Genomic DNA, 61,531 nt, shown 5'->3' on the forward strand with positions numbered 1-61,531 from the left:
ACATCTTACTACCTGCATTGTGGGCACACAGCTCCTGCGCTATAGAGTTCCTTTCCTCACATATTTCATTTCATCCATTCATTTTATGTCAAAGTCACCTCTAATACAATCAGGGCCAACATCATGGGGGGGGGGGTCTAGTGGGATTGTATTCAAGGGCTGTACTCACCTTCCAGCTTATTCTCCACGGCCATGTGGCTCCGTCTTCTGCTCTTCCGGCCCGGGCGCCTCAATATTACGCAGCAGTGTCGCAGTTGCATGACATCATAGTGTATGCGCCACGTGGGCCTGACACTATGATGTCCCACTGCTGCAACATCGCCACATAATAGTGATGAGCCGGGATACAGAGCCCCAGGGCTGGGGAGAAGAAGACGAAAGGTAAGCATAAAGGGGGACATCTAGGTTGGATATTTAATTAAATGGGGGAATCTGCAGTGAGCTGGGGAGGCTGAGTGTGGACTGGTGAGGACATGTGCTGGGGCTATCTATATATACTGAGTGGGCATGTGCAGTAGGATCCTGCCTAGCTTGTCATAACTCAAAAATGTTTTGACCAAAAAAAAAATTGTGTACACAATTGTGGGCACAAAAATCTTCCATTCAGGGGCTCTAAAATTCCTAGTGGTGGTCCTGGATACAATTCCTGCATTTAGGAGAAATATTTTAATGCAGAAACAAATAACTATCAAAACCTGTAGCCTTACCACTAGAGTATTTGCATATGACACTTGCCTAAAGCTGTCAATTTCAAGAAGCCCTGTTCTGCTCAGACCTGATGATGATTGCTGTAAAAATAATTAAAAATAAAAACATTTTGACCAGGAGTTAGACCATGACCTACAATCTTCCTTTGCAGTAATTTTTTATTACTCTTTATTACTTATTACTCTGTGTGCTTTCTCATACAATAGGTCACTGTAATGCATCCAGACTCTAATCTCATCAAAACCCTCCTACCTGTGTGTCCCTGCTTGCCTTGTCTCCAATGTCAGCAGCAGTCTATCCCTGCTCTCACTCTCTGGGTAAACACACACACATGTCTTGTGCTGGGAGGCGGGCTCCTCTCCCTGGGCAGAGAGGTCATGTGACAGTGACAGTGCCTCTGACTTCACAGGCTCTCATCTGCACATGTGCGAGATTTGAGATGAGATTTCCAAGAAAGGAGGTGGAAACAAAAGAGAGGTAGGCTGTGACAAATGAATTTATGTACACCCCAGTGTGATGTCATGAGGGAAATTAGCATATGAAACAAAGCTAATTTATAAGGTAACTGTGGGGTCTAAAGTGCTAAAAAATAGATGGATAGGTTTTCTATAGTCAGTAGATTGTTGTAATATGAATGGATTGCAATACATTAATCGCATGACAGGTCCTCTTTAAATGTTCCTGTGTTCACTGTTTTTATTCTATTCTTCACTGTTCTTCAAATCTGCTAACTTGTCGGGAGATAATATACGCGCGGAACAATGAAGAATACACTCACCGGCCACTTTATTAGGTACACCTGTCCAACTGCTCGTTAACACTTAATTTCTAATCAGCCAATCACATGGCGGCAACTCAGTGCATTTAGGCATGTAGACATGGTCAAGACAATCTCCTGCAGTTCAAACCGAGCATCAGTATGGGGAAGAAAGGTGATTTGAGTGCCTTTGAACATGGCATGGTTGTTGGTGCCAGAAGGGCTGATCTGAGTATTTCAGAAACTGCTGATCTACTGGGATTTTCACGCACAACCATCTCTAGGGTTTACAGAGAATGGTCCGGAAAAGAAAAAAACATCCAGTGAGCGGCAGTTCTGTGGGCGGAAATGCCTTGTTGATGCCAGAGGAGAATGGGCAGACTGGTTCGAGCTGATAGAAAGGCAACAGTGACTCAAATTGCCACCCGTTACAACCAAGGTAGGCAGAAGAGCATCTCTAAATGCACAGCACGTCAAACTTTGAGGCAGATGGGCTACAGCAGCAGAAGACCACACTGGGTGCCACTCCTTTCAGCTAAGAACAGGAAACTGAGGCTACAATTTGCACATGCTCATCGAAATTGGACAGTAGAAGATTGGAAAAACGTTGCCTGGTCTGATGAGTCTTGATTTCTGCTGCAACATTCGGATGGTAGGGTCAGAATTTGGCGTCAACAACATAAAAGCATGGATCCATCCTGCCTTGTATCAACGGTTCAGGCTGGTGGTGGTGGTGTCATGGTGTGGGGAATATTTTCTTGGCGCTCTTTGGGCCCCTTGGTACCAATTGAGCATCGTTGCAACGCCACAGCCTACCTGAGTATTGTTGCTGACCATGTCCATCCCTTTATGACCACAATGTACCCAACATCTGATGGCTACTTTCAGCAGGATAATGTGCCATGTCATAAAGCTGGAATCATCTCAGACTGGTTTCTTGAACATGACAATGAGTTCACTGTACTCAAATGGCCTCCACAGTCACTAGATCTCAATCCAATAGAGCATCTTTGGGATGTGGTGGAACGGGATGTGGATGGATGTACAGCCGACAAATCTGCGGCAACTGTGTGATGCCATCATGTCAATATGGACCAAAATCTCTGAGGAATGCTTCCAGCACCTTGTTGAATCTAGGCCACGAAGAATTGAGGCAGTTTTGAAGGCAAAAGGGGGTCCAACCTGTTACTAGCATGGTGTACCTAATAAAGTGGCCGGTGAGTGTAGATTGTAGATGTTTGCATACATCTGCTAACTTATCAGAAGACATTCTTTTTCAATTAAATAAAACATTTTATTCCAGAACCATGGTCCCTTTGAAAAATGCTTGAGTTTTTAAAAATCATTGACTTAAAAATCGAGCGTGAAAAACGCACTGAAAACGCAAGAAAAACGCAAACAGGCGCGTGAAAAACGCTACTGACTCCAAGGAAAAATGGAACAAAAACACAGCCAAAATCGTCAGTTTTTCACGCATTGCACCCAGACGTGAAATGCAACGCTTGTGTGGAAGGGGCCTTACTTTTGGGTTTCCTTGGCTGTAAGCCATAATCATCAACAGTTCCGTGTTTCTAATGACTTTATTTATGAATTTATTGAGATGCACCTGTATATTTTCTAGAATTCAGTGATGGTGCCTGGATCTATGAGTAAGTGTTCCTGGGTTATTATGCCTGATTTAAGTATTATTATTATTAAGTGATGCTCCCCATTCAACTCTCAGCTTGGGGGCAGTTTCACACTTGCTGGGGTCTATCCATGAACAATGGGCCATGCAGGGTTCTGTTTCAAGTGCTGACCACACTGCTGGGGACAGAATTCCTTACATCATAGCCATAAATTATGTTCCTATATTAGTGACTCTTTTGGCTATAGGATAATTTAGAAAGACTTGATGTCGAAACGTTTCTATATTTTGTGAATAAAGTACACTACTTTGATGGATTCATAATGAGTGCTACTGCTTTTTTCGATTTCAATAGGCCCATACACACAACTGCGGTTTACACTACACAGTGCATGAGCTGACTGCTCGAGCCGCAAATTATAGATCAGGTCCTATTCTGCCGGTGTTTGTGGATGAGTCAGCCATTACTGTGGCAATGAGTGTGTGAATGGATCTCATGCGCTGATGTCACACAGGGTGCAAACAATGGACCACAGGGCATCCCATAGCCTAAGTGTGACCCCAGATCAATAGTCGCATGACCTTTGTGAAGCTGTCACATTCATGTGAATATGATCAAACTGCAGTAGTAGACACTTGTGTGTATGGCGCTGTGCAGTACCCTACAATCCGCTGCTGGGGAATGATCTGCCTATTGATCATCAATACTGAAGTCCTGGATTGGGGCACTGCATCTCCTGATAAAACTAACCTAAAGTATGAGCTATGTTCTTATCTGCATTACTGATCCTTGCAGCATTGGCATCATGTGAGCTCTGGAGGGTCTACATACTACAGTTAGGAATGTTATGTGCCCTCACCTACATCTGACACCATATGCCTCCCCAGCCAATGTCCAGTAGAGCAGACATCACCATTGCTATCCATGCACTGAACCCCTGGATCCTCTTCCATGTGACGTATAAGGAAGTGTGGGGATGTTTACAGCGGCCTAAGCCTCCTTCAGGCCAGACGTGAGGGCTCCTCAGCTCCCGGTGCAGCCCCGACAGTGGCAGGTGAGGGGAGGACAATGTCGGGGGTGGACGCCCAGCAGTGGGCGGAGTTCGGGCAGGGTGCGCGTTCTCGTGGTGCGGCGCGGTGTGCGTGGTCCTGGTGTCTCCCCCGCGCACATACACGAGCCCTCGACCGCCGGTGTATCAGGTCTAGTGTCCACTACTCCACCCATCATCCCCGCACAGGCTCCACCCCTTCTTGGACCCCGCCTACTCGATCCAAAGCCGCCATCTCAACTCGATGCTTACTGCTAAGAAGTCCGAGTCCGACGGGGGTGGTGAGAACGGTGCAGAGTGTCAGCCCCCTGCATCCTCCTGTTCTTCATCTTCATCCTCGTCGTCTTCTTCCAGTATAATGGCCTCGCCAGATACTGGGGCGCCCCTCGAGAGGACCCCGAGGAAAAAGGAGAGGGCCTCCCCAGGAGCAGAACACGGGGGGTCCTCTGCCCCAGGAATTATGGCTGGTGCGGATGGGGGGCAGCCTGAAACCCCCGAAGGTCGTCGAACGAGTCGTAGGAAGAGGGCGAAGGTACGTGTGAGTAGGGGGGGCATCGTACGATCAGGATCGCAGGTTGCAGTGTGTCGTGCACCATTGTTGAGGCGGCATGCGGCCGGACCCCCGCAGATAATGGGAATGACCCGGATCGCTGGGGAGACATCTTAGGAAACTTCCTGCTAGGCGTCCCATTGAAAAGTCAGCAGCCAGCCCCTGTACAGTCCAGGTGGCTGATAACAGGGAGCAGTAGCGCACACTGCAGCCTATGTCCATGCTTTTATAGAAACGGCCCAGCTGAATAAATCCTAAGGATCATCTGTGACAGATCTATATGATTTGATAGACTTAAGGGAAACAATGGGGGGCTACATTGATGTACAATTTTTATTATATTTTTCTTGTAATTTTGGATCTGAGTTATGCCCCTTCCCTGGTTTTTTTCTCAGGGGTGTTTATGTTCTGGGGGTTATATTGTATTTATATATCCTATACCAGAGATATATAGGGCACATCTTGGATTACACCAGGATATTCACCCAGACAATCCACAGCATAATGAAGTCCATCACTGTCTATGAGATTATACAACCCAACGCCTGAGGGTTTTCTGTGCGGATTGAGTGAGTTACTATAAGATGGGCAGGTTGTGAGGTGCCCTTATGCCCAGGCGGGTGTCTCGCTCTACAGCTCTCACTTCCTGGCTTTGTGCAGATGATGCAGAGAGGGTATTGTGCTCCATCTGTGGCAGCTGGTGCAATACACAATGAGAGCATTAATGGTGACTGCCCTAACAAAGCCAGTAAATGACATCCCACTACATGTCATGTCCTATACACATGTAGCCTATATGTGGGCTTTCTTAGTTGTGGCTGGTGCTATTTCTGGAAATTTCATATTGTAGCCGATGGCCTTTCTAGTAGACTTCTAAGATGCCAACATACACACTGATTTATGATATTTGTTTACATCCAACCAAAATCCCCTCCCCAGTTGTAACAAATACAGGCACACATTAAACAGTGACTATATCTGAATGATAGGATAGCCTTTGGCTGGTCATACATTGGAGTCCATTTGGCCCACAGATCCTCCCATAAACATGCACGCTGAGCTTGGCCAAGTGTGCATGTGTTCTCGGTCGGAGAACTCGAGAGAGTTGCTACCAGATACCTGGTGGCGGTTTTTCCTTCCATAAGAACAAAGCATAGTCCAATCTTATCTCTCCAGTATCTGATGTCAGAAAATACTAAGCAGAGGCCTAAAGATGATGCTGCTGGGCCTGTAAATCGTGCTCAGTCATTGCCAAGAAAGACTTGTAAATTGGGGTACCTTTGCTATGACCTACCACGAGAGATCTCTTATGGCCCTTGTGCCATGGTATGCGAGAACTCTCCAGATCTTGACACTAGTATTTGGGATATTGGGTCACTGAACAGGATAGGTGAGATTGAAGCCCTCATTAGGAGGTCTCGGTACTTGGACCCAACTTGGATACATGACAATATAGGACCATTATGTAGCAGTCCATGGTTCTCATTCACAACAAATTGTGGAGACTAATTATGTTAGTGGTGTGGTGTGTTATAATAATAACAACTTTCTTTTACTGAATGCCTTGTAATAAACCTGAGCTATGCGATGAAGATGCTACCTGTGGATGGTGGACAATGGAACTGTAGGAGCAAACAATCCCCTGTACCAGTGGTCTTTCTGGGCCAACCAGAGCACTTTGCTGTGTGTGTACTAGGTCACCATCACCTAGATGGCCAATTGTCAAAACCACTGTCATTCTCTCACTTTGTTTCCCTATGTAAAAAGTCTAAATACTAGAAACAAATACTCCCTTTTTGATGTGCAGTCAAAATAAACATAGTGTTATGTGAGAAAGTAGTACATGCGTACACATTGGGGCAGATTTACTTACCCGGGATTCACTAAGGCAGTTCCTCCGACGTCCACCAGGTGGCGCTGCTGCGCTGAAGAGCATCGGAACGCACTGGAGTTCACTAAGCCATCCTGGATGAAGGTAAGGGCGCGTCGAGCGACACTTTTTTATTTTTAAATGCGGCGGTGTTTCCGAATCCGTCAGGTTTTTTACGGCCGTCGCATGCATGCCGGTGCGCTGAAATCCCGGGGCAGTACAGGGAAAATCGGCACAAAACGGAAAAATTCGGGTAAAATGAGGGAATGTCCAGGACGGAATAGAATGATGCTCATCTGTGTGTGAAAATGTAGTATGTACCCCATAATATGGTGCGTATGGTATAAACAACCACCGCACAGCTATCTGAATGATGTGTTAGATTTATCATTTAAAAATTCCTTTTTTACAGTAAATTGTACACAGAATAATTATCACATATTACTATACAATGATACTCTATAAATGTCTTAATGCTACAGATAATAAAGGCAAACTGTCAGCAGTTTTGACCATGCAGTCAGTGTTAGCTAGTGTCCCTGGATGGCTGTGTAACTATACCGGTGTATTTTGTTTCTATTAATACAATGAAAAGTGAAGCTATAATCCATTTTGGAAGCTCTTGACAAGTATTTCAGCCTGAAGAGCTTTCTGCTCACTTCACTGTGCTGCTCCACAGCCCCTTTCCTCTAGTAAGAGCTGGATCTGGGTTTTGGTTGGATACTTGCAGCAGTCACTCATAGCAGAGGGGGTGGGGGTGTAGAACAGCTCATTACAAAGAGCAGAAAGCTCTTCAGGCTCAAAGACCCACCCACCTAATGATGGCTTTCCTTAAGATAATCATATGCCATATAATAAGAAATGGACCATGAATAATTAATGGGGTCGTCCGACACGTTTAAAAAAAAATACATACACATAATATATTATATATATATGTATGGCTGGGAGGAGCCTGCAAAAAAAATTGTTACTTAACTCTGCAGTCCCTCCCGGCGTACTACGCTGTCGTCTCCAGCCTGTTTCCTGTTTGTTTACATTGGGGCATGGAGGCTCCACCGAATTCAACTTCTGGGCGGCTGAAGTTGGCGGCCACACCCACCCGTTCCCATATCTCAATGCCTGAGATGAGTACATGTTTATTTTATTTATTTTTTTTTTTATGCACCCTCCTCCTGCCAACAAATATTTTTTTTTTTACCCTCATGGACAACCCCTTTAATAAACTGAAAATATACAAAAGTGAGCCAGAGTTATAAAAACCATAGTTGAAAAAAGTTTTCTATACATAGTGTAATAATAATATATATAAATTCTCCTAAAATGGATTATATTTTCATACCAATTGAAATTATGTGTAGACAAAGGAAATACAGAAAGAAAAAGTAATACGAATAAAATGTTAAGTGGTAATAAAAAAAAAAAAAACAATGAAATGATAAAACCCTGCAAGTTAAGACGAGATACAATTAAATATAATTTTTTATGAAAATTAGATAGGTTGCCTGTCTTTAGACATAAAGGACCCCAATAATTTTATGCCAGCTTTTCTTCCTTTTTCCACCTTGCTGGTTACATATTTGGCTTATGGGTTAAGACTGGAACATGGCAAATAAAAGAATGGCTTACACATTAGATGAATATTGACTGTATCCAGCTGAGTTTGTAGGGGGGGGGGGGAATGTCACTTAACTATCTTCATATACCTGTATACTCATTAGTTTTATTCTTATAATAGGTGGAATATCGGGAGATGGATGAAAGCCTTGCCAACCTCTCCGAAGATGAATATTATTCAGAAGAAGAAAGAAATGCAAAAGCAGAACGGGAGAAGAAAGTGCCGCCACCCCCTCCACAAGCTCCTCCAGAGGAGGAAGTTGACAGTGAGCCAGAAGAGCCCTCAGGTAAATGCTACAAGTACTTTTGTATTTAATTTTTTTGTAGGACAGATGGATTTATGACTTTTTGTAATATCTTAATTTAATTTTTTTTTTTTAATTCAGACTCCTTATGTAAGAACATATCCTAGAGGACCTACCATGTGCATACAGCAAATAGCTGTAGTGCTGAATAGGGCAGGCCTTACACCTTTTAATTTTAATATGCCTCCCTTTGTTCCTTCAGGTGTAGAGGGTGCAGCCTTCCAGAGCAGACTTCCACATGATAGAATGACTTCACAAGAAGCAGCATGCTTCCCAGATATCATTAGCGGGCCACAACCAACTCAGAAGGTCTTCCTATATATCCGGAACCGTACAGTAAGTATGGCTGTAGTTCACCTATTTGCTTGTTTACTATTGGCTTTTCTGAGCTTACATTGTCATAACTTTATCTATTGTAGTTGCAGTTGTGGTTAGACAACCCTAAAGTACAACTAACATTTGAAGCAACACTTCAGCAGCTGGAGGCGCCTTATAATAGTAAGTTCATATGCACTAATAATATTTGGCTTGATTCTATATTAGTATATTATATATGAGGCTGGGACTCAAAGATATTTCACAATTTTGTTTTAATTCTTGTTATTTAGGTGACTCTGTGCTGGTTCATAGAATACACTGCTATCTTGAAAGGCATGGATTGATTAACTTTGGGGTCTACAAGAGGCTAAAGCCTTTACCAAGTAAGCAGTCTAATTTTTTTTTTTTATTCTGATTTTTGATTGTCTTCTACATTCTTCACTTTATTATGTATATTACACATATTTCCTTGTAATTTAGCCTCTTTTCCCCTACGTGTTCAGGACCTGTCTTCATTTTTATTATATTTCTCTTGGATTCTCTGTCCCTGTCCTGTCAGTCCTGTGATACCTTAGTATAGCATCTCGGGGACAGCTAGAGCTAATACCACCTCTTACTTCTGTGGGGGTCAGTGGAGTTATCTTGCAATTATCTTCACCTCCAGTTTCTTCAAAATTAGCCAAGTATTCAGTAAGGATAGCTAAACTGTCACATTCTTTACGTAGGATGTCCTTTTCTACCATCTTGTTTTTTTCTTCTTTAGCCAAAAAAACAGGAAAGGTGATAATCATCGGCTCAGGTGTGTCTGGTCTGGCGGCGGCACGCCAGCTGCAGAGTTTTGGCATGGATGTCACTGTCTTAGAAGCAAGGGTAAGTGAAGCCTATGCAAAAACAAATGATCATGAAAGTGTGCAGACTGTGGAAATGGACCGTGTACTGGTCAGATCCCATGGACTGAACGCATTGCACAATAATATATAAATGTGATGCAGGGCTCCCTGTCAGCCGGTCAAACTGCAGCACCAGTATTGTAGACCGGGAGTCCTTGCACAAAATTTCTGTATGATTCACAGACTCCTGTCCTGTGCAATGCGTTCAGTTCCAACATACGAGTGCAGAGGTTTGTGTGTAGCTGGCCTTAGATCTATAAAAGAAAAATGATGAAGCACATACTGAACGATGAGTGAAAAAATAGTGATGAATTTATTCCATGTGCAATGTTGGGGTGTATTACCAGATTTTTCAAGCTGCCTTGGCTATAGAGGTGTCTATCTATATAAAACCTGTCAGGCTGTATTCACGCATGACCTCTGCATTTAGTTTTTAAACGCGATGGAAATGCAATGTTAACTTATACATATATGAACCTTTGCATTGTATGCAACACGTGAATACGGCCTCAGAGTGATGTGTGGCAGTAAGCATCCCACAGGCTGTTAGTAGAATCGAGGAGGGCAGATTGTTTACTAAAGCTTGGGTTAATGGGATTACTGATATTTCACTGGTTTTCATCAATTAATTAAATTTAGTTGATACATTTTAAATACACTCACCGGCCACTTTATTAGGTACACCATGCTAGTAACGGGTTGGACCCCCTTTTGCCTTCAGAACTGCCTCAATTCTTCGTGGCATAGATACAACAAGGTGCTGGAAGCATTCCTCAGCGATTTTGGTCCATATTGACATGATGGCATCACACAGTTGCGGCAGATTTGTCGGCTGCACATCCATGATGCGAATCTCCCGTTCCACCACATCTCAAAGATGCTCTATTGGATTGAGATCTGGTGACTGTGGAGGCCATTTGAGTACAGTGGAATCATTGTCATGTTCAAGAAACCAGTCTGAGATGATTCCAGCTTTATGACATGGCGCATTATCCTGCTGAAAGTAGCCATCTGATGTTGGGTACATTGTGGTCATAAAGGGATGGACATGGTCAGCAACAATACTCAGGTAGGCTGTGGCGTTGCAACGATGCTCAATTGGTACCAAGGGGCCCAAAGAGTGCCAAGAAAATATTCCCCACACCATGACACCACCACCACCAGCCTGAACCGTTGATACAAGGCAGGATGGATCCATGCTTTCATGTTGTTGGCACCAAATTCTGACCCTACCATCCGAATGTTGCAGCAGAAATCGAGACTCATCAGACCAACCAACCCTTTTCCAATCTTCTGCTGTCCAATTTCGATGAGCTTGTGCAAATTGTAGCCTCAGTTTCCTGTTCTTAGCTGAAAGGAGTGGCACCCGGTGTGGTCTTCTGCTGCTGTAGCCCATCTGCCTCAAAGTTTGACGTACTGTGCGTTCAGAGATGCTCTTCTGCCTACCTTGGTTGTAACGGGTGGCGATTTGAGTCACTGTTTCCTTTCTATCAGCTCGAACCAGTCTGCCCATTCTCCTCTGACCTCTGGCATCAACAAGGCATTTCCGCCCACAGAACTGCCGCTCACTGGATGTTTTTTCTTTTTTGGACCATTCTCTGTAAACCCTAGAGATGGTTTTGCGTGAAAATCCCAGTAGATCAGCAGTTTCTGAAATACTCAGACCAGCCCTTCTGGCACCAACAACCATGCCACGTTCGAAGGCACTCAAATCACCTTTCTTCCCCATACTGATGCTTGGTTTGAACTGCAGGAGATTGTCTTGACCATGTCTACATGCCTAAATGCACTGAGTTGCCGCCATGTGATTGGCTGATTAGAAATTAAGTGTTAACGAGCAGTTGGACAGGTGTACCTAATAAAGTGGCCCGTGAGTGTACAATTACAATGGATGAGTAGTGAGCAGCTTTCATGGTATCTACCCTTTGGGGTAGATTTAACATTGTTTTTTGCAGTTGCATACAGGGTTTTTGAGACTTTTCATTGCGAAAAAGTCACAGGATTACTCCGGTCACTTCACTATACTGGTGTAAACATAGAACTAGTGCAATGCCGTGCGAAGACAGATTCGTGACTTGCCCCTCTTTGAAAGAAAAATTCCAGAAACGTATTATAGAGTATAAGAACATTTATTAAAGGGCTAAAGCCACTTGAACGAATCTGATGGGCAGTGAAACTGTAAAGACAGACGTAGAACTGTCCCAAGGAGCTGGTCTAATGATAAATCTCCCTAGTTAATTCTATAATGGCTGGGGTTTTTTTTTTTTCCATCTGTAATATGTATTTGCAGAATGGTAAACAGAGTAACATGTGACATTTATTTCAGGATCGTGTTGGAGGAAGAGTTGCTACCTTCCGTAAAGGAAATTATGTTGCCGACCTGGGGGCGATGGTAGTCACCGGCCTTGGTAAGTTCCTTTTACTTTGAACAATATTGTTATAATAAAATTAGATCAGTTCATTTTTTTTTTTTTGCCTTGTAGTTATGTCAATCTAGTAAGTCAGTAGCAAATGTTAAAATGATTGTCAAGTAAATCCTCTTAATTTTGTCCACTTGTCTTGGCAATCTACTGATGCTTCCTTCTGTACACTTCCTTGGTTGATATCTTGGGTATTGCCTTGTCCAAAAAATCCTGATCTATCAAAATATAAAAATGGTTATTCCCAGCAGTGAAACTAGTAAGGGAAAATAGTGTCCATTTTGCAAAACGCTTAAATATTTAATAAAAGATTATTAAACAACTTCAACTTCTCCTGCAAAAAGTTCCTTACACCAAAGTATGAAAAGTTATAAGTGTCAGAAAATGGAATAAATGAAGATATTATTTTTCATACCTAAAGGTTTAAAAAATTTTAAATGTATTAAAACCTGTATATTTTTTTTTTTTATTTGGTATCCCTGTGATCACCCCAACCCAAAGAATACAGTCATGGCCAAAAGAATGACACAAATATCATATTTTCACATGATCTGTTGCCCTCTGGTTTTTATGTGTGTTTGTCAGATGTTTTTATCACATATAGAAATACAAGTGCAATCATATTATGAGTAACAAAAGCTTTGATTGACTGTTAGAATGAGTTAATGCAACAAGTCAATATTTGCAGTGTTGACCCTTCTTCTTCAGGACCTCTGCAATTCTCCCTGGCAGCTCTCAATTACCTTCTGGACCAAATCCTGACTGATAGCAGTCCATTCTTGCACAATTAATGCTTGTATTTTGTCACAATTTGTTGGTTTTTGTTTGTCCACCCTTCTATTGATGATTGACCACAAGTTCTCAATAGGATTCAGATCTGGGGAGTTTCCAGACCATGGACCCAAAATCTCTGAGCCATATTGTTATCACCTTTGCTTTATGGCAAGGTGCTCCATCATGCTGGAAAATGCATTGTTGATCACCAAACTGCTCTTGGACGGTTGGGAGAAGTTACTCTTGGAGGACATTCTGGTACCATTCTTTATTCATGGATGTGTTTTTAGGCAAGACTGTAAGAGAGCCGATTCCCTTGGCTGAGAAGCAACCCCACACATAAATGGTTGCAGGATGCTTTACAGTTGGCATGAGACAAGACTGGTGGTATCGCTCACCTTGTCTTCTCCAAACAAGCTGTTTTCCAGATGTTCCAAACAACCGGAAAGGGGATTCATCAGAGAAAATGACTTTACCCCAGTCCTCGGCAGTCCACTCCCTGTACCTTTTGCAGAATATCAGTCTGTCCCTGGTGTTTTTTCTGGAGAGAAGTGGCTTCTTTGCTGGCCTCCTTGACATCAGGCCTTGCTTCAAGAGTCTCTGCCTCACACTGCGTGCAGATGCTCTCACACCTGCCTGCTGCCATTCCCGAGCAAGCTCTGTGCTGCTGGTAGCCCGATCCTGAAGCTGAAACACTTTTTTAAGAAACGGTCCTGGCGCCCTGGAGCCTTTTTGGCACCAGTGTAACCCCTCTTCTTGAATTCCTTGATGATGTGATAGTTTGGAAACTGAGGTGCAATCTTTCTAGCTGCAATACTCTTGCCTGTTAGGCCAGTTTTGTGCAGTGCGATGATGACTGCAAATGTTTCTTTAGGGATAACCATGGTTAACAGAAGAGAAACAATGATGGCAACCACCAGCCTCCTTTTAAAGTGTCTAGTGGTGTGATTCTTACTTAATTGTGACAGATTGATCTCCAGCCCTGTCCTCATCAACACCCACACCCGTGTTAATGGAGCAATCACTGAAACAAGGTCAGCTGCTCCTTTTAAGGCAGGCCTGCAATGAAGTTGAAATGTGTTTTGGGGGAAAAAGTTCAATTTCTAGGCAAATATTGACTTTGCAATTAATTGCTATTAAGCTGATTACTCTTTATAACATTCTGGAGTATATGCAAATTGCCATTATAAAACCTAATGTAGTAGACTTCGTAAAAATTTACATTTGTTTCATTCTCAAAACTTTTGGCCATGACTGTAGAGCATAGTGTAATTTGGAGCACACAGTGAAAGCCGTAAAAATAGGGACCAAATGAAAAGTGAAAAAAAATTAACTTTAAATGGAAAAGGTCCATTGCCGCAGAAAGTGTATTAGAAAGCCACCATTGTAAAATTGACCATAATGTAAGAGCTTAAAGAGTTAAAATGATGGAATTTCCTCAAAGTGGAGAATTTGAGGCTTGCTACTTGGTGTCTCTGGAAAATCACTTTGGAACCCTTCTTGAATCACCATCAAATGTTTATGGGCTACTGGATCACAGATATTTGAAATATTTAGTTTTGGGGAATATGGGAAGAACATATATAGATTTACATGCAATGAACTCTGAACAAATGGAATGATTTTTATGTCGGATCTGTGCATCTCTGGCACTACGTAGATCAGACCATTAGGTAGGGTCCATTAAGTATAATGGATAAGGCAGCATTTAATGCTACTCTTGCAGAACATTAAAGGTGTATTAACCCTATGTTGAATCATATGGATTCAAAGCCTTGTACTGTCAGCTGTTATGTATGGAAAAACTAAAGCCTCTATTTATTTTTTTATAGGTGGAAATCCAATGGCTGTTATCAGCAAACAAGTTAATATGGAATTGGCAAAAATAAAGCAAAAATGTCCTCTGTATGAAGCCAACGGACAAGCGGTACATGAACTTATTAAATACTTATATTATATAATACAGTTTACAGATACTAATTGCAACTGTAAAATTGGCCTTTACAATGATACACTGATGTTCCCATTTCAGCAAATGAAGGTTATTGTTTGTACAATGAATAATAATACTAATTTCCAATATATTTTCTGTATTAATTCCACATGGTTTCCTAGATCTCTGCTTGCTATCCATCTATAGGAACCTGTTTCCATATAACGCATGGCTTTGATTACTCTCTGCTAGGGATTACTCTGATGCTAGTGAGCCGTGTACCTTTGTAACCACAGACCAATTTACATACACTGTAAGTAAGCTTACAAGCTTTCTTTAGCATGACAGCAAGCAGAGCTCTAGACAACTGCTAGAGATTGATACAGAAAGTACAGGCAGTCCCAGACTTAAAGACACTCGACTTACAGATGACCCCTAATTACAGATGGACATCTCACTTCCCACTGTGATCACTGGTGAAGCTCTCTGGATGCTTTACTTATGTCCCAGGCTGCAATGATCAGCTGTAAGGTGTCTGTAATGATGTTTTATTGATCATCTTTGTACCTATAACAGCCCAAAATTGTCCCTTCGATAAATAAAATGTTTGTCTTCAACTTAAAGGGGTTATCCAGGTTTAAATTTTTTTTTATGGCCGGGCTGGGGAGGGCTAGTTAAACATAATAAACATGGACTTACCTCCTCCGGCGCTGCCGATGTCCCGCGCCGCGGTCACTTCGATCCGTGCCCCTGTAAACAAACAGGGGCACGGAAGCCGCGCACATGGAGCTTCCGGTCCGCGATGTGGACGGCTCCTCCCATGCGTCCCTATCTCTCAGCGTTGTAAGCGCTGGGAGATGGTGCGCATGGGAGCTTCCGGCCGTCCCGAAGCTCCCTGTGCGCCGGTGTAATGAATCCGGCGCACGGAGAAGACCGGCCGCGGCGCGGGACATCGGCAGCACCGGAGGAGGTAAGTCCATGTTTATTGTGTTTAAATAGCCCTCCCCAGCCCGGACATAAAAAAATGTTTAAACCCGGATAACCCCTTTAAGAACATATCTAAGGAACCTATCTTGTACAGAAATCGGGACTGTCTGTATGTTGGAAAATTATATAACTTTTGTTTATTCAAATAATATTTATTTGCTGAAACAAGAATACTCTTTTAAGCCCTTAAAAAATTCCGTAATAGTATGGCACTACAGGAAGATACTTCCTGCAAACGGCATACTTTTGCAGCATGCTTCTGGCACGGGTATTAGCCCCTTTTACGCTGTGGTCAAGCATGACCGCGACGTGTATGTGGATTGTGCCACGTTTCCCCTTGTTTTGGGGGCCAATCCGATGTTTTTAATAAAAATACTGAAAAAGTCCCCAGAACACATTCATGCGAGGTCCAATAAAGAAGTCACAAAAGCACCACACACACACACACACACACACACATTTGGTATTCCCTCTATGTCCGTAACAGATAACTGTCCGTACAATAACTGTAAAATGTTTTTGGGTCCGCATGTTGAATGCCCTAAAAAACAACATACAGAAAAACTTTCTGAAGAAGATGATTTTTTTTTTTTTTAATCTAATTTTTTTTACAAAGAAAATTCTAAAAACTGATCAAAAAAGGTGCATGCCCCAAAAATATAGCAATAAAAAGAACAAGTTGTCACACGAAAAATATGCCCTCAACCAGCTCTATCAATAGAAAAATGCTGAATTTGTGCAGTTAATATTATCTCGCCAAAAAGGTATAGATACCCCAAAATTAAGTATCCGTAAATTGAATTTGAATCTCATCCAGCATATCTTCCCCCCCCCCCCCCCCCCTCACACACAATTTTGATTTTTAATTGCTTTAATTCCCCTTCATTGCCCGTCCATGTGCCCATACAGCAGTTTACCACCGAATATGAAGTATTGTTATACTAGGGAGAAATTGGGTAACAAATTTGGTGGAGCATTTTATATTTTAAACCATTTGTGAATGTATTTTCTTTAAAATAAAATACTAATTCTAAATCCCACCTCCGTTTTGCAACCCACATGAAACAGTTGGGAAGTTTGTTAACCCTCTAAAAGTGGTTTTTCAGACATTAAGTTTACAGTTCCTATTATGGTAATTTATGGGAAAAGGTGAGCAGGTCCCTGAAAACATGAGACTTGGTGATTTTTCATGAAAATGTGAAAAATTGCACCTAAAGTTCTAATCCTCCTGGAAAAATGAGAGGATGCATAAAAAATCATGGCAACATAAAGTAGACATTTGGGAAATGTTAGTCATCAAGTTATTTAGGTGATCTGACTATCTGCCTGGAAAGCAGAACATATTGAGTTTAGGAAATTCAGAATTCTTAAAAATTTGGGCCAAATTTCTTTTTTTTTTCCATAACTTAATGCAAAACGGATCACTCAAATTGTTGAACTAAATGAATTTGTTATGAGAAAACAATGTTAAAATCAGCTGGATATATTAAAGCTTTACAACATTATTGCCACATAAAGCGACACATGTCAGATTTTAAAAATAGGGGTTTGTTAGGAAGGCCAAAACGGGCTCTGACATTAAGGCTGCATGCACACGTCAGCGCACGGGAGAGGAAGAGGGGGTGATTGCTGCTCGCCCCACCCCTCTCCATAGAAAAAAAACTAGCCGCACGACTGTAGATACGGTCAAAGATAGAGCAGACTATATCTTTTTGCGGCTACGGCTCAGAATGGTGAGTGCTTGTTGCGCTCACTGTACCGAGCGCCATAGCATACGTCCCCCCTGATGGCGATGTGCATGGGGCCTAAAGGTGTATGCCTGTTCATATAATATCCATATCACTGAATACATGTCGACATCCTCATCTTTGAAGCAGTTATTGAATGTGAACTATTACCTACAGGTTAATTTATAAGGCCTCATGCACACAAATTGTGGTTTTAAACAATGGATAGAACACAGACAAATGCTTTTCTATGGGATTATTCACCCTCTGGCAGTCTTTTCCGCTGTCATTATTGTATAAACGGACCTCAAACGCGGAAGACGTGTGTTCTTCAAACAACGGACATTTGTGTGCATGAGGCAAGTCTGATAAATGTGTGCCCCACATCGGGAGAAACATTCGGCTTCATCCTTGATCCACCTGATATGGTCGCCAATGGCTGCCACATTTTAATGGGAGAGGCGACACGTGTAATCAGAGAAATACGAGGAAATGTTTGGAGATAGATTTCATTTTTAGTTTTAGTATGTCAATGTGAAATGGTTTTACTATTTTTGCTTTATTTAAATTACATCTACTGACAGGATGAAAGGCTGTATGCAAATGAGCCTGAGGGGCTCCAGGCTCCATTAACACCTATGGAGCCTGGAGCCCCTCAAGTTTATTTGCATACAGTCCTAGGTGCTGGTGGTAGATGCCCTCTAAGGAGGACTTGTCAATTTTGGACACTAAACCAACTACAGGTCCTTGTGGACCTATGGTTTAGGGCCCTAAATTGTCCTATATGGGCTCTGTTCATGGGTGCAATATAAAAAGAAAAAAAGATTTGTACATATATAAATTCTTCGCCAGATGCCAGCATAAGGTTAATTGCGCATTAGCTGTAACAACAGCACTTAAAAAATGAAGCTGAGAGCTCTGGACCGAGGTTTTTTTTTTCTTATGCAGTTAAGGAGAGAGCCTGTATAGGGACCAATAGGTTCTTTTTAAAATATGAGACTTTTCTGGAAATTATTTTACTATGTTTTAATGTATACATTGTATGCTGTAAACTTTTTATACTTCATGTAATACTCATTTCCTAATTTTACATTCAGTTACATTTTACGTCTCAGGTGCCAAAAGAAAAGGATGAAATGGTCGAGCAAGAATTTAACCGTTTATTGGAAGCCACCTCATACCTCAGCCATCAGCTAGATTTTAATGTTCTTAACAATAAACCTGTCTCGCTTGGACAAGCTCTGGAAGTTGTTATACAGTAAGTTGGTCTTATTTTGTTGGTCTAATGTAGTTGTGCTTGAGGGCAACAATGTGTTTGAATAATAATTAAAATAAACCCCATTACTTTCCTGTGTGGGTAGTGGCTTCTAAAGCTATATTGTAGACCCTGTGCAGAGTCTGTAAAGATTGGTCCTGCAATGGCCTGCCCACAATCAGTTTTGACACACAGCCAGGTTATTAGCTGACATCAGCACAACATGCTGCTCATGTGGAGGGCCACCCTTCAGGCCACTGAATCATTCGGCAGTGGCATGCCAACAGACTGCATGTGGCTACTTATCAGAACCCTCCACAAATCATAGCTGCATTTATATTGTCATAAGTCTCTTATTAGACTGTATACAGTCTTTGTCTTCTGACACCACTATGTACTGGGTATATTGTTTTAGCTGTGCTTGTTGTAGCTCTTTGCCAGCTCAGTCTACTATGAGACACTACAAAATCCAGCACCTTCAACTGATTGTACATTCTAAGATGGACCATTAGCATCAAACTCCAGTACAAATGTCATTTTGTAAGACTGGAATTGGAATTTATCCCATTTTTTTTTCTTTCAATAATTTTATATAATTTACAGATTTTTGTATTTTTTTTTTCTTATAAAGACTGCAAGAAAAACATGTAAAAGATGAACAAATTGAACATTGGAAAAAAATTGTGAAAACCCAGGAGGAGTTAAAAGAATTATTGAATAAGGTAAGAATTTTATGTGGTTCCTATACTTTTCCTTTGTTATGAGTTAATATTCTAGATAAACATATGTAGGGCATAATAGTCACAAAGAGACCAACAAAATGTGCAAAAATATTAATATGAATCCCAAAAAATATGATGAATCCCAAAAATATTTCTATAAACTACATTTTTGTTTTGCATGTATCCATTTGTTTTGGATTTTTACTTTTCACTAGTGTGGCTCAGCTTAACAAGGATCAAATAGTAGTACCCCATTGTATCACTGTTATCACTGGCCTATATGCTTGACATGTGCAATCTTATCCATGTTGAGCTACAGAAGTAGCAGTAACTTGGCCACTAAAACATAGAAGCCAACATATGGCAATGTAGCAGGCAACTTTGTGATAGTGAATGGTGGAGATTTACCAAATGACCTAAATGAACACAGACATATTTGTGAGCATCTGCTGCTGAAGCATATGACTTACTGTTAATTGTCAGGTTGTACCTGGCTCTACCTAATGGTACTAGAAAATAGCAAGCTCCTTTTCAGACTCTACCTATTTAAAGGGTTCTGTATTATGTTTCCAAAACCTATAGTGGGTAAAGTCACCAATGTCTGCGGTATCCTAAACTATCAATGTGATGTAAGTCGGAGTACAGGTTGAATTTATTTCCAAGAAATAATTTGGTTTTGTTACTTTTAACAGATGGTTAATTTAAAGGAGAAAATAAAGGAGCTTCATCAGCAATACAAAGAAGCTTCTGATGTAAAGCCTCCACGGGACATCACTGCCGAGTTCTTAGTGAAAAGCAAGCATCGAGATCTGACTGCACTTTGCAAGGTTTTCACATTTTTCATTATCTTATATTAATCTCACACTTAAAGGGAATTCTCACCAGAGAGAATAATAAATTAAATGTTTTGTTTTTTTAATTTTCTTTTGACCGTAGGAATATGATCAACTGTCGGAGGCCCAGGGAAAGCTGGAAGAGAAACTGCAAGAACTAGAAGCTAATCCTCCAAGGTACTATGAATTGAATTGTATGGTTTATTGAGATGTATGGTACAGATAAAGATTTCTTGTCAAGTTTTGACTGTGGCATACATAATTCTAAACTATGTGTTTTCACTTTTTTTTTTTTTTTCCTCGTAGCGATGTGTATTTATCGTCACGGGACAGACAAATACTTGACTGGCATTTTGCTAATTTAGAATTTGCTAATGCAACACCCCTGTCTACCCTTTCTTTGAAACACTGGGATCAGGTAAATTCTATTGCAGTTTTCATCTACTGTGTGATGATGACATGTTTTCTTTTCTAACGTAATTTCTCCTGTTTGACAGGATGATGACTTTGAGTTCACTGGCAGCCATTTAACTGTCCGGAATGGCTACTCCTGTGTTCCTGTGGCATTAGCAGAAGGCCTAGATATTAAACTTAACACTGCAGTCCGACAAGTACGCTACACAGCTTCAGGTATGTTCTATAGTAATGTGTAAAGTAGACCTTTACAAATACTTGGACACGCCATAAAACAAGTTAGGTTATGCTGTTAATAGATATGGGCTATTTATTGAAATGGATGTTTACTTAATATAGCCCCTGAATAGCCAGATTCTGAAGACCCATTTGATTAGATTGAACTGAACCACTTATTTCTTCATTTTATAGTAATGTTTTACTTTAATGATGATCTACCGTATATCATTGGTGTCAAAATAATTGTTAACCAAGGGCCACCTCAGCCTTATAGATGCCTTCAAAGGGATGATTTTAACTGTAAGACACAATAACTACCTCTTAATAGTAAAGCAACATGTTAAGGACTAGTTCCATCTATACAGTCTTATAACTGAGCCCGTAACATATTTTTCTCAGTTGCCACCCCCTCCATCCAGGGCAGGAACATGCTTTCCCAAGCAAAATCCAGACCTTTGCAGGGGGCCACAAAAATGAGGGTTTGGCTTTGTATTTGACATGTGTCATCTATATGGTAAAATATTTTTATCTTTTATATTATGTGAGTAATGTTCAGTTAATATGGTACAGACACCATAATGTATAAAAGCCTCAATAGAAACCAAGTCCCTTGCTTTTAAATGCAATTGTGCCTCATCATTATTGGTGACAAATTTGTACTATACCCCCACCCCTGAGATACCCTGTCGTTGTATAGAATATCTAGTAGTGTAGCAGAGCACAGAATACAGATTTTCTGTGATATAAGTGTAAATGTCTGTATGATTTTTTGCTCAATCGTCAGACATTTTACAGAAGTTACTGTGTGAGAAACAATTGTTCAATTGTGCAATTTGATTGCACAGCAGTTCTTAAAGGATAGATTTTACTCAGTTTGTTTTTCCTATTTTTTTTAATAGGATGTGAAGTCATAGCTGTGAATACGCGCTCAACAAGTCAGACTTTCATTTACAAATGTGATGCTGTGCTTTGTACTTTGCCACTGGGTGTATTAAAACAGCAGCCACCCGCAGTACAGTTTGTCCCTCCACTCCCAGAATGGAAAACGTCTGCTGTTCAAAGAATGGGTTTTGGAAATCTTAATAAGGTGATGGTCATATTAAGTATGTTAAGCACTGCATATAATGTTTGTTAAGGAAAACCTACCATCAAAATCAAGCATAATAACGAAATTCTAAAAGAAAAAAAGAAAATCAAACTTGATAAACCTGGGACAATGAATCATTGATCTAGACAACGTGTTTGTATTTGATATCCATGGCCTCCCTTCTTCTAAAATAAACTTTTAAAGTTATGCTACTGAGCTCGATCTGGGGGGATGTTTCCAGAGCCCCTCCATGCTGTAGCTTCACAGGCTTTTACACTGTCTCCCCTGCTCCTTCAGCACCTTCAACACACAGTGGGAGCATTCAGTTCAGCACAGAGGGGCTCTGGTAACACACTCCACATCTGGTTCATTAGCATAATTTTAAAAGTGGATTTTGGAAGGAAGAAGGCAATGAATAACAAATATAAGAACAATGTCACTGTGTCTGGATCTATGATCAAATGCCCCTAGTTTATCATGCGTCATTTTTATGGTAGATTTCCTTCAAAGATTGTTTACTCTTCCTTTTAATGGTTTGTTTTCAGGCTAACCCCGGTTTCCAGAAATTACATTTTAAAATTGATATGACTCTATTGCAGACAGTTATTGAGATTTATGGGGAGCCTAGAAACTTGTGGATAGAGAGGTGACCCACTTTGACCTGTAGTGGTTTAAGCAATTTTTGATAGATTTACTCTTAAAGCAGTGGAGATGATAGGATTATCATATAAAAAATTGTCTTTTTAGGTGGTTCTGTGCTTTGACCGAGTATTTTGGGACCCAACGGTTAATTTATTTGGTCATGTTGGGAGTACCACTGCAAGCCGAGGGGAACTGTTTCTCTTCTGGAATCTATATAAAGGTATTTTATTTTCTCCTTCTTTTGGATATTTACCAGTTCAGACATAAGTTTATTTAAGTGCAAATAATAAAAGGTACATTTTGTTTTACTTATATGCGAAAAAACAGCCCCGATACTTCTGGCCTTGGTGGCAGGGGAAGCTGCAGGAATTATGGAAAACATCAGTGACGACGTTATAGTTGGACGCTGTTTGGCTATTCTAAAAGGGATATTTGGAAGTAGTGCAGTACCCCAGGTAAGGCTTTATTCCCTTCACCATTTGTGAGTATTTAAAGAGGACCCGTCACCAGATTTTGACCACCCTAACTAACAATGCCTGCTGATAAAGTGTTACAAGTCCTCCCTAAAATTAGCTGCCAGTGGGGTCCTGTCCCCTAGTTAAAGACGTTTTTGATATGCAAATTAGCTTTTGTGACTCATGTCTGGTGTTTGGACCCTTCTCTCTCAGGCTGGCAGTGAACCACACCCAATTATTCTGACCTGCTCTGTGTCTCTTCAAATCACTGCTCTGCCTCCTTGTACTTGGGGATCTGCTTATATTCAACTACAGATATATAAAGTTCTATGTACAGATGGGAAAAATTGTGTCAATCTTTTTACACGGTGCCTTGTGTTACATTCATGTCATGTGACCAGTGACATCACAGGTCTCTCAGCCTTCTAAGAATAGCAAACTGTACTCCATGTATGCACCTCATACATGGTGTACAGCAGCCTCCATGGAGGATGGAGAGAAGTAGAAGTCAATGGAGGCTGCTGTGACTTCATGTGGTCAGATACATGGGGTACATTTTGCTATTATTAAAATGCTAAAGTACCTCAAATGATGTCACTGGTCACATGACATGAACTGTGACCAGTAAGGAGACATAAGGCATGGGTAGTATTAGATGGGTGGGGCCGGACGAGCAGGACATGCCCCCCTCTGGTGCCAGGTAATAGAAGATAAAAGGTGATTTATGTGGATGTAAACGAAGCAATTTTTAGTTCAAAAGAGGGGATCAGTCACTAAATAGAGCTCTATAGGAACCTGTCACTGGCTGTAAATGTGCAAATGTGGTGACAGATCAGGCCTGTTCTTGGTTGATACAATTACATTTTCAGTATTTATCACTTACCTACCTTGTATTCTTTTAGCCAAAAGAAACTGTTGTAAGCCGGTGGCGTGCTGACCCATGGGCACGAGGATCTTATTCTTATGTAGCTGCTGGATCCTCTGGCAATGACTACGATTTGATGGCTCAACCAATTACTCCGGGCCCTGCCATTCCTGGAGCACCACAAGTAAGTTTTTACTGTTAAAAAAAAGTTTTCAGCTCAATTTGTCTACATTTATAATATACTTGTGTTATCAGCACTGTACCAATCTGTGTATATTAGCTAAACATAGAAGCCAGGGTTACCCTGCCCTGCAGCTTACATGGTTTTTATTTTTTTGTAAGGAAGACTTCCTGTCACAAATCATTTTTCTGATGTGTGTTGCTCATGCAACAATTTCATTGAAAACCACCACTTGACACAACAAAGGCAAAAGTTTTGTATGTAAAAAAACAAAAACAGCTTCCTTATTCCTAAATTACCTTGACTCCTAAAGATGTGGAATCTGACTTGGGGCACACTGTATTTTCCCAATAATGTAATATTTCTCTTGCCTCTTCTCTACAGCCCATTCCACGCTTGTTCTTTGCTGGGGAACATACCATTCGGAACTACCCTGCGACTGTTCATGGAGCACTTCTGAGCGGTTTGAGAGAAGCTGGACGTATTGCTGACCAGTTCCTTGGTGTCATGTATAATATACCTCGTCAGGCCACCCCTGGGGTTCCTGCACCTCCCATGCCATGAGAAGCACATTGGATGGATAAACTATTAAGTGGATGTACCATTTTACAGTACTGAACTTTATATTTATGGCTGCTGAGCTTTCACATCCCAGAGGGCCATTCATAGCATCCGTGGATTTGCTTCTTCCATCTATTTTGTAGCAAGGCATTAAATCCTGGTGTTAAAACTGTTGTTGGGTAGATTGTAATTGCTATTCTGTAGCACTACTAGCTACGTTTTTCGTCCTCATTTTTGCCTCCTAATGTTTAAATAAAACATTACATTGGCATTCATTATTTTTATTTTGTTTTTTATCTTTTCTGTTGAAGTTATGTCTCCAAGTATTTTTGTATTAAACTTTGTGAAAAACTACAAATATCTTTATTCTGACTGAATTGTAAATAATTAAGAAACCTATAAAATGGACTCTGAAATGTTCAATATAAAATGTAACCACCATATACACTCACCGGCCACTTTATTAGGTACACCTGTCCAACTGCTCGTTAACACTTAATTTCTAATCAGCCAATCACATGGCGGCAACTCAGTGCATTTAGGCATGTAGACATGGTCAAGACAATCTCCTGCAGTTCAAACCGAGCATCAGTATGGGGAAGAAAGGTGATTTGAGTGCATTTGAACGTGGCATGGTTGTTGGTGCCAGAAGGGCTGGTCTAAGTATTTCAGAAACTGCTGATCTACTGGGATTTTCACGCACAACCATCTCTAGGGTTTACAGAGAATGGTCCGAAAAAGAAAAAATATCCAGTGAGCGGCAGTTCTGTGGGCGGAAATGCCTTGTTGATGCCAGAGGTCAGAGGAGAATGGGCAGACTGGTTCGAGCTGATAGAAAGGCAACAGTGACTCAAATCGCCACCCGTTACAACCAAGATAGGCAGAAGAGCATCTCTGAACGCACAGTACGTCGAACTTTGAGGCAGATGAGCTACAGCAGCAGAAGACCGCACCGGGTGCCACTCCTTTCAGCTAAGACCAGGAAACTGAGGCTACAATTTGCACAAGCTCATCGAAATTGGACCGTAGAAGATTGGAAAAACGTTGCCTGGTCTGATGAGTCTCGATTTCTGCTGCGACATTCGGATGGTAGGGTCAGAATTTGGCGTCAACAACATGAAAGCATGGATCCATCCTGCCTTGTATCAACGGTTCAGGCTGGTGGTGGTGGTGTCATGGTGTGGGAAATATTTTCTTGGCACTCTTTGGGCCCCTTGGTACCAATTGAGCATCGTTGCAACGCCACAGCCTACCTGAGTATTGTTGCTGATCATGTCCATCCCTTTATGACCACAATGTACCCAACATCTGATGGCTACTTTCAGCAGGATAATGCGCCATGTCATAAAGCTGGAATCATCTCAGACTGGTTTCTTGAACATGACAATGAGTTCACTGTACTCAAATGGCCTCCACAGTCACCAGATCTCAATCCAATAGAGCATTTTTGGGATGTGGTGGAACGGGAGATTCGCATCATGGATGTGCAGCCGACAAATCTGCGGCAACTGTGTGATGCCATCAAGTCAATATGGACCAAAATCTCTGAGGAATGCTTCCAGCACCTTGTTGAATGTATGCCGCGAAGATTTGAGGCCGTTCTGAAGGCAAAAGGGGGTCCAACCCGTTACTAGAATGGTGTACCTAATAAAGTGGCCGGTGAGTGTATGCTTTGGTATATTTAACACAAACATTTATGGAATATTCATAGAATTTGGCCCTTGACCTACCTTCTGAAGTGGCTTTTTTTTATCATTCTTTTTATTAATTCATTGGATTGTCTTGAAATGGACATAAATAAATGGCAGACCTGCCAAAAGAGGTTGGCGGAGCTGTCGGTGGCAGTTAAAAGGCAGTGGCTCGAGGGCCCTGCCATCCTTATTCCGATCTTCACTCCCCGGGACGTCATCGGGGAACAGCAATCGGTTACCATCACAGCCTCGGGTCTTTGTCTGACTGGCTGCATAGCATCTGCAGTTTCGTTACAATGAGCCAATGAATATTGTGTAAAAATGCCATATACTGCAATACAGTAGTAGGAATGATCAGACTATCAAGGGTTATAGTAGACTAGAGGGTCTAAAAAATTATTTCTAAAAAAAAAAAAGTTAAAAAAATAAACAAAATTCAAATCCCTGCACCTTAAAATGGCCAATCAAAATATAAAATTGGTTATTCCTGCCAGTGAACCCCATTATGGAAAATAGCTCCCAAATTTCCAAATTTTTTATTTTTTTTTGCAGGAGAGTAAAGCTACAGACAGATAAGGTCTTTATCCAGGGGTGGGTGTAAGGCATAGCAAAGCTTACAGTGTATGTTATGGCTGTGATAGGAGAGCTGAGAATGCCATGTGTTATATGGATCTAATCTCTCTATGTGTCAGATACTAGTGAATGTTCAGAAGCTAAATGAAAGTGTATATAAACCTGTACTCTGACAATCATTGTCGGCACACAGCATCTCACACTACTACAGGGTTCATAACGCGGCACATTTACCAAAAGTGGTACTAACTGCACTAAATGCAGTTTTCCTGTGCAACGTGAACCATATTCCTGAAGAACGGGCGCCAAAATTCCTTAATCTGGTGCTCCCTGCACTGGCCCAACAGAGTTCACCAACTTTTTTTTGGGGGTGCACCTTTAACATAGGGTGTGCAACAGACTTTGTAGGATAAATCTGGTGCGCGGTCCGACTGAGCACCAGAACGCCCCCTCATTTGTGTCGCATGTTGGCTAGTGCAGGTGCACATCAATAGGGTCGCGTGCGACACAATTGAGACTACTCCACGAGTAGAGATTCGTGGATCAGTAGTTTGTTTGGGCTTAACTGTGTGACCCTGGCATATTGCCAAGCGGTACAGCTAATCTGGCAAGTTGACACCCCTTGCTCTAGACCAAGTTGCCCTGCAGATCGGCCTCCCTACCAATGAAAGGCCTTCATATAGACGGCACCACTGCATCAGCAATGCTGCCGGGGCGGAAGGAGAAGACAGAGCTGCAAGGAGCCTCGGACGCATCTCTATGAAGCAGCGGTGTAATGGCTGCATGACCATGACGTCATAGAGTATGTGCCACGTGAGCCCTTTACGCTATGACGTCATACGGCCGTGGGACCGCCACATCAATGTGATGAGGACGGAGAAGACAGAGCCGCAAGGAGAAGACAGAAGGTCAGTATAGATTTCTTTCAAGAGTTCCCTGATGTGGACATTACATTAAAAGGGGGCCATGTGGGATGGACATTTTATTAAAAGGAAACATCTGGGGTGGACATTTCATTACAGGGGGGAATCTAGGGTGAACATTTTATTAAAAGGGCGTCTATGGGTGAATATTTTGTTATAGGGGGTCATAGACATAGGGGGTTATAGACATTTTATTAAAAGGGAACATCTGGGTTGAACATTAACAAGAAAAATCTGGGGTGAACATTTTTTTTAAAGGACATCTGGGGTGGATATTTTGTTAAATTGGGGGGTCCTGGGGTGGGCATTTCATTAAAAGGTGACATCTGGAGTGGACATTTCATTAATGGGGGCATCTGCTGTGAACATTTCAGTAATGAGTTGTGGCTGCTGCTGGACATTATATTTCAGAAGCGGCTGCATTTCCAATTCTAGGGCTTATACTGTACTTATAAAAGTCCATAACTTTTTCCATTTTTTTTTTGTTATTGTGGTAAAATTAGGAGCCTTGGCCTTGCAAGTATTTACAGTATGAGGGGGAGTTCAGCTGCAGAGAACAGAGGCTGGGCCAGCATTGTCATCTCCTACACTGATTGGATGAACTGGTCTGGATGGTAGTTGGGGTGGATGGTTTCATGCAGTTAGGGAACGTGATTGGCTTTGCTTAATAGATGGGTTATAAGAACAAATTACTTTTATGAACAGTATAAGACAGTGGTGGCGAACCTATGGCACGCGTGCCAGAGAGGGCACGCCGAGCCCTCTCTGTGGGCACGCGGACCATCTCCCCTGCTGTCTATATATAAATCATTAGAGCTCCCGTCAGGCAGGAAAAGCTGCCGATCGAGAGCTCCAGTGATCTCTTTCACTGAAGGCTGCGTCTGACCTGCTCTGTGCTCATTAGTGCTGCCTAGAGACACAGCAGCAGATCAGTGCCCGCCCCTCCACTCCCTCCCCCTTCAGCCCGGGAACAGAAGGCGAGTGAGAGGGAACTGCCGGAGCTTACAGCATCAGCGCACAGTGAGTACAGAGGAGTGCAGCAGGAGGGCAGGAGCTGCTCTGTGTGTATTACACAGGCAGCAGTCAGGCAGCTTTGGGACACTGAACAACCGTAGGTGCTTATTGTTTAGTGTCCCAAACTGTCCTGTATGACACATGTCTGTGGCCACATATATTCTGCCCCTGGTCCAGTTCTCCTGTCACTGTGCCATGCTGCCAGTGACCCTGGGGTGCACTACACTGCCCTCACTGACAGCATGGCACAGGTGCCCATAGCTCCAGACCAAGGGCAGTATATATATGTATATACGTATGTGTGTGTGGCCACAGACATGTGTCATATGTGGTGATTTGTGTCAGGTTCGCTAGGGAGATTGCTGGGACTTCTGGTTCGTCTGGTGGTGCCAGCAGCGTTCTCCGAACCCCGGCGCGTATCCGCGCAAACTCCACCTCTCGTCCTGGGCAGCGGCTGCTAAGATCTCGCGCTGTCTAGGAGTGGCTGGGACTTTGAACCTCTGCTTGGTGCTTGGTTGTTTCTGCACCTTGAGGGGTTAATTCCCAGATGCTGTCCAGCACCTATCAGGTTCTGGAGGTGGAGTTCTGGCTGCATAAATTGCAGCTTCACTAGTCACCAGTGCCAGTGTTTGAAAATCCCTTTCTCCACCTGGTTGCTGCTAGTTTGTATTGCTCTGTATCTGTATCTATATTGTTGCTAACTCGGCTAGTTTTGGACTTTGACTCTTGCTTACTGATTCTGCTTTTGACGTACCCTCTAGTTGTGACTCCGGCTTGTTTACGATTCTTTTATGTTTTATGTTTGTCAGTCTGTTTGTGTTCCCCTTCCCACACTTACCCAGAATATTTCGAGTCTTCAAGTAGTCGCCCCACGGTTTAGCGTGGGGGGGCTATAGGAAGGGACAGAGGTTGGGGCAAGCTCAGGGCACACTATCCCCTGTCTTTTGTGTACCAATCCTAACAGAAACACTGGCCACACATAGGTCTGCATCCTGTATCCGACCTGCTACATTCTCTCCTTCCATGGAGCCTTTGTCAGCTGTGGTCGCTCAGGTCCAGACCCTAACTCAGCTTGTTCAGGATCTAGCTTCCCGTCTCCAAATTCAGGAATCTATGCAGGTTCCACGGCAGACATCACCGCAGGATCCACTGCCACCCACGCCTGAACCTAAGGTTCCTCTCCCTGACGTGTTTTTTGGTGACCGTAAGAAATTTTTTTCATTTCGGGAGGGCTGTAAACTTTACTTTTCTTTACGCCCTCGTTCATCGGGCACAGAGATTCAAAGGGTGGGCGTGGTAATTTCCCTGTTGCGTGGGGATCCGCAAAATTGGGCTTTTTCTCTCCCACCTGACTCTCCATCCCGTTCTTCTCTTGACGCTTTTTTTTCTGCTTTAGGCCAGATTTATGACGAACCTGACCGGCGAGCACTTGCAGTTTCCCACCTTAGATCTCTGTGTCAGGGAAAACGGACAGCAGAAGATTATTGTGCCCAGTTCAGACAGTATGTGACTGACTCTCAATGGAATGACTGCGCCCTAAAAGACCAATTTATGTCCGGACTGTCAGACAGAGTACAGGACTTAGTCTTAGCTTATGCCGAGCCTCAGACATTAGATGATGCTATGACTCTGGTCATCCGAGTTGATCGTCGCCTAAGATCCAGGCGATCACCTCGGGTGTCCTCGGACTGTCAGCCAGCGGCCAGTCCGTCTCCAGGTAGTCCAGAATTGGAATCCATGGAGCTGGATAGCATCTCTCCTGCACAGCGGAAGCAACATCGAATAAGACGCCATCTTTGTTTCTACTGTGGAAGTCCTGATCATCAGATCAACACCTGTTCCAAGAGGCAGCAGCAGGAAAACTTCCGCTCCTAAGCAGTAGTCGGGGGGACTGCTTAGGAGCTCAGGTACTCCCTATTGTGTCTAGAATGTATTTACCTTGTACGGTTAAGTTTCAGTCTGTTTCCTGCACTGGTCGCGCCTTTTTGGATTCAGGTGCTGCGACTAATTTAATCGATTATAATTTTGTCTCTCAGTTTTGCATGTCATTGATTCCATTGTCCACTCCTATCCAGATGTCGGGTGCGGATTTGACCCCTCTACAGGCAGGGTTGATCAAATTCCGAACCCCGCAGATAAAGCTTATGGTAGGAGCTATGCATGAAGAATGGTGTTCTTTTCTAGTTATGGAAAACCTGTCTGAAAATGTCATTCTTGGTCTACCCTGGCTCCGGATCCATAATCCGGTAATTAATTGGGAAACTCTGGAGCTGGTTCATTGGGGTCCTCTCTGTAAGGAGCACCTGACCAGAGTTTCACTATGTACAGTAGTGACGGAAGATCAGGGTCTTCCAGGTTTTCTCTCGGACTACTCAGATGTGTTTTCAAAACCCTTGTCCCAAGTCCTTCCTCCTCACAGGGAGTTTGATTGTAAAATTGACCTTCTTCCTGATGCTAGATTGCCAAAGGGTCGTATATATAACTTGTCGGTACCAGAACGGGAGGCACTGAAGAGTTATATTGATGAGAGTTTGGCAATCGGACATATTCGTCCCTCTGAGTCGCCCACTGGGGCCGGGTTCTTTTTTGTTGAGAAAAAAGATGGTGGTTTACGGCCGTGTATTGACTATCGAGAATTAAATAAGATAACGGTAAAAAACTCAGGTCCCCTCCCCTTGATCCCGGATCTCTTAAATCAGGTTTCTGGGGCCCAAGTTTTCTCTAAATTAGATCTCAGAGGGGCTTATAACCTGATTCGGGTCCGAGAAGGGGATGAGTGGAAAACCGCATTTAATACACCTTTGGGGCACTTTGAATACCTGGTTATGCCCTTTGGTTTGAGTAATGCCCCAGCGGTTTTTCAAGGCTTTATGAACTCCATTTTTCATGATTACATCGGTGTGTTTATGGTGGTGTATCTAGACGATATTTTGATTTTTTCTCCTGATATGGTTTCTCACCAGCAACATCTCCGCCAAGTACTTACCAGGTTGCGCAAAAACCACCTCTTCGCTAAGCTGGAAAAGTGTGTTTTTTGCGTCCAGAAGGTTTCCTTCTTAGGTTATGTTGTGACTCCCTCTGATGTACAGATGGATCCGAGTAAGGTTCAGGCGCTCACGGACTGGGTTCGGCCTACCAATCTTAAGGCCCTACAACGATTTTTAGGTTTCGCTAACTATTATCGGAACTTTATAAAGAACTTTTCTGTGATCGCCAAACCCCTCACGGATCTAACCCGTAAGGGTGCTGATCCAAACAACTGGTCCCCTGCCGCTTGCTCAGCGTTTGAAACTTTAAAAGCGGCATTCTCGTCAGCCCCAGTTTTGGTTCAACCTGACCTCTCTCTACCGTTTGTTGTGGAGGTTGATGCCTCCGAGGTAGGAGTAGGTGCAGTGTTGTCTCAGGGGTCCTCCACTCTCACCAGACTTAGGCCCTGTGCATATTTCTCTAGAAAGTTTTCCTCTTGTGAGAGGAATTATGATATTGGTAATCGAGAGCTCCTTGCCATTAAGTGGGCATTTGAAGTCTGGCGACACTTTTTGGAAGGAGCTCTTCATCCGATAACTGTGCTCACAGATCATAAGAACTTAGTATATTTGGATACTGCTAAGCGTTTGAACTCACGTCAGGCTAGGTGGGCCTTGTTTTTCTCTCGCTTTAATTTTGTGGTCACCTACCGACCTGGGTCAAAAAATGTGAAGGCTGATGCCTTGTCCCGTAGCTTCGGGACTCCTGAGCTTCCAGCGACTACGGACAGTAATATTTTGTCTCCAGGTGTTGTGTTGGCAGCTGTCTCCTCCCACCTCTCCTCTCAAATTTTAGCAGGACAAAAATCTGCACCCAAAGACCTTCCGGAAGGCAAATTATTTGTTCCTCTTTCTTGTCGTTTGAGAGTGTTGGAGGAGACGCATTGCTCAGTATTGGCAGGTCATCCGGGAATGCGGAGTACCTTGGATCTCTTAAAGAGAAGTTACTGGTGGCCTCACATGACTAATGATGTGCACGCATTTGTCCAAGCCTGTCAGGTCTGTGCGCGAGGAAAGACTCCCAGGAGACGTCCTGAGGGGCCTCTTCTTCCGCTTCCAGTTCCCACCAGGCCATGGTCTAAAGTGTCAATGGATTTTGTCACTGATCTGCCAGCATCTCAAGGCTATACAGTGATTTGGGTGGTAGTGGACCGTTTCTCCAAGATGGGACACTTTGTTCCATTAAAAAAGTTACCTTCAGCTGAAGAATTGGCTGATTTGTTTATACAGAACATTGTACGCCTCCATGGTATACCAGATGATATTGTGTCTGATAGGGGCGTACAATTTGTTTCCAAATTTTGGCGAGCATTTTGTTCTAGACTGGAAGTTAATCTGTCGTTCTCCTCAGCGTTTCATCCTGAGTCTAATGGTCAGTCCGAGAGAATGAATCAGGAGATGATTCAATATCTGCGACTCTTTGTCTCGGACAGTCAGGACCAGTGGGTGAAATTCCTTCCGTTGGCAGAATTTGCTATTAATAACCACTGTAGTTCGTCCACACAGGTATCTCCGTTTTTCTGCAATTATGGTTTTCATCCACGTTTCTCTTTTTCATCTGTGCCTGTCTCTAATATTCCTCGAGCGGAAGCCATTACATCCAAGTTGCGCTCGCTCTGGTCACAAGTTCGGGAGAATATTCAGAGGGCACAAAATTCTATGGTCCAACAAACTGAAAGAAGGCGCACTAAATCTGATACGTTTGTGGTGGGGGATAAAGTGTGGTTATCAACAAAAAACCTTAAATTGAAGGTCCCCTCTTTGAAGTTTGCGCCCAGGTTTGTGGGTCCGTTTGTTGTTACTCATATTGTTAACCCGGTTTCCTTCAAGATTACACTTCCAGCAGGGTGGCGGGTCCATAACACCTTCCATAAGAGTCTTCTGAAGCGCTATGTTGAGCCTGTTTTGCCTCTTTCTGACCCTCCTTCTCCATCTATTGTGGAGGGGAATCTGGAATTTGAGGTGGAAAAGGTGGTGAATTCCAGATGGGTAGGTAACTCCCTGCAGTACCTGGTCCATTGGAAAGGTTTTGGTCCTGAGGATAGGTCTTGGGTTCCGGCTAGAGATGTTCATGCTCCACGGTTACTCAGGTTATTTCATCAGACCTACCCTCAGAAGCCATCTTTAAGATCTAGGGGTCCGAAGGCCCCCCGTCAGGGGGGGGGTACTGTCAGGTTCGCTAGGGAGATTGCTGGGACTTCTGGTTCGTCTGGTGGTGCCAGCAGCGTTCTCCGAACCCCGGCGCGTATCCGCGCAAACTCCACCTCTCGTCCTGGGCAGCGGCTGCTAAGATCTCGCGCTGTCTAGGAGTGGCTGGGACTTTGAACCTCTGCTTGGTGCTTGGTTGTTTCTGCACCTTGAGGGGTTAATTCCCAGATGCTGTCCAGCACCTATCAGGTTCTGGAGGTGGAGTTCTGGCTGCATAAATTGCAGCTTCACTAGTCACCAGTGCCAGTGTTTGAAAATCCCTTTCTCCACCTGGTTGCTGCTAGTTTGTATTGCTCTGTATCTGTATCTATATTGTTGCTAACTCGGCTAGTTTTGGACTTTGACTCTTGCTTACTGATTCTGCTTTTGACGTACCCTCTAGTTGTGACTCCGGCTTGTTTACGATTCTTTTATGTTTTATGTTTGTCAGTCTGTTTGTGTTCCCCTTCCCACACTTACCCAGAATATTTCGAGTCTTCAAGTAGTCGCCCCACGGTTTAGCGTGGGGGGGCTATAGGAAGGGACAGAGGTTGGGGCAAGCTCAGGGCACACTATCCCCTGTCTTTTGTGTACCAATCCTAACAATTTGATGGTAAATTCACCTGCCTGGTTCCATGTAGATTGGCTGTTCAGTGCACCCACCCTCCACCCTACAACATACACATTACCCTACACACCCCCTGCCAAATTCAACAATCCTTCATATTGCCCCTGGATGGGGGTAGTGTTCCTCACTGTATGGGGGTAGTGTCCCTCACTGTATGGGGGTAGTGTCCCTCACTGTATGGGGGTAGTGTCCCTCACTGTATGGGGGTAGTGTTCCTCACTGTATGGGGGTAGTGATCCTCACTGGATGGGGGTAGTGTTCCTCACAGTATGGGGGTAGTGTTCCTCACTGTATGGCGGTAGTGTTCCTCACTGGATGGGGGTAGTGTTCCTCACTGGATGGGGGTAATGATCCTCACTGGATGGGGGTAGTGATCCTCACTGGATGGGGGCAGTGATCCTCACTGGATGGGGGTAGTGTTCCTCACTGGATGGGGGTAGTGATCCTCACTGGATGGGGGCAGTGATCCTCACTGGATGGGGGTAGTGATCCTCACTGGATGGGGGTAGTGTCTCTCACTGGATGGGGGTAGTGTCTCTCACTGGATGGGGGTAGTGATCCTCACTGGATGGGGGTAGTGTCCCTCACTGGATGGGGGTAGTGATCCTCACTGGATGGGGGTAGTGTTCCTCACTGGATGGGGGTAGTGATCCTCACTGGATGGGGGTAGTGTTCCTCAGTGGATGGGGGTAGTGTTCCTCACTGGATGGGGGTAGTGTTCCTCACTGGATGGGGGTAGTGTTCCTCACTGGATGGGGGCAATGATCCTCACTGGATGGGGGTAGTGATCCTCAGTGGATGGGGGTAGTGTTCCTCACTGGATGGGGGTAGTGTTCTCCGCTGTATTTGCTCCTGCTTTGTGATATAATTGGTGATGTTGGTCTTTCTTTAGTGGTCTGTTTATTATCAGTATGGTGGTTTTTATCTTGTTGTACTGGTAATGGTCATCATGTAGCAGTATTATATGTCCCTTATAGAGTGGTATGGTGTGATTTTAGGCTAAATAGACGTGTTGGCACTTTGCGATGATTACATGGACTTTGGTTTGGAGTTTGGGCACTCGGTCTCTAAAAGGTTCGCCACCACTGGTATAAGATTAAGGATATAGAGAATGTAGAGTAGTACTTAAGTCCTAACAACCGTGTACATGTTGGTTTGGAAGATGGGGGGGCCCTAGTCGCGTGAACAGCCAGGGCCCATGGGAAACGTTATCCCCCACTGCTCCCTGCGCATCTATGCGTAGCCTAAAGCACCTTTCACACTTGCGTTGCAGATCACGTCAGAGTGCAACGCATGAAATACATTTTTGCCTTCAATTTTTATCAGGTTTTGATCTGAATCATAAATGTTTATTTTTCATATGCATTTTTTTTTGCTTTTTAATGCACAAACAACGCACATAAAACACAAGTGAAAAAGTTAAACATGTTTTTAAAAAAGTGCGTGTGTGTGAAAAATGCAAGTATGAATGCAATGGGAATAGTTCCTAACCGTCCTGGATTCGGCAGGACAGTCTTGGTTTTCAACCACTGTTCCCCTGCCCCAGGCATTTGGGAGATTGTCCCGCCCTGCCCCACCTCCTCCCGGTACCATACACTACAGCTGCAAAGCAGCTGAGGTATCGGGCTTAGGAGGAAGGGGAATCTTTGCATCTCTTCTGCACCGCATGTTAAAAAGTAGCTCCTCCCCTAGAATAACACCATCCCCTCCTCCGGATCATGTTTAGAGCCCCAGCATAAGAGGAAGCAGGACTGACGCCGGGGAACGAGGGGAAGGTAAGTAACCCTGTTTATTACCAGAAACAGGAGGCAGAAGGCCACAATATCAGGAGGATGGAGGACAGGTGGCCACAATATAATAAGGACTGGTGGAGGGGTTAGAGTACAGAAAGCTTGGACATTATAAGTATGGGGAGATAAATAAAAGTGGGACCAAATGTAAAGGGAGGGTAAAATTAAAGGGGGGGCATTATATTGCTTCATAGGGAGGTTGGCCATAGGAAATGGTCATTATACTATGTGGAAGCCATGAAGATTGGGATGAGGCAATGGGTGGTTAAAGAAAAGGGGGAGGGGTGTTTTGTCCCTCTTCTCTAGTCCAAAAGTTGGGAAGTATGTGGTTAAAGTGCAATGTGAGTCCTTCAAGAAAGATGGATATTTAGGGAATTTACTAAGTAAGTATATTCCTGACAGTAGATTTCCTTTAAAGGAAACCTACTACCACAGATCTACCTATTAAGGTAGATCCGGTGGCAGGTGCCTCTAATGTATGTAAGGATAGCCCTTTTAAGGGCTAATTCTGTAGTCCCCTTTATCTTTTTTAATCTTTAATTGTGCTAATATGGTAATTTACCGAAGAGCCTATGGGTGAAGACACACATGGCGTTTTTGGGCCGTTTTTGGGCCGTTTTTACTAAGTGCATTTTCAGATCGTTAAAAACGCATGCGTTAAAAAACGCATCCGTTTTTTAAAAACGCGTGCGTTTTTTGAAAACGCGTGCGTTTTTCTCCATTTTTCATTGCACAATTTCGGAAAAACGGACAAAAACGCATGCGTTTTCAAAAAACGCATGCGTTTTTAAAAAACGCATGCGTTTTTAACGATCTGAAAACGCACTTAGTAAAAACGGCCCAAAAACGGCCCAAAAACGCCATGTGTGTCTTCACCCTATGGGGTTGTGGAGTAGCCGGAGCTGAGGCTACAGGGCATGGCTACTCCATGGCTACTCCTTGATCCTCCTACCCAGATATCTTTAGGGCGACAGCTACCAGGAAGACACCCTTGTACGCGAAGACGGCGTTCTTTGCATGCAGTAGCTCCGGCTTCGAACGCGAGACCACTCAGCTGGTGGCCTGGGATCTGCACATGCGTAGAACACTGTCTTCGCAGACGAGGGTGCGCAGCTCCTTGTAGCTGCATGCTGAAGATATCTGGGTAGGAGGATCAAGGAGGCTACTGGGGTGTAGAGCAGCCGCGCCCTGTAGCCTCAGCTCCGCCAAATCCACGGCCCAGTAGCATATTACCACAGTTAATGATTTAAAAAGATAAAGGGGACTAAAGGATCAGCCCTTAAAAGGGCTATCCTTACATAGATTAGAGGCAACTACCACCAGATCTACCTTAATAGGTAGATCTGTGGTGGTAGGTTTCCTTTAAGTTGAACTGAAAAAAGTACAAATCTTCACTTTTTCTTTATTTTGACACGTATTACATAATATGTACTATAAAGTGAACAACCAGTTGTACATTTCATCATGTCACCCAAAATAATGACACCTTACACTGCTCCATACACTGAAGTATAGACTAGATAAGGGCATCTGAATATGGCAATAAAAATATTCCCGTAAAAAACTATTTTATTGAATCATTACCAAATCTACATAATTTCTCCGAGATAGTACTGACCTACAGAAAAAATCAGGAAATGTATCATATGGACAGCAGAGGTATGTCATGAAATACATACAGTCCAGTACTTGTAATACTGCAATACTAAGTGGAGCTGAAACTACGAGTCACTCTAGCGTAGTACTACATATACCATCAGGCATCGCGCTGCTCCGCCCATTTCATGCCTGCCAATCAGAGAGCACGGTGTGTCAGACTGAGCAGTACAAAAGCCGGATCCCGCAGAAGCACATTCTCTCTCCCATGTACTGCTTATCGATGGCGGTGCTGAGGCGATCTGCAGCCATCCTGTCTCACAGTATGCCTCTGCACTCTGGAGGCGTCATGGAACCGTCTTGAAGCTTCCCGTGGAGCAGCTTAGGTGAGTATTGGCGGGTTTAGTGGCTGTTCACGGGCCCTGATCGAAGCCGAGTTAGAGGTTGATGTATCTGACGCGGTCAAACAGAGGCCAATATGAAGGTTTTCTTCCGACGGTCGCTGCTCTGGTTATCAGGTGCCAGTGATAGCAACATAATGGTGGAATACATTGTGTGCCCGGCAATGGCTGGTACATTACTGACGTGCATTGCTTGATGTTACAGGCGCGGTGCGGCGGGACAGGCCTCTGCCTATGGGCGGCTCTGGAGGTGAGTGCGGGCGCCGGGCTGGGAGGAGCGGCTCTAATCCAGACTGGCAGGCCTCGCTGATGGTTGTGGCGGTCATGACGAGCCCAGAGCAATGGCTCCTGACGGTCGCTGTTCAGGGTTATTCCTAATGGCAACATTATAGGAGCTGACATGTGACCGGTACTGTGGGCCTCAGGTAATCCAGTGAGGAGCCCCACAGATCAGAATGGGGGTCCATGGCTGGGCTGCCCTGAGCATCTCTATGGTTCTCAGAGGAGCAGTGTACTAAACCATCTCCATAAGCTCCATAGTGGTGAGGGGCGCATTGCCATGCACTACCTCTGCTTATATTGGGGAGCAGTGATGTGTATGTACATCAGACCCCCTGTTCTCATGCTCTGTGGAGGTCTTGTTGCTGAGTCCACCACCAATGTCCCTATTGTCCCAAGAACTGCAATTAAACCTGTGTTTGAGTATAATGGCTTGACTTTTGGGTCTCATTGCAGTTTTTGTTTTTTTTCTTAGGTATGTTTGATGTGAAGATGACATAAGACATGGTAATTAATAAATCTTATTGTGTTGTGGTCAGTCCACACTTGCGGCATTGTACAGCTTTATTTTAATTGGATCCCATTTGACTTAGCAGTAAAATGACCATATTGTGAGGTCCTGGTCAGGTATTGCTTGTAGTATAAGACATCTCCTATGGGCCTGCTTTACATATTCTTGTCAAATGATTAGAGCAAGCTGCTTGACTCTAATGCTAGAAGGTAGTCACTAAAAAACCAATTACTTAACTTCAAAAGGTTTTTACTTGCTCAACCACTTATATGGCATTTTTTTTAGCTATGTGTACAATATCACATGTATAAAACGGATGAAAAATCTGTAGTGTCTCAGAAGTGCACCATGTAACTGCCCTAAGCATATCACACTCCTGGGGTATTCGGTAATTTCATCACACCTAATGCGTTTTGTTCTAAACGCATGCGCAAACAGGTCAACGCACCCCCAGGTTCTACAATACGTTTCTAACAGCACCCTAACAGAATATTTTGCTCCACCACGCTTAAATGGGGTCAGCAGTGCAGATACTATGAGACTCTTCTTCATAGCTGCTTGGTTTATTCTAAATCCTTTTCTTTCAATTACCTTTAGGAGCCTGCTCCTACCTGACTTGTTTCTGGGGTGTCTGATTCCTAATGCCTCAATGTCTGCAGGAAGGTAAGGTCTACTTGAACTATTAAACTAAGTGTAATTACGATGATCATGGTGACCTGGGGGCTCTAGTTGGTCTGTGATGACTCTTACATTTGGAGACTGTTGGATGACTCCTGCGGATATGGGACTGAGGCCAACCAGGTCATGACTACGGTAATGTTAGAATCTAAAGATGAAAATTAACTTGATCTATGTATCAAAGCCCTCATACTGATTCATCAAACTGTAGGTTGAAGGCTGCTTTTCTGCAAGAAGTGGGGTTTTTGAGTTTAGGACCCACTTTCCTTATTGACTTTCCTGAGTTGTTGGCCAAACAGAACCCTTTGTACAATTTTTTGATATTAATACCAGCTAGATTTGGCCCAAACTGCTAAAGCTATTTTTTTTTCCAATGTTGCAACCTCACAATTGATATTTGGTAGTTGTAGATGTAAAACTTGAATGGTAGCATTTGACTGATAGCTAATTTTGCTAACTGAGTTGGTGATGCAGACAATCCAGTCACTTGATAACCAACCTAGTACAAGGACAGTAAATCTTATTCCTGTGACTTTACATTTTTCAGATGAATGTCACAATCTTGGGCTACAGTATTGATGGTGAGTAAGAGACATTGTACACTTACATTGGATATTTAAAGTGTAAAGGAATGCATCACTAAACTACCTTGGGTCGCTTGTCTTGACACCAAGGCTTATTATGTAGTCGGGGGGAAATAAGCCAAATTTGAGCACTGTCCTCCATTAGTCCAGGCCTGGTGGCAAAATAGAAGACCTATCTTTTATTTTGCCATCTGTGTGGTGAGACAAAATATTGGGGCCCCATTCCATTCATGTGACTGAATCATAACTTGCATAACTTATTTTTGCCATTTTAACCTAAAAATTAACACTTCCTTTGGGGGGGAGGGATTTTGCTGCTTGTTTAAGCACTTTAATACTGTTGGACTATGGCAACCATAATAACCCAGAGGGAAAAAAATAACTGAGTTACTATTTTGGGGTGAATCAGAAATGTCTTTCTAATTGCCCTAGGATGACCACTTTGCTGCCAAGTGTATAAACCAGCCATTTCACAGGTATAATAAGTATCTGCTTAACAAAGTTTGCACAAAATTGTTGCTACCTCATATTTAGCAGAGGTATGATGTATATTGGGGAGAAATTTGTTTTTTTTCACAAAAGTAAATTATTTTTGACCACTTGATCAATGGTACATTGCAGTACAGCAAGACTATTGAACTTTTGCCTCTGACTTTTGTGCATGGCAATCATATCGGTCTTCAGATTTCTGGCTGCTGTGCCTTCCATCTGCAGTTGTTGTGAGGGGCTATCTAACCCCTTAGCTGCTGGGATCAAGCTTGATTGCAGCATTTGCAATGCAAATTACCCTGTATCTCTAAGCAGGGCTAATGAGACCAGGTTGTGTAACAGCCAGTTTCCTGCATAAATGGCAACCCTTCTCTTCATGATCAGGCTGGCAATGTCATCCCAATCAGTTGTTAGGACAAGCGTTCTGTAAAACAGCTGAATGTTAACTTGCATGGTGGATGCCTTTTCCACACTACATTTCATGTTTTGGCCTCAAAAGCTAAACATGTAAAAGCGATATTCCATCTGGGGAGTTCATGGTTAGATGGCCCAAAAAGCTGTTGCCAATTTCAAAGGCTGCCTCACAGAAGCCTAGAAGAAACTTGTAGAAATCTCTTAAATACACGATGCATTCCCTTAGTACCATCACACCCTACATGATGAAAACAGAACAAATTAGCTGGAATTACCGGCAGAAACCACTTGTTGATAACTGTTCTCTGACAACACCACAATGGTGGTAAATGTATAAGGATATGCATCATACAACAAGTAACCAGGGCTATTTCTTTTTCAGGGACAAGACTGCCATCGGATAGAAGACTTTGGACACCATAAGTAGCTAAGGTATGCCCATCACCCCATAAATATGTAGATGCGACACTCAGACTGAAATGATGAGACTCAGGAAGTGCCGTCAGATGCGACAACTGACGATGACTTTTCCACTCTGATTTGCAGTTCCACAGACTAAAACATTTGTAGTATAACCAGTGCATTTTAATCTAATGGGAACCTGCCAAGTGTCCATGAAATTTTTTAAATCTGGAGTCTCTGGCCCAGGTTTTACACTGCATAATGTCTTTGGCATTAAAGGGGTTGTTTGAGTTGCAAATTAGGATCCAGGCTTTTAAAAGTGTACATATACCTCATCACTCCTGATGTTCCATGCTGCAGTCTGTCTGACTTTTTGCAACACTCAGGCAACCCTTATAACACAAAGGAACCTATTTGGTTAACCAATGTATATTAAACTAAAGTTTTGGTGCAGTGGTTTTGTGTAGGATGTAACCACTTCATGTTTTCTGTTTTAACAGATTTGACTCCATGGTTAGAGGTAAGTTAACAGTTAAAGCTTCTAGTCAACCTGTGAGACTGGTCAGTGATGACTATGTATACTTACTGGACAGATTGAATGAGAGTTGCGGATATGGGACTGAGACCAGCACTGTCTTTGGCTTTTTGTTGCTTGAGTCTACAAAATGCTCTAATTTAGTTTTTCCTTTTCTTTAGGGCCTGGATTCAAGGACTGCATAAATGGAAACTGCAAGAAGTTTAGCTTTTTAAACATTTTGGCCTTTCAAAACTTTTTATGCCTTGACTAATAAATATTCTTAAATGCTTATTTATAGACTTTGTGTCTTTGCTTTATAGAACACCTGACATCAGGTATCTGACTATTTCTGTCACTACCTTCCAGAGCAGCTAACAAAGATTCCACTACAGATGTAGTGCTGCCTCACACTTGAGATCAACTGTTGAATATGAAAATGATTCATTGGACCCATCTTGGGTCACTTGCACACAGCTTTAGGTCCTGAAAGTTTGAGGTTACAGGCATGTAAACGGACAATGAAGGGATTGGGGGCAGTGCTTTCTAACTTCTCTAGTCTGTGGGGGGTTAATTTGCCTGATGGGTACTCTTTATTCAGTCCATGAAGTGTCAAGTAAATTTCCCATCATTTGTTTGAACATTTCCAAAAGCAGTGCAGTTAAGTGTGGGGTGCCATGTTGCCCTCCGCTTAAAAAATTACTTACTTTTGTGAGTCTTGCTTGGGAGGATTATAGCCAAGGAGTTAAAAGGAATGACATACTGTTGACATCTATGGGAAGTCTGGCATATCTGAGTCAGATTTTGAGGAAGAGCCAGTTGAGTGAGTAGATCAGGGTTTTAATATCGTGTGTGTGTGTGTGTGAGACTAGTGTTAGCAACTATAGATTAGTACTGCAGACTTAACTATTCCTAAATGTGCCCTAGGAGCGATCTGAAATTATTGAGACCCTCTAGCCACTAGATTTTTAGGTTGTGATCTCACAGCAGCAGACAATACCCCAATCCTGCTCTTCAGAATTGGGGTATTGCCAGTGTGTGTTTGACTATTCAATGAATGTATGGTACATGTGATACAAACTATGAGGTCCTGGAAATGTGACTAATATATGTATGCATATGCAATCCCTAAGCTTCCCACCCCTTATTGTCTATGCAGGATCACTTCCCAATGAATGTATGGTACATCCGATAGTACAGGCAGTGAGAGATGTCTGGGAAATGTGACTGATACATAGGCAATCCTTAAGTTACCCACCTCTTGCTATATGGATCATACTGTAAAGGCAACCCCCAAGACACCTATCCTTTATAGGTATTATCCTGCTGAGTGAGGAACAAGCCTGTGTGTGTGGCAACATTGGCCTGATTGTATATCTGGCTGACATAGATGACTGACTATATAGCTACCAACGTATCTTACAGAGGTCCTAATACAGATGGTTACCTTGACTTATAATTAGCTAATAGATACTAAAGGTATGAATTGCAAAAAGAATAACCAATAATATAAGAGGTCAAACTAACATGAGCCTGATATCCTGCATTTGTCGCTTCCCCGCTCATCTGACACGAGGGGTGGAAAGGGAACGACTGAGTCCGTCAAAGCCGATGCCCTCTTGTGTGCCTCTATTGTTGGAGAAGAATCGGCTTCTCGTCATATTGTTCCTCCGGAACGACTTGCTGCTCTTGTGGACCTATGGCAGCTTCCTCCTGGCAAGACCTATGTCCGACCAGCTTTACGGAAGAGGATACTAACTTGTGAAAAAATGAAGAATGAGCGGCACTCCAGTCAATCACACCGGTACTGTCCAATAAAAAGGCTTGTCTTTATTTTCAATTAGGTGGGGTACATCATGGGTAACAACATAGTATCATAGTATATAAGGCTGGAAAAAGACGCAAGTCCATGAAGTCCAAACTTTAAAAATTAAATGTTTTATCCCCATAACAGGTGATATTTTTTTCTCTCCAGAAAGGCATCCAGGCCTCTCTTGAACATGTACATGGAGTCCGCCATAACAATCTCCTGCGGCAGAGTTCCATAGTCTCACTGCTCTTACAGTAAAGAACCTTTGTCTATGTTGATGGTAAAATCGCCTCTCCTCTAGGATAAGAGGATGCTCCCTTGTCCTGGTCACAGGCCTAGATCTTTGGAGAGATTCTTGTGCTGTCCGTTCAGGTTTTTGTACATTGTAATGAGGTCTCCCCTCAGTCGCCTTTTTCTAAACTGAATAATCCCAAATTTTGTAATCTGTCAGTGTATTCTAGTTCCCCCATTCCCCTAATAATCCTGGTTGCTCTCCTCTGCACTTGTTCCAGCTCTACTATATCCTTTTTATACACAGGTGCCCAAAACTGTACACAATATTCCATGTGTGGTCTGACCAGGGATTTGTATAAGGGTAAAACGATGTCTTTATCATGAGAATCTATTCCTCTCTTGATACATCCCATAATTTTATTTGCCTTAGCAGCAGCAGCCGCCTGGCTCTGGTCACCAAAATTAATACCCCCAATACCCCCAAGTCCTTTTCAGCTCCAGTTTTACTAAGTAATTGACCGTTTAGAACATAATTATACTTTTTGTTTCCATGGCCCAAGTGCATAACTTTACATTTATCTACATCAACCATTTCTCTGCCCAGTCCTCAAGCGTCCACAAATCCCTCTAATGCTAAACTATCGACCTCAGCAGGGGCGTCGCTAGGTCAAAAGATCCGGGGCTCATGCCCCGGATCTTTTGGCCAGTGCCCGGAATCTCCTCGGGTCAGCAGATCATCTGCCCCGCTGCCCGGGAGATTCCTTCCCTCTCGTTCTCATCACGATCTGTGTCCTCAGATCGTGATGAGAACGAGTGCAGGCGCTGCTTTCCCCTGCAAGGACCTTACCTCCGGGAGTTCCAGAGGCTCAAGGACCTGTGATGATGTCATGATCACATGACCTGCAGGGGAAAGCAGCGCACAGAAAGAGAGAGAGCTGCATCTGTGAGGTGAGAAGCATGATAGGGACTAGGGAAGGGGGAGAACATTGTGGGGCACATTATTTCCTGGGGGGCTGTGTGAGGCACATTATTTCCTGGGGGGCTGTGTGAGGCACATTACTTACTGGGGGGCTGTGTGAGGCACATTATTTCCTGGGGGGCTGTGTGAGGCACATTATTTCCTGGGGGGCTGTGTGAGGCACATTACTTACTGGGGGGCTGTGTGAGGCACATTACTTACTGGGGGGCTGTGTGAGGCACATTATTTCCTGGGGGGCTGTGTGAGGCACATTATTTCCTGGGGGGCTGTGTGAGGCACATTATTTCCTGGGGGGCTGTGTGAGGCACATTTACTGGGGAGTGTGTGAGGCACATTATTTACTGGGGGGCTGTGTGTGAGGCACATTATTTCCTGGAGAGCTGTGTGAGGCACATTACTTACTGGGGGGCTGTGTGGGCACATTACTTACTGGGGGGCTGTGTGGGCACATTACTTACTGGGGGGGCTGTGTGGGGACACATTATTTCCTGGGGGGCTGTGTGAGGCACATTATTTCCTGGGGGGCTGTGTGAGGCACATTATTTCCTGGGGGGCTGTGTGAGGCACATTATTTACTGGGGGGCTGTGTGGGGCACATTACTTACTGGGGGGCTGTGTGGGGACATTACTTAGTGGGGGGCTGTGTGAGGCACATTACTTACTGGGGGGCTGTGTGTGAGGCACATTATTTACTGGGGAGCTGTGTGAGGCACATTATTTACTGGGGGGACTGTGTGAGGCACATTATTTCCTGGGGGGGGGCTGTGTGTGAGGCACATTATTTCCTGGGGGGCTGTGTGAGGCACATTATTTACTGGGGGGCTGTGTGAGGCACATTACTTACTGGGGGGGCTGTGTGTGAGGCACATTATTTACTGGGGGGGGGGCTGTGTGTGAGGCACATTACTTACTGGGGGACTGTGTGAGGCACATTACTTACTGGGGGGGCTGTGTGAGGCACATTACTTACTGGGGGGGCTGTGTGTGAGGCACATTACTTACTGGGGGGGCTGTGCGAGGCACATTATTTACTGGGGGGCTGTGTGTGAGGCACATTACTTACTGGGGGGCTGTGTGTGAGGCATATTATTTACTGGGGGGCTGTGTGTGAGGCACATTACTTACCGGGGGTCTGTGTGAGGCACATTACTTACCGGGGGGCTGTGTGAGGCACATTATTTCCTGGGGGGCTGTGTGAGGCACATTACTTACTGGGGGGCTGTGTGTGAGGCACATTACTTACTGGGGGGCTGTGCGAGGCACATTATTTACTGGGGAGCTGTGTGAGGCACATTACTTACTGGGGGGGCTGTGTGAGGCACATTACTTACTGGGGGGCTGTGTGTGAGGCACATTACTTACTGGGGGGGCTGTGCGAGGCACATTATTTACTGGGGGGCTGTGTGTGAGGCACATTACTTACTGGGGGGCTGTGTGTGAGGCACATTATTTACTGGGGGGCTGTGTGAGGCACATTATTTACTGGGGGGCTGTGTGAGGCACATTATTTACTGGGGGGCTGTGTGAGGCACATTACTTACTGGGGGGCTGTGTGAGGCACATTACTTACTGGGGGGCTGTGTGAGGCACATTACTGGGGGGCTGTGTGAGGCACATTATTTACTGGGGGGCTGTGTGAGGCACATTACTTACTGGGGGGCTGTGTGGGGCACATTACTTACTGGGGGGCTGTGTGGGGCACATTACTTACTGGGGGGCTGTGTGAGGCACATTACTTACTGGGGGGGTGTGTGTGAGGCACATTATTTCCTGGAGGGCTGTGTGAGGCACATTATTTACTGGGGGGACTGTGTGAGGCACATTATTTACTGGGGGGGCTGTGTGTGAGGCACATTATTTACTGGGGAGCTGTGTGAGGCACATTACTTACTGGGGGGCTGTGTGTGAGGCACATTATTTACTGGGGAGCTGTGTGAGGCACATTATTTACTGGGGGGACTGTGTGAGGCACATTATTTCCTGGGGGGGGGGCTGTGTGTGAGGCACATTATTTCCTGGGGGGCTGTGTGAGGCACATTATTTACTGGGGGGCTGTGTGAGGCACATTACTTACTGGGGGGGCTGTGTGTGAGGCACATTACTTACTGGGGGGCTGTGTGGGGACATTACTGGGGGGGCTGTGTGAGGCACATTACTTACTGGGGGGGCTGTGTGTGAGGCACATTATTTACTGGGGGGGCTGTGTGTGAGGCACATTACTTACTGGGGGGGCTGTGCGAGGCACATTATTTACTGGGGGGCTGTGTGTGAGGCACATTACTTACTGGGGGGCTGTGTGTGAGGCACATTATTTACTGGGGGGCTGTGTGAGGCACATTATTTACTGGTGGGCTGTGTGAGGCACATTATTTACTGGGGGGCTGTGTGAGGCACATTACTTACTGGGGGGCTTTGTGAGGCACATTATTTACTGGGGGACTGTGTGGGGCACATTACTTACTGGAGGGCTGTGTGGGCACATTACTTACTGGGGGGCTTTGTGAGGCACATTACTTACTGGGGGGCTGTGTGGGGCACATTACTTAGTGGGGGGCTGTGTGTGAGGCACATTATTTACTGGGGGGCTTTGTGAGGCACATTACTTACTGGGGGGCTGTGTGGGGCACATTACTTAGTGGGGGGCTGTGTGTGAGGCACATTACTTACTGGGGGGCTGTGTGAGGCACATTACTTAGTGGGGGGCTGTGTGTGAGGCACATTATTTACTGGGGGGCTTTGTGAGGCACATTATTTACTGGGGGACTGTGTGGGGCACATTACTTACTGGGGGGCTTTGTGAGGCACATTACTTACTGGGGGGCTGTGTGGGGCACATTACTTACTGGGGGGCTGTGTGGGCACATTACTTACTGGGGGGCTTTGTGAGGCACATTACTTACTGGGGGGCTGTGTGGGCACATTACTTACTGGGGGGCTGTGTGGGGCACATTACTTACTGGGGGGCTGTGTGGGGTACATTACTTACTGGGGGGCTGTGTGGGGCACATTACTTACTGGGGGGCTGTGTGTGAGGCACAATACTTACTCGGGGGCTGTGTGAGGCACATTACTTATGGGGGGGCTGTGTGAGGCACATTACTTACTGGGGGACTGTGTGTGAGGCACATTACTTACAGGGGGGCTTTTTGAGGCACATTACTTACTGGGGGGCTGTGTGGGCACATTACATACTGGGGGGCTGTGTGGGCACATTACTTACTGGGGGGCTGTGTGGGCACATTATTTACTGGGGGGCTGTGTGAGGCACATTATTTACTGGGGGGCTGTGTGAGGACATTACTTACTGGGGGGCTGTGTGAGGCACATTACTTACTGGGGGGCTGTGTGGGGATATTACTGGGGGGGCTGTGTGGTCACATTACTTACTGGGGGGCTGTGTGGGCACATTACTTACTGGGGGGCTGTGTGAGGACATTACTTACTGGGGGCTGTGTGAGGACATTACTTACTGGGGGGCTGTGTGAGGCACATTACTTACTGGGGGGCTGTGTGGGGACATTACTGGGGGGGCTGTGTGGTCACATTACTTACTGGGGGGCTGTGTGGTCACATTACTTACTGGGGGGCTGTGTGGGCACATTACTTACTGGGGGGCTGTGTGGGCACATTACTTACTGGGGGGCTGTGTGAGGACATTACTTACTGGGGGGCTGTGTGAGGACATTACTTACTGGGGGGCTGTGTGAGGACATTACTTATGGGGGGGCTGTGTGGGGGACATTTCTTGGAGCGTGTTCACACATGTCACTAGGACAGGCCTTGGTTTGATCACATATATTTTCCAGTAATACACATGTGATGGGTAACACGCTCCTGGTTTTGTTTAAATGCAAGACAAAGGTGTGAGCGCAGCCTTACAGTATTTGGGGGAGATTGTTAGGGGCGGCAGCAGGATAACACTGCCAGGGAACCAAGATGTAGGGACAATGAGGAACATAAGATGTGTTGATGGGGATTTCTCCTTTGTTCTCTGTAGCTGTATATACCAGAAGTAACCTTGTTATTAGCACAACCACATGTGAGGGGGTTATGTACAGGAGGGGGCATTACTGAAAGTGCAATACACATGCATTGGGGCCCGTGCCCCGGATCTTTTACCACCCTAGCAACGCCCCTGGACCTCAGTATTTATTATTTTACACAGCTTAGTATCATCTGCAAATATTGAAACTTGACTGTGTAAACCCACTAAAAGGTCATTAATAAAAATATTAAAAAAGTGGCCCCAATACTGACCCCTGTGGCACTCCACTGGTAACATCAACCCAATCTGAGAATGTGCCATTAATGACCACACTCTGTTTTCTATCACTAAGCCAATTACTTACCCAAATACACAGATTTTCTCCTATTCCCAGCAGTCTCATTTTATATACCAACCTTTTATGTGGCACGGTGTCAAATGCCTTTGAAAAGTCCAGATATACAACATCTACAACGTCTCCCAGATCCAGTCTTGAACTTACCTTCTCGTAGAAACCAATCAGATTAGTCTGACAGGACCGATCTCTCATAAACCCATGCTGACGCTGGGTTATAAGGTTGTGCACAGTGAGATACTCCAGGATAGCATCTCTAACAAACCCCTCAAATATTTTCCCCACCACAGCAGTTAGACTCACGGGTCTGTAGTTTCCAGGATCGCTATTTGATCCTTTTTTGTATATTGGTACCACATTTGCTATGCACCAGTCCTATGGAACATAACCAGTCCTCGGTGAATCTTCAAATATTAAAAATAACGGTCTGTCTATCACCATACGTAATTCATGCAGAACCCGGGGGTGTATGCCATCTGGCCCTGGTGATTTATCTATCTTAGTGGTTGCGAGGTGGCGCCGTACCTCTTCCTGGGTTAAACTGTTGACATTCCAAAAAGAATTTACGTTATTCCTCATTGTGTCTTCCACCAGGGGATTTTCCTGGGTAAAGACAGTTGAGAAGGCGACATTCAGTAGATTGGCCCTTTCCTCATCTCCTTCCACCATGACCCCCATGTTATTTCTAAGGCGACCCACACTCTCTGTTTTTCTACACTGATCGACATGTATCGCGTCTTAATCACTATCCTGATTAGGACGCGATATCGTCGAAACGCGTCGATTCCTGCCGTGGAGGAGTTGGTAGAAGACCTTAAGTCCATCTGGGAACATCGTCAATATCTACTTCGGGCGTCCGCCCATACCAAAACTCAAGGAGATAAGTGTGGCTTTCCTCCAGATATGTCCGGCTGAAGATTCCCAGCTATAAACTTGGGTCATGTTTCCTGGGTCCCTTCGAGGTCCTGAGGTGCATTAATCCTGTGGCATACAAGCTGCACCTTCCTCCCACCATGCACATCCTGAACTCCTTCCATGTCTCCCTCCTGAAGCCAGTCATCTTGAACCGCTTCTCCCGACAGGAACCTCCTACAAGGTAAAGGAGGTCCTGGATATGAAGTTGGTCAGAGGAAAGCAGTTCTTTCTCGTCGACTGGAAGGGGTTCGGGCCAGAGGAGAGGCCCTGGGAGCCTGAGGACTACATCTTGGCCCGTGCCCTTCTACAGAGGTTTCTTCAGACTAAGGCTACATGCACACTGCCGTTGCCCGCCGCCCCTCTCCATAGGAACATGTCCTATCTTTTCCCAGGCTACAGAGCAGTACGGTGCCGCACGTGTGCTGCAGCGTACCGCTCCCGTACCATGCCGTGAGCCCATAGAAGTGTTAGGGGGAAGTATATCGGCTGTACATACGCCGGCCGTATATAAAATAAATATGGAGCATGTGACATCCGAGTCCTGCGGAGTCCTCAGTGCCAGGGAGCAAAATTACAGGAAAATCTGAAGTGGCAATGTGCTTTGTCTCGGTTTGTAGAAACAGTGGGGGTGCAGGGCAGATATCAGCCATGTCAATTTCCTTATGAGAAGTGGGAATTCCCCAGGGATAGACTGTGCTTTGGTAGTGTTTTGGATTATTTGGGTTATTATACTTTAGATAAAAATATACAGTCTCATAGACTAAGTTCTTGCAAGCAGGGCCCTCACTCCTGCAAGAAAGCATTAGGAAAGCATTTTTTTCTCCAGATGTTAAAATAATTTAATGCGAATAAGAAGCTTTTGGTAGCATTCCTTGCGTCGGTAATTATGAGTTGTCTCATTCTATTCTACGGTGTTTGTGCTTGGGGTCCCTGCATAACAGCTAGGGAACTAAATAAATGGAAAAAGGTCATTAAGAAGGCTAGTAGCATTACAGGGGAAGAGCATTGCCGTATGCTAAATAAGCTGCAGGGTATATTGCATAATCAGTGTCACACGCTTTATCACTTAGTGCAAGCGCAAAAAGTTACCGTATATACTCGTGTATAAGCCGAGATTTACAGCACAAAAAATTTGCAAAATTGTGGAGCCGCGCCGAGCATCGGAGGGTGAGTATATAAGTTTATTTTTTTTAAGTGCTGGGGGGGGAAGGCTGTATACTACTAAAGGGGGGCAGGATGACTGTATACTACATGGGGGGCAGGCTGGCTGTATACTACTGGGGGCTGGCTGGCTGCATACTACTAAGGGGTGGCTGTATACTACATGGGTCTGTCTGTCTGTGTACTACATTGGGGCAGGCTGGCTGTATACTACTGGGGGCTGGCTGTATACTACTAGGGGCTCGCTGGCTGCATACTACTAGGGGGTGGCTGTATACTACTGGGGGCTGGCTGGCTGTATACTACATGGGGCTGTCTGTCTGTATACTACATGGGGGCAGGCTAGCTATATACTACCGGGAGCTGGTTGGCTATACACTACTGGGGGCTGGCTATATATTACTGGGGGCTTGCTGGCTATATACTGGGAGGGGGGGGGGCTGTGACCAATGCATTTCCCACCCTCAGCTTATACTCAAGTCAATAGATTTTCCCAGTTTTTGGTGGTAAAATTAGGGGTCTCAACTTATACTCGGGTCGGTTTATACTCGAGTATATACGGTATTTCAGCAAGAGATTTATTGTTATAAGATGCCAAACTGATAGGTATAGAAATGATTTGGTGCCTAGTGTTCATCTTGTCAAAAAGTAATTGAGCTGTAGATGTCGTAGTTTGCTGAAATTGGCATTTTATTATGTCTGTTATTTGTGTACCTTTGTCTTTTAATTTTTTTTATTTATGTTTTTTAGTGTCTGCAATGTCTATTTGTATTTTTTGCAGAATGCAACACCTTTTTTTCCCAGTGGGGACAGTAAATTTTTATTATTGTATGACTGTTTGCTCTATGTAATTTCTTATTTTGTTTGTATATGTCCCATATGAGTTGTAAAGCACTACAGAATATGATGGTTCTATATAAATAAACTGTATACACAATTGATGTCTAAGGAAACATAAAAAAGTGTTGCATACATGCTGCATACGGTTGTGCACCATATGCTGCTGAATAAATATGCAGTATCCGGCAATTTTGAAGTTGAGCAAGCTAGTAACATCAATTGCCAACCAACCAGTGACATATGTGCTCATACGGATGAAAAACATCATGTGTATACAAATTCATACGGCACTGGAAAAGGCATAGCTAAACGGCAACAACTAAGGTTTTGCTGCAGAGAACTCATTATAGATGCGATCAGTTCCATTTATTAAGTTCTATGCGCGCCATTCAGCCTCAACCACAGCCACTGTTCCAAGTTCTGTTGCATTTCAAGCTCTGGCACATGTGCTCCTCATTTTTTTTTTTTTTTTGTTTAACTGTATTTTTATTTCAATTAAAATATTTTATACAATACTCGTATGAGAAATCCAGATATCGTAAGCAATAACAGAACAGGAAATAAAAAAGAAAAATCAACCATAGTCAACAATCAGTTGTAAAAGGTTAACCTTAAGTCATCAGTTACATAGATCAGTAGTCAGCTTTGTATCTATCATATACATCTTGCATGTCGTCATTACAAAAAGGAGAGCTCATTCGGAGCCCAATAAACAACATTACAACAAGCCATTAAACCGTGGGGGGGAGACGTCAGACAAAGATACATTAGGAAAGAGGGGAGGAGGAGAAGAAGTAGAGATCTCTCTATAAGCTGTGCCTGCTTCCCGGTCAATCATCTCTTTGGTTTACCATACCCGCCCAATATGCATCCCATGGGGCCCAGATCTTGGACAAAAGGTCTATTTTATCATCCATTGAAGCGGTCATAGATTCCATACTCCGGACCTCTCTCACTCTTGCCAAGAGGGACCCTCTGGTTGGCCGATTCGACCTCTTCCAGTGTTGTGCTATCAAGCACTTGGCTGCCGTAAGGATATGTAAGGCTAACCTCATGGACAGCTTAGGTAGAGGCTGCGGTGCTATCTTAAGCAAGTAGAACAGGGGAGTGAGAGGGATCGAAACTGAAAGTATATCATGAATCAGGTCTTTGACCTCCTCCCAAAACGGCCAAATGTTTGCACAAGACCAAGTCACTACCTGTCTCCCTGCAACGCCAGCAGATGTCCTGAGTTTCCGGAAATATCTGATGTAATTGCGCAGGTGTATGATACCAGAAATATAACAGCTTATACTGGTTCTCCTTGTAAACAGTGCACGTCGATGATTTGGCTGCATAATGCCATATACGACACCAGGTCTCCTGTGTGATTGGGGATCCCACCACCCGTTCCCACCTGGCCATGTAAGGGTGTGATACCTCCCCTGTTGTCAGGATGTAATAGAATCATATAAATGTCAGAGATGAGTCCTGAAGTGTGCGTGGTGGTTTTACATAGGTATTCAAAAGGGGTAGGTTTGGAGACTGTGTCGGAGCTTCCTAGGGTTTGCAATAAGTGGCGGATTTGTAGTTAGTGATATTGGGAGGAAGACGGGATGTCCTCCTCATATTTTTTAAGACTCCACCACAGAAAGCTCAAAGAAGCTAAGTTCCAGCACACTAGCGCCTCAAATTTCAAGGCACCACCAAGTGAGGGTGTGAGAAATTCCCTGCTTCCTATATGAAAACACTAGAATCAACTACAATATATGCAAAAAAACTATACAAGCAAGCCAGGGGCACTAAACGAATTAGAAGGAACGACAGCATCATATGGTGAGACCCAAATAGTGTATTTATATTTATTACTTCATGACTATTCTGTACTATATATATATTATATATATACACAGTAGATCAAAATTAGACACACAATTTCCTAAATGTCAAGATCATTGTGTAGTCCTATATCAATATCGCCTAAAATATGTAAAATAGCAGTATTTGAGCCTCATTTTATAAATTATATATATTCTAAAACACAGAATAAAAATGTAAATGAGATATTTGTAAAAGGACACTGATCAAAATTAGAGAAAACTTTCAGATATCTGTAAGTTATTGGTGTTAGGCTACTTTCACACATGTTCGCGGGGAGAGGCATGGCGTCCGTTTGTAAACACGGCTGTGGACGGCACAGTGCGGTGACACACCTGTATGATCATTGTACTGCGGCTGAGCGCCATAGGCTTCTACTGGGAGCCGATATCCATCCACAAACTGTGTATGTGGTGCTAATTACTTTAATTTTCTGACAAACCCTATTTATCTGACAGCCTAACTTTCCAGTTTTCACTGACTTTGGAAAATTGGTTTGCCTTTCCAAAGTGACTTAAACCCTAGTCATCCTTGAAAGACTAATGAAAGAGAGGGCAAGATAATGCAGAGAATCTACGTGGGTAATTGTTTCAACACTGAAGCTGGATTTAATCATCAGTTCAGTAGTGAACAAGGTACGGATCTGTCTCGTCATACAGTAGCTTGACATTTTAAGAGCATTTGGACTTAAAGCTCGTTCTTCAGAACTCGCATTAGCAGAAAAGCTAGACTCAACTATGCTGAGGAGTGTGTTGTGTAGACAAAGGAGAAATGGTCCACAGTTCATTTTAGTAATGAATGCACTTTTAATTTATTTAGATACAATAAGAAACATTATGTTTGTCAACAAACTGGGGAAAGAATGAACCCAAAGTATGTAAAGAAGTCAGTGAAAGGTGGGGGAAGAAGTGTCATGGTTTGCGGATTGTTTTCTACAGCAGCAGTTGAATCTGTCATACAGCTACATGGCACATTGAATGCAAGTGTGTATCAGAACCTTCTTTCAGAACATGTGGTTACTTCCTTGCAATCATCGCTCAATCAGTCAGCAATTTTCATGCAGGACAATGCCCCCTGTCAAAAAGCAAAACAGGTAATGAAGTTTCTTGATCGGCAAAAAAGGAAAATACTCCAGCTTACCCAAATCCTTGGCGTTGTCATTCAGTGCATGGATCCACCCTGCTGCCAGGTATATGTGCATAACTAAAGATAGAAATCATGGATCCAGCTCTTGAACAAATACAACATGGAAAAGTGAAAATTACCACAAAAACACTACACATTGGGTATCATCACATCTGTAACAACTCATACTATAAAAAAAAGTTACTGAACTCACACAGTGAATGCCATAAAAAAAAGGGAAAAAATACAAAAATTATGATAATTTCACATCCTATCTCATAAAAACAGGATAAAAAGTGATGAAAAAGTGACATTTAATTCAAAATGATACCAATAAAAAGTACAGCCCTAAAATCGCTCTTTAAACAAAACAATAAAAATGTGATGTTTCAAGACAATGCAAAAACAAGCAAATTTCTCACCAAGTGAGTTCTGTATTCTGCAAAACAAGTCAACCATAAAAAGTAATATAAATGGGGTATCACCATAATCGTGGTGATCCATAGAATAAAGATTACACATTATTTGTATGGTACGGATCTGTCCTGGTAGCTGCTGACCACATGGGGGAAGTATACGGTCAGAATTAGAGATGTGAGATTCCTAGTCCTGTCATTCTGTCTCCCCCTGACATTTCTTATCTGAGCTGCTGATTCATCCTGTGTACTGTGGAAAATGTGTCCTGATATATACATATTATGGTGTACAATGTGCAGCATAATATGTATATAATGGTGCAAATCCTCCATTCTTTAGTGTGTCAGGCCAACTGCTATGGGACCCCTGACACTGCGGGCCCCATAGCAGTTGCTATGGCTGCTACTGCTGTAGTTACGCCCTTGATCAGAAGTAATGATTCTTTAAAGAAAATCAACCACATAAAAAACATTAAAATAAACCCTACAAATACTCACCTCCGATCATTTTCATCTTATACCCTAAATCCCAGCGCTGTCTGTTGCTAATCTTGACACGCCAGTTACAAAGTTATGATTAGCAAGATGAAATGCTGGGACAAGATGCCTGGCGCTGTGGGCTGCTAATTATGCACGCCCCTTGCCACCTCTCACTTCCATGCTGGGTACATGGGAGAGCAAGGTGTTGTCACGCGAGAGGCGCTCTATGCTGGTAATTCTGACTTTGTTTTATAGGTGATCCTGGGGTGTCATAACTAGCGAAGCGTTCACATAGCGTGCACATAGATGCAGCACATACCTATTATGCACCCATATAATATGTACTCACATAGATGCAGCATATGCCTATTACACACCCATATAATATGTACTCACAAAGATGCAGCACACACCTATTACACACCCATATAATATGTACTCACGTAGATGCAGCATATGCCTATTACACACCCATATAATATGTACTCACATAGATGCAGCATATACCTATTACACACCCATATAATATGTACTCACAATGATGCAGCATATACCTATTACGCACCCATATAATATGTACTCACATAGATGCAGCACACACCTATTACACACCCATATAATATGTACTCACATAGATGCAGCATATACCTATTACACACCCATTTAATATGTACTCTCATAGATGCAGCATATGCCTATTACACACCCATATAATATGTACTCACAAAGATGCAGCACACACCTATTACACACCCATATAATATGTACTCACGTAGATGCAGCATATGCCTATTACACACCCATATAATATGTACTCACATAGATGCAGCATATACCTATTACACACCCATATAATATGTACTCACAATGATGCAGCATATACCTATTACGCACCCATATAATATGTACTCACATAGATGCAGCATATACCTATTACACACCCATATAATATGTACTCTCATAGATGCAGCACATACCTATTACACACCCATATAATATGTACTCACATAGATGCAGCACATACCTATTACACACCCATATAATATGTACTCACATAGATGCAGCACATACCTATTACACACCCATATAATATGTACTCACATAGATGCAGCATATACCTATTACACACCCATATAATATGTACTCACATAGATACAGCACATACCTATTATACACCCATATAATATGTACTCACATAGATGCAGCACACACCTATTACACACCCATATAAAATGTACTCACATAGATGCAGCACACACCTATTACACACCCATATAATATGTACTCACATAGATGCAGCACACACCTATTACACACCCATATAATATGTACTCACATAGATGCAGCACATACCTATTACACACCCATATAATATGTACTCACATAGATGCAGCATATACCTATTACACACCCATATAATATGTACTCACAAAGATGCAGCACACACCTATTACACACCCATATAATATGTACTCACGTAGATGCAGCATATGCCTATTACACACCCATATAATATGTACTCACATAGATGCAGCATATACCTATTACACACCCATATAATATGTACTCACAATGATGCAGCATATACCTATTACGCACCCATATAATATGTACTCACATAGATGCAGCATATACCTATTACACACCCATATAATATGTACTCTCATAGATGCAGCACATACCTATTACACACCCATATAATATGTACTCACATAGATGCAGCACACACCTATTACACACCCATATAATATGTACTCACATAGATGCAGCACATACCTATTACACACCCATATAATATGTACTCACATAGATGCAGCATATACCTATTACACACCCATATAATATGTACTCACAAAGATGCAGCACACACCTATTACACACCCATATAATATGTACTCACGTAGATGCAGCATATGCCTATTACACACCCATATAATATGTACTCACATAGATGCAGCATATACCTATTACACACCCATATAATATGTACTCACAATGATGCAGCATATACCTATTACGCACCCATATAATATGTACTCACATAGATGCAGCATATACCTATTACACACCCATATAATATGTACTCTCATAGATGCAGCACATACCTATTACACACCCATATAATATGTACTCACATAGATGCAGCACATACCTATTACACACCCATATAATATGTACTCACATAGATGCAGCACATACCTATTACACACCCATATAATATGTACTCACATAGATGCAGCATATACCTATTACACACCCATATAATATGTACTCACATAGATACAGCACATACCTATTATACACCCATATAATATGTACTCACATAGATGCAGCACACACCTATTACACACCCATATAAAATGTACTCACATAGATGCAGCACACACCTATTACACACCCATATAATATGTACTCACATAGATGCAGCACACACCTATTACACACCCATATAATATGTACTCACATAGATGCAGCACATACCTATTACACACCCATATAATATGTACTCACATAGATGCAGCACATACCTATTACGCACCCATATAATATGTACTCACATAGATGCAGCATATACCTATTACGCACCCATATAATATGTACTCACAAAGATGCAGCATATACCTATTACACACCCATATAAAATGTACTCACATAGATGCAGCACACACCTATTACACACCCATATAATATGTACTCACATAGATGCAGCACACACCTATTACACACCCATATAATATGTACTCACATAGATGCAGCACATACCTATTACACACCCATATAATATGTACTCACATAGATGCAGCATATACCTATTACGCACCCATATAATATGTACTCACATAGATGCAGCATATACCTATTACGCACCCATATAATATGTACTCACATAGATGCAGCATATACCTATTACGCACCCATATAATATGTACTCACAAAGATGCAGCATATACCTATTACGCACCCATATAATATGTACTCACATAGATACAGCACATACCTATTACACACCCATATAATATGTACTCACATAGATGCAGCATATACCTATTACGCACCCATATAATATGTACTCACATAGATGCAGCATATACCTATTACGCACCCATATAATATGTACTCACATAGATGCAGCATATACCTATTACACACCCATATAATATGTACTCACATAGATACAGCACATACCTATTACACACCCATATAATATGTACTCACAAAGATGCAGCACACACCTATTACACACCCATATAATATGTACTCACATAGATGCAGCATATACCTATTACACACCCATATAATATGTACTCACATAGATACAGCACATACCTATTATACACCCATATAATATGTACTCACATAGATGCAGCACACACCTATTACACACCCATATAATATGTACTCACATAGATGCAGCACACACCTATTACACACCCATATAATATGTACTCACATAGATGCAGCACATACCTATTACACACCCATATAATATGTACTCACATAGATGCAGCATATACCTATTACACACCCATATAATATGTACTCACATAGATGCAGCATATACCTATTACACACCCATATAATATGTACTCACATAGATGCAGCACATACCTATTACACACCCATATAATATGTACTCACATAGATGCAGCATATACCTATTACACACCCATATAATATGTACTCACATAGATGCAGCACATACCTATTACACACCCATATAATATGTACTCACATAGATGCAGCACACACCTATTACACACCCATATAATATGTACTCACATAGATGCAGCACATACCTATTACACACCCATATAATATGTACTCACATAGATGCAGGCACTGCTCTCTGCAGAATGATTACAATTAACTCCCCTGCCTCGAGTGGACCCTCCCAGCAGCAGTGGGCCTGGGAATTGCCTGTGTATGCCGGTTGCTGGAGCCCTGGCTTCAGCCTCGATCACATGCTGAGGTTACATTGCGATTTAGCAGATGCAGTTGAAAAACAATGTAACCTCAGCATGTGATCGAGGCTGAAGCCTTTGGCCGGCGCCACATGTAGCGCTTTGTCTGCGCTTGCAAACGCAAACAAAGTCGCGCCCACTGGGGTGGGCCTCGGCCCGATCGCATCGGAGTTTCTATGGAAGCGCCTGCGATCGGGAACGAGCCGTCGGTGTTTCGCGTTAAATTAACACAAAACGCCGAGGCCCGCCCCGGTGGGCGCGACTTTGTCTGCGTTTGCAAGCGCAGACAAAGCGCTACGTGTGGCGCCAGCCTTTGGAATGCATCAAAAAACGTGACACTTCGGGCATGCTGGAGAGGAGGAGAGCAAGAGCTGCTCGATCCTCCCCTCTCCATAGAAAAAAGTGGCACACACCCGTGCTTACAGCCAAAAGATAGAGCAGGCTCTAACTTTTTTTGTGACCACGGCACCTTATGGTGAGCAGACGTTGTGCTCATTGTACCGAGCATGGGCGCCATAGACAACTATAGAGATGTATATGCGGCCGTATATACGTCTCCAATACATTTGTGTGAATGCAGCCTTAACTGCATATTAACGCGATGTAAATGCTTTGCAATAATATTGTATTTCGTAAACACAAATGTTAACTAAATGTAATTAGGCAAATCTCCTTTCGCTCACTGTTGCACAGCATTTCAAAACGCGTTGTAAACTCCACATATGAACGCAGCCTCAGGGCGCCTTCATACAATGCGTTGCAACGCGTTTTTTTGATGCGTATTTGATGCATTCCAAAGGCTTCAACCTTGATCACATGTTAAAGTAACATTGCGTTTCCATTGCATTTGCTAAAACGCAATGTTACTTCAACATGTTATTGAGGGCTCGTTCACACGTTCCGCTAGAGAACGCATGCGATTGATAACCTGATTGCATGCTTTTCT

General features: G+C 43.4%; 1 protein-coding gene, 1 long non-coding RNA gene and 6 other non-coding genes across 10 annotated transcripts; all 8 read left to right on the plus strand.

Moving 5' to 3' along the window:
• Window positions 1-4,053: 4,053 nt before the first annotated feature.
• KDM1A (lysine demethylase 1A) lies at window positions 4,054-25,041 on the plus strand. 3 transcript variants are annotated; one of them, XM_072136707.1, is made up of 19 exons: window positions 4,054-4,147; window positions 8,300-8,465; window positions 8,686-8,819; window positions 8,903-8,981; window positions 9,092-9,184; window positions 9,565-9,671; window positions 12,018-12,099; window positions 14,718-14,812; window positions 18,630-18,790; window positions 19,419-19,509; window positions 20,202-20,336; window positions 20,446-20,519; window positions 20,649-20,760; window positions 20,840-20,972; window positions 21,875-22,062; window positions 22,810-22,924; window positions 23,032-23,159; window positions 24,062-24,208; window positions 24,590-25,041. In XM_072136707.1, exons 2-19 carry the CDS (start codon window positions 8,315-8,317, stop codon window positions 24,767-24,769), a joined length of 2,205 nt encoding a protein of 734 aa, XP_071992808.1. In that variant the 5' UTR covers window positions 4,054-4,147; window positions 8,300-8,314; the 3' UTR covers window positions 24,770-25,041. The 3 variants fall into 3 exon arrangements, with proteins under 3 accessions (XP_071992808.1, XP_071992806.1, XP_071992807.1); XM_072136705.1 differs by lacking the exon at window positions 4,054-4,147 and adding an exon at window positions 4,386-4,673; XM_072136706.1 differs by lacking the exon at window positions 4,054-4,147 and adding an exon at window positions 4,386-4,673 and having other exon boundaries at window positions 18,648-18,790.
• A 13,380-nt stretch (window positions 25,042-38,421) lies between these two features.
• Window positions 38,422-42,760, plus strand: LOC140118594 (uncharacterized). The gene is made up of 8 exons (XR_011853219.1): window positions 38,422-38,580; window positions 38,801-38,845; window positions 39,350-39,381; window positions 39,983-40,048; window positions 40,611-40,644; window positions 41,933-41,982; window positions 42,453-42,472; window positions 42,649-42,760. It is a non-coding gene; the product is annotated as an uncharacterized lncRNA (long non-coding RNA).
• LOC140120071 (small nucleolar RNA SNORA16B/SNORA16A family) lies at window positions 38,610-38,748 on the plus strand. The gene has a single exon (XR_011853497.1). It is a non-coding gene; the product is annotated as a small nucleolar RNA SNORA16B/SNORA16A family (small nucleolar RNA).
• On the plus strand, window positions 38,891-38,999 carry LOC140120072 (small nucleolar RNA SNORA16B/SNORA16A family). The gene has a single exon (XR_011853498.1). It is a non-coding gene; the product is annotated as a small nucleolar RNA SNORA16B/SNORA16A family (small nucleolar RNA).
• Window positions 40,114-40,184, plus strand: LOC140120101 (small nucleolar RNA SNORD99). The gene has a single exon (XR_011853533.1). It is a non-coding gene; the product is annotated as a small nucleolar RNA SNORD99 (small nucleolar RNA).
• LOC140120100 (small nucleolar RNA SNORD65) lies at window positions 41,791-41,861 on the plus strand. Its single transcript, XR_011853532.1, has one exon. It is a non-coding gene; the product is annotated as a small nucleolar RNA SNORD65 (small nucleolar RNA).
• On the plus strand, window positions 42,026-42,091 carry LOC140120078 (small nucleolar RNA SNORD49). Its single transcript, XR_011853505.1, has one exon. It is a non-coding gene; the product is annotated as a small nucleolar RNA SNORD49 (small nucleolar RNA).
• On the plus strand, window positions 42,510-42,583 carry LOC140120102 (small nucleolar RNA SNORD99). Its single transcript, XR_011853534.1, has one exon. It is a non-coding gene; the product is annotated as a small nucleolar RNA SNORD99 (small nucleolar RNA).
• Window positions 42,761-61,531: the final 18,771 nt, after the last annotated feature.

This window comes from Engystomops pustulosus, chromosome 2, assembly GCF_040894005.1.
Source record: "Engystomops pustulosus chromosome 2, aEngPut4.maternal, whole genome shotgun sequence".
Classification (NCBI taxonomy): Eukaryota; Metazoa; Chordata; class Amphibia; order Anura; family Leptodactylidae; genus Engystomops; species Engystomops pustulosus.

Coding starts and splice junctions, on each gene's coding strand:
- KDM1A (XM_072136705.1), top strand. CDS start 4,386: ATGCTTACTGCTAAGAAGTCCGAGTCCGACGGGGGTGGTGAGAACGGT. Junction 8,820..8,902: donor TATATATCCGGAACCGTACA/GTAAGTATGGCT, acceptor TATCTATTGTAG/TTGCAGTTGTGGTTAGACAA. Junction 22,925..23,031: donor CTTCTGGAATCTATATAAAG/GTATTTTATTTT, acceptor GCGAAAAAACAG/CCCCGATACTTCTGGCCTTG.